This window comes from Hordeum vulgare, chromosome 6H, assembly GCF_904849725.1.
Source record: "Hordeum vulgare subsp. vulgare chromosome 6H, MorexV3_pseudomolecules_assembly, whole genome shotgun sequence".
NCBI lineage: Eukaryota > Viridiplantae > Streptophyta > Magnoliopsida > Poales > Poaceae > Hordeum > Hordeum vulgare.
Genome location: NC_058523.1, coordinates 335856362 through 335928450, shown reverse-complemented (window position 1 = coordinate 335928450; position 72089 = coordinate 335856362).

The following is a 72089-nucleotide window of genomic DNA, read 5'->3' as shown; positions in this document are numbered from 1 at the left end:
GGTAAATGATGGAGGTATAAACAATCATGGTGATATGGACCGGAGTCACATGATCTTCACTAGTGATGTCTCTCTCCCAAAAGACGACAAACAACTATGCTAGGGTAAACATATCATAGCTGGGCAATTGACAGAATTATGATCGCACCGCGATGCTAATTATGCTCCTTGATGGTATGAGGTTCAATAGTAATGGGCAGTACGCCAAGAAAAGCAGACCGTTTATTCATCAGCATCTACTTACTAATCATCCACCTTAAGATATCTATCCAGAACAATTCTCTGGTATTAAGTTGCGAGCCCCACCCAAAGTGTAAACTCAAAGCAACGGACAACTACATTAACGAACTATGTGTAAGGTAAACAATCCTTGCAACCGTGGTCACAAGCATCGTTGTTTTCTCCCTGGTGGCAACAAGCACATCACGTAGTCTCATGTTTCTGTCACTCAAGCTAGACATCGAAGGGCCCGAACCCACAATCATGTAGAATGCTCCCTCTTGGAGTTACAATCTACTACTTGCCAAAGCAATAAAAAGCAACGGAGAAAATGCATGAATCACTAAGGAACATAGTATAAAAGGATAACCAAATATATAACTCATAACAATCTGAACATAATCTCATAATCCATCAAATCCCAACAAACTGAGCATAGCAAAAGCAAGAGAATTACATAGATGCCTTGATCATGTAGGGCAGCTCACAAGGACTAACCATTGAAGCAGATTGGAGAGAAGACATCACATAGCTACTGGTCATGGACTCATGGTCCAACAAAAACTACTCACGACACATCCGGGAAGCTTCCATGGCGGTGGAGAAGCTCCCGGAGGTGAATCCTCCCTTCGACAGGGTCCCGGGAAGAGGTCTCGTGATGCTCCCGATCATGGAAGCGCTACAGCGGCGGAACGATGGAGAAATTCGCGATTCTAGAAAGTCTGCGAGTGTTTCCTCATGGAAGTCTAAATATAGGCCAAAGGAGGTCATTGGAGGAGGTGGGGCCCACCCAAGCGACCTCCTAGCGCGGTTTGGGCCCCGGCCGCGCCAGCAGGCCACCTGGGAGGCCTGTGGCCCCCCTCTGGACCTCCTTCGGTGACCCCGAAGCTTCTGTTTCACTGATTTTTTATATATTTTTCAGGATTTTTTCGGGCTTCGGAAAATTGGGTAAAAGCCCCTACAAAATAGACATCTGCAAACAGAAACTGGAAGTGGGTGCACTTAGTTAGTAGGTTAGTCCAAATATGTGTAAAATGATGTAAAAGTGTAGCAAAACATATAACAATGTCACCCAAAAGATCACGGAACAAGCAGAAATTATAGATACGTTTGGGTCGTATCACCAGTACTGTCCTTTCAAAAGGGAATGTGGGTAAGTTAATCCCCACAAATCAAATATTTAGTAGGGACTCCTCATTTGGTGTTGATCACTCCGGCAAATTTTCAGGCCATTTGGACAAACTTTGCTATGTAGAGTTGCTCCAACTTGATTCTGGACAGAGAGGGTTTTAGGATTATTTGGTCAACCAATAACCTTGGAATGAGGTGAAATTTGGCATGGCCACCAAACATAGCTTGAGAAGCATGCTAGAATTTTCTGGGAATTTATTGGAAACATTTCCTTTGGAAATATTTCAAAAGGTCAAAATAGACAGAATAGGTTTTCAAGGTTTGGCTCAATTATTTTGAACATAAAGAGGGGTAGGAAATCTTATGTATGGAAAATATATGTCCTCTAAGTATCTCCAAATTTTTCTAAGGCAGAAAAGTTATTTTCTATCGAGAAATATCATTTCTGGCCTCAGAAAAGGACATGCAAATAAAATAGAAAAATATTTTATAAAATAATTATTTTATGATTTTGGAGAGTTAAAATAATGCTAAAACCAGAATACAATTTTTCGGTAAAGGCACTCCCTTGAAATCAGGGACTTGTAGTGTAAACCCAAAGCAAGGTTTTGAAATAGTCATAATGAGAAAAAGGGTTTTATGGAAATATCATGTTATAAAAATACTGTTTTTTAATCCACTCAATCAAGCATACATATAAAAAATGGCAGTCATGGCACTCATAGCACTTGCTTATTTTTTTTAATAAACTCAGGTTTTTGAAGAGGCTACAATTGAAGTAAGGTAAAAACAGGGTGTGACAGACCTATCCCCCTTACAAGAATCTCGTCCCCAAGATTCCTAAGCTAGGTGCTAAAAAGGTAGGGAAATACAGATCGGAGATAGTCTCCACGCTTCCATGTTGCTTCTGCTTTGGTGTGGTTGCTCCAGTGAACCGTGAAGTACTTGATGGTTCGGCTTCTGGTACAACGCTCGGCTTCGTCGAGGATACGAATTGGCCTCTCACGATAAGTGAGGTATGGCTCAAGGTCAATGGCTTGATGGTCAATGTCCATATAAAGATCTAGACGGTTTGGCGCTTGAAGGCACTTCCGAAGTTGTGACACGTGGAAGACGTTCAGCACACCCGAAAGTTCCGGAGGTAGCTCCAACTGGTAAGCAACTTCTCCACGCCTTGCCGTGATCTTAAAAGGTCCAATGAACCTTGGAGCAAGTTTACCCCTTGACGTGGAAACGCTTGGTTCCCTTAAGAGGTGTGACGCGAAGGTACACCTGGTCTCCGGGATTGAACTCCACTTCTCTACGGTGAGAATCCGCATAGCTCTCATGTTGCGACTTGGCTATTTTCAGGTGTTCCCTGACAAGTTGTACCTTGTCTTCTGCTTCACAAAGAACGTCTGGCTCGAAAATCAACCCTTCACCAGTTTCGGACCAGTTGAGCGGGTTGCGGCTCTTCCGTCCATATAGCACTTCAAATGGGGCTATCTGGAGAGTGGACTGATAGGTGTTGTTGTAGGAGAACTCAGCTAATGGCACACAATCCTCCCATTTGGTCCCATGTGCTAAGACACAAGCACGAAGCATATCCTCAAGTATCTGATTCACTCACTCTGTCTGTCCACCTTTCTGTGGGTGGAAGGCGGTGCTGAACGAGAGCTTGGTTCCCAGAGTTTCTTGGAACTTCTTCCAGAATCTTGAGGTGAATTACATGCCTCAGTCAGATACAATCTCCTTGTGAACTCCGTGGAGGCTCACAATAAAATGGATATACATGTTGGCCAATTGGTTACCATCATAAGTGGTGTTGACCGGAATAAAATGGGCCACCTTCGTTAGGTGGTCAACAATGACGCATATGGAGTTGTGCCCTTTTCTCGACTTGGGAAGACCGGTGATGAAGTCCATGCCGACTCTGTCCCACTTCCATTCGGGCACCTGGAGGGGTTGTAGCAGTCCAGCAGGTCGCTAGTGCTCAGCCTTGACACACTGGCACACATCGCACTTGGCGATATAGGAAGCTATTTCCCTCTTCATGCCATGCCACCAGAACCTTTCCCAGAGGTCTTGATACATCTTGGTCCCACCAGGTGAATCGAGTAGGGCGTGTTGTGGGCTTCTTGCAATATTAAATTCTTGAGTTCATCCTTGTTGGGTACACATAAACGTTTCCCAAACCACACGACTCCTTGCTCATCCACTGAGAATTCTGGGGCCTTGCCTTCCTGGATCTTCTTCTTGATGCCTTCGATGCTCTTGTGCCCCTTCTGGGCCTCTTTGATGTTGTGTGCTAGAGTGGGTTTGACTTTGAGTTTAGCTAGGAATCCTTGTTCAACTAGATCCAACCCAAACCTCTCAATCTCATCATATAAGGCGGGTAGCCTTTCCTTGAGCATAGCATTCAAGGTGCAGACCTTCCGGCTTAAGGCATCGGCCACCACATTGGCCTTACCGGGGTGGTATTGAATGTTGAGGTCGTAGTATTTGATCAACTCCAACCATCTTTGCTACCTCATATTCAAATCTCTTTGAGGAAAAATATACTCCAGACTCTTGTGGTCGGTGTATATTTCACATCGCTTCCCCAGAAGGTAATGTCGCCATGTCTTCAGAGCATGCACTACGACTGCCAACTCGAGGTCATGAGTGGCATAGTTCTCGTCATGCGTGCACAGTTGCTGTGACATGTATTCCACAACCCTGCAGTCTTGCATTAGTATGCCACCGAGCCCGATTCTGGAGGCATCACAGTATATGACGAACTCCTTGTTGATATCTGGAGTAGCCAGTACCGGGGCGGTGGTCAATCTCTTCTTCAGCTCTTGGAAGCTTTCTTCGCACTCCGATGTCCATTTGAACTTCTTGTCCTTCTCCAGGAGCTGAGTCATTGGTTGGGCGATGCGGGAGAATCCTTCCACGAACTGACGGTAGTGTCCTACGAGTCCGAGGAAGCTTCTGACTTCCTTCACGTCAATTGGTGACTCCCAATTGGTTACCATGGTAATCTTGGAAGGATCGACTGACAATCCATTTGCCGTCATGGTATGACCCAAGAATCCAATCGTGCATCTAGAATTTGCATTTGCTAAACTTGGCATAAATTTGGTGCTCTCGAAGCTTTTCCAGTACTAGCCTCAAGTGTTGCTCATGTTCTTCTTCGGACTTTGAGAAGATTAATATGTCATCGATGAAGACGACGGCAAATTTATCCAGGTATTCCATGAAGACTTTGTTCATGAGGTTCATGAAGTATGCTGGGGCATTGGTCAACCCAAACGACATGATTGTGGACTCGTATAGACCGTATCGGGTCACGAATGTCGTCTTAGGTATGTCCTCGGGTCGGATCTTCAATTGGTAATATCCAGATCTGAGGTCGATCTTGGAAAATACCTTGGCACCATTTAACTAGTTTAATATATCTTCAATATTGGGGAGTGGGTACTTGTTCTTGATCGTGACTTCATTGAGGGAACGGTAATCGATGTAGAGTCTGATAGTTCCATCCTTTTCGGACATGAATAGAATAGCTGATCCCCAAGGTGATGCACTTGGACGGATGAATCCCTTCCTAAGTTGCTCATCCAACGACTTCTTCAACTCGGCTAGCTCTTCGGATCCCATCCTATAAGGCTTCTTATAGATAGGCCTTGATCTGGGCATGAGCTCAATGATGAACTCGATGTCTCGGTCAGGAAGCATCCCAGGTAGCTCATCAGGAAAGACGTCCGGGTACTCACATACTATTGGTACTCGGTAATACTTCTAACCATACTTCACGATAGCCAATTGACCCGAAGAACTTGAGTGGAGGTAGGTTCAGGGACATACTTGACTTTGACCCCTTAGTCACTTGTCATGGTAATAGTGCAACGACTAAGATGCGGTCCTTTCCGGTTTAGGGGAACGAGGCCCCAAAGAGGAAAGAAGCGCATCTAAGCGTTTCGCAAGCACGGTAACATAGCACATACATAATAATGGAATGACAATTAGGGATTCAACTGCCATCTCATAAATAATATCAGAGTTACATCACGCATACAAACAAGGTAGTTCCACTACGGACTACATAACATGAGAAATGACTATGCTACCCTGCATGCTTGCCCACGATCACGACAACGCCTCAGTCTTTTGGATAGTTCACGTACATGCGGTCATTCTCCTCGTGGTACTGCCACGCCAGCTGCGTACCATCGGGATCACCTGTCTCGGGGGTACCTGAACCTGTTGGTGTGTTGAAGTAATCTGTGAGCCACGGGGACTCAGCAATCTATGACCTCGGTGCTAGAACTAGTCAAGTTATTGGTAAGGAAGGTTTAGTGTTTTAGGTTGCAGCATCCTAAGCATTTATGGTGGCTCACTTACGTAGAACATGTATTGAAGGTGGTCTATACTAGCGTTCGATGATTAGCTTATCACTAAGTGATCCTCAACACCTACCTACGTCAATCGTAACCCCACCATGTTCCCGATAGAAGAGAGGTCTTCGAAGGGGACAGTCATGGTTACGCACACAGTTGGCAATTTTATTAGATTAAGTTAAAGTTATCTATAACCGGATGTTAAAAAATATTCCAAGTTGCCACATAACCGCGGGCACGGCTTTCCGAAAGATTAAACAATGCAGGGGTGCTCCAACTAGTCCATCACAAACGGTCACGGACCGCTAAGTAATCCTCTATCACGAATCTCGTGATCTCGTCGTATTCCTCAGAGGAAAACCTCAACTCTGGGGAGAACCAAAGCTTCACCGGGATTCCTATACGCAAGATATATCGCTAATGTAAGACAAGACTAGCAGGACCTCCCTCGTGTCGACGACCCCGATAAGAGCCGAGTATCTCAGTCTCAAGACACGACGGATGGAACTAGCTACGAGAACCAAACCTCAAGTTTCCTTGTGGTGGCCCCACAGGCAGACCAGGTTGGACCAACACTCATGAGGAGCCCTCGCCCGGGTTGCTGATTAAAGATCCTCGGGGTGATCATTCCCTATGCAGATTATTATTAAGCGAGTAGCAAATTAACACCAATGTTGGGTCCTGCCGGACAAGTCTTAACACTACGCGATTTATCGAGGGGGTCCCCATAACAACCCCGAACGTGTTAGGAGCGATCAGTTATGGAACCAAACACCAGTAGGCGGTAACTCTGGCGGCAATAAGGGAACAAAACACCTGGCAAAAGGCTAGGCCTTTCGTTATTTACCAAATATATAGGTGCATTATTTAAACAATAGAATTAATATAATGATATCAAACTCATGTTATCACATGAGACAAAGCACCTGCAACTAGCAACGCTAACATTAGTAGCTCAGCAAAGCCTACTTAGCCATTCAAGATTTGCTAGGAAGCGATAAGTGTTTGGGTTTCATGGAAATATTAGGAGGCAACTATTTCAGTGGTAGGCAGGAAGCATATGACGAAGAAACATGAATCTAGCTTAACAAGTCTAGAGATGGGATCAAGGTCATATCATCTTGCCTGTGATGTCCTCAGCTTGGAACTGCTGTTGTTCGTCCTGCACGTACTCTCCCGGATCAACGTACTCGATCTCTGATCCCGGTGCTACCCAACATAAAAATAGCATCGCATGAACAACAACACCTCAAGATGCAACAAGCACATGATGCATGACATGAAAATGAACATGCATATCTATTCTAGCCACTAGCACAAGTTCCTGGACAGAACTGCACTCTAAGCTATCTTGACATGCATGAGGATGACATGAAAAGGTGCGTCACGCGAAAACGATGCAAAAACATATAAAGAACGTCACGAACGGAGCTACGGATCAACGGGAAACAACAAAATAAGAAATGAAGTCATACGTATCAAATTCAACACAACACACTCCAATGGCATACTTCTGGTATTCCTAGGTTGCCATATCACAAAAGAAACAAGTATGGATGGGGTGGTTCAAGGAATATCACCACACCATCAACTATGCACTCACAAGCATCAAAACATCAAAACTATACAATCTGCCATAAACAACATCATAGCAGTTTGAGAGCTACATGCAAAGCACCTACATCGACCCAAATATGCCAAATAGGGTATGTGGAAGAAGCTATCCAAGAGTAATACAAGCACAAGCAAAAATATAATACAAAGGAGTAACACAGCTGCTAACTTGGACAAAATATCAGTTTTCATGGACTTAGTGAAAATTCCAGTTTCTCACTAGCTGTTTATGCTCTGAAGCATTTTGATAGCACCCAAAACAATATCTACAGGATTCCAAATGGAATGAATATTGACAGAGAGCTAGACAAACACAAAAGCTACAACTTTCCAGTTGATAGAAAAGGATGATTCCCAACACATGGACTTCTACAAGCACAACAACAGGAGAAGAAAATATAAGCAGATTCTCAGACTTTGTGAAAATCACAGATTTTCACTAAACTGGAATTTCAGCCACATGCCTACTTTGACTAAGCACCAATTGTACACATGAACTCCTAAGCATGAAACAAAACCAACATGTGGTAGAGGGGGTCACCCTCCACTGCCACAACAAGGAAACAACCTCTTGGGCTCACCACATCTCATGGAACCAAGCTCTAAACATGGAACAAAACTGAAATATGACATTCCCGGAAAGTGTTCCAAAGTGGAATCTGAACCCACCAATGGATTCCTGGGGTGATTCTACCCCAAAAACATATATAATACATAGGCACTTGTATAGAATAATTGGACACAAAGCTAAGAAGGAAATAAACATGGAATCACAAGGTGTGAATAGTGCATCATCACATGTGCTATTCACTAGAACACCACCTACACAAGCACTTGCACACTCTCACATATCACAAGGGGTAGACCTCATGCTCATGTGCCTTATCACACCACACACACACACATCCTCAAGCAACACCAGTCACATACATACACCAAGCACAACTACTCCATCACCTACACACTCCTTGGGTGTTTGCACCACACAAGCACACATGCATGGGAGGAGCACCACATATAACTCATAGCATAAGCACAACAAGAATCACAAAGTATGTTGGGGAAACCCTCACACACACATACTCTTACACACACTAGTGCATGAGCTCATCACCATGCACATGGATACACACCACACACATACTCACAAGCCTATACATGAGAAAAAAGCTAAAGGTAACCTACTTGATTGGAGGCAAGCAAGATAACTACACAAGCATCACTAGCTTATAAAAAGCACACATGCAAAACACACACACATGCATATCTCTTGGTCCACCTACACTAGCATAAGATCTCTACAAATGCCTACTACCAAGCAAGCAGAACACAAGAGACTACTTGTTGCTTGTGAGGGGAAAGAAAATACCTCACAAGGCTACCTAGTGTACCATAGCATCTACATAGCAACAAAACAAATCAGCAAGAGAATAGCCCAGGAAAAAAACGGAAAGGGGGGATTCGAACCCAGGACTTCCTGCTACCAACACCCAACAGCAAAACATCCTGCTACTACCTCTCTGCTCGACAGCAACAAGGAGGTAAGCAAAGTAAACTACCTCTGCTGCTGCTATGCTACTGTGCCGAGAGAAAAACACAAAAAGGGGGGTGACCGCTGCGGGACTCGAACCCAGCACCACCAGAACAACTCCACATAGCACCTCCCACTACGCTATGATCAGGAACTCGACAGAACAAAGGAGAATAACAAGGTAACCTACAGGAACCGCCCTATTCTGCCTGCACACAGAGACGACGACGGCGCAACACGCCGGAGCATGCCTACTCGATTACTGCGGCTCTATGTGGATCACCTACACCATCAACTCCAGTTGCGTGGGAAGCAGTTCCCATATGCACGACGAGCAGAGCACACGCCATCAAGGAACAACACCACACAACAACCAAGAACTGCCGTTCTCTTCTCTGAACAGAGAAGCACGGCAACGATCTCTATGCCGCATCTACCGAGGGGAAGGGGGAAGGATCTAGGCTCACCTAGAGAAGGAGGAGAAGTCACCGATCGGGGAAGAGGCCTGATGAAGAAGATGATCTGAAGAAGATGCAGATGCGCCGTGCAGAACCGAAGCAGGGGGAAGATGTCCACCGGGAACACACCGGCGACGTGGTCCTGCCCATCACTGTGGTCGCGCCGCGACCTCAACGACGGCGGGAATGGAACGCGGGGTCCTGCCCCGAGCCCCAGGACATGGTGGCCGGCACCGGAGATGACGGACGCGCAGGATCGACGGCGGCGCACTTCTCTGCACTCTGTGTGTAGCTAAACTACACAGGTTACCTTGGGGAGGAAGAGAGAGATGGAGGGAGGTGGCGGTGCTAGGATGGGAAATGAAGAACCCTAGGCCAAGGGGGCACGCGTGCCGAGGGTTATAAGGGGGCCTCGACGTTCGCTAGCCCTCACGGCGTGCTCTCTCTCTCTCTGCTGTCTGACTGAAAGCAGCACACTCGGGGCATGCCGTCAGGAGAAGGAAGAAGGGACGCGCAAGGTGGGCTGTCGCGGGAGATAGAGAGGGAGTTGGGCCACGCAGGGGGAGGAAGCCCACCAGTGACGCCAAATAAGAGAGAAAGAATTTCCTGGGTCTTCTATTTAGAAAACAACAGACAAGAAAAATAAAACAAAGTCAATTCTGTTGGAGTTAAAAATTAAAACAAAATACCCCTGGGCATACGGGAATTATGACCCATATAATAAAAATAGACAAGGGATTTTAGGAGCAAGTAAATATTTACAAAATAGTATTTATTCCACTGTTTTGTGAATATATAGCACCTCTCAAACAAAGTTCAAAACATCAAATACATATCTCCATAATCACCACAAAACATGCTAAATCTTGGACATTTTTAAAACAAGGATTGGACAAGTGAAACTTGTCCTTGAGATAAAAGAGAGGAGGAAGTTTTAAAAACCCTTGTGCAACCAACATAGTTTCTCCTACTCTCAAATGCACTCACATCATTTCACATAACACCACACCATCACATATTCATCACATCACATCACATCACACATCGATTCACAAAGCACAAAACAAGACATGGAATGATAGTGATGCATGCATGCAAAGGAAAACAAAACAAGGTGACACATGAAATAACACATGCATTATGCTCTCATTGCAATGACAAGGTGGACCCACATAGAGAAGGTTCCAAATATGGCAAGGTACAATCTTGGGGCATTACAAATAGCCCTTTTGGCGCATCCAGTATGCTTTGGTTCCTGGCCAACCAATCCATACCAAGGATCACGTCCAAGCCTTGCGACTTAAAGAAGATGAGATCTGCTATGAAGCTTATCCCATTAATGTTGATCCCGACTCATCTACATCCTAGGTTGGTCCTTAGACTGCTGCCGGGCTATGTACTTCCATTTGTCCATTAAGGATGGTAGGCTTCAAACCACGCTTTCCGCAATCTTTTGGGTGAAAAAAGAATGCGAAGCACCACAATCAAACAATATTGTTGCCGGGGTGGAGTTGACGAGGAACGTACCCAAAATGTAGTCCGGGTCTTCCTGAGCTTCTTCTGCGAAGATGTGATTCACGCGCCCCCTGTTGTGAAACTGCTGGTTGCGGGGACCTTGTTCCTGCCTGGTGCTCCATGACCTTGTCCTTGATTAGGCGCATTGGGTCGCGGTGCATCGGACTTCTTATTGGGGCACTGCGTGGAGTAATGCCCGGCCTGACCACATCCAAAGCAGGTAACCTGCCCTGGAATGTTGGTCTTGACTCCCCTGCTATTGGGCGAATTGATCGCTGGCTTTGGGTTCACATGTTGCTGGGGCTACTAGTTCTGGCGGAATTTGGTGCCTTATGCTGTTGCTGATGATAGCTGGGTCATGACGAGGCGGATTGCCATGGACGTGCCTTCTGGTTACTGGAACCTCCATTACCCATAAGCTTACGCTTACGGGTGTCATCCATCGCGTGACGCTTATCCTCCAGCATGAGGGCCTTGTTTACCAGATCGCAGAAGGTGTGGCATTCACAGAAAACAAGCTGATACTGAAGCAACTGTTGGTGTCCTTCCATGAAGCGTTCCACCTTCGTAGCTTAAGTGTTGATGTCTTCTGGTGCATACCGTGACAAAAGGTTAAACTTTTGCACGTACTCGTTGACTGTCCCACTGCCTTGCCTTAGAGCTAGGAATTCCTGCTTCTTAATGGTCATCATTCCAGGGGGAATGTGAGCGGCGCGGAATCCTTCCTTGAAGTCAGTCCAAGAGATAGCCTATCCTTCCTGCATGATCTGCAACTCGTCCCACCAAGCCCTGGTCGTGCCTCCGAGACAGTGAGAAGCATAAAAGACTTTCTCGCGGTCATCGGTGCATTTGGCCAGCGCGAGAAGGTCTTTGATGGTGCGGATCCAGTCATCGGCATCTAATGGTTCAGTTTTCTCCGTGAATATGGGAGGGGTAGTCCTCATAAACTAAGATAGAGTGGAGAAACTGTTGCCATTTACATTCTGCGGTGGATTGTTCACTAAGACTTGAGCCAGCTGTTGGATGGCGGCATTGTTAGCTTGACGTTCCTCTCGGAGAGCCTGGAGGAACTGAGCCATGTTCATGCTCTCTGGAGGAGGCGGTGGCAGGGGAATGTCGCCATGCTGCTGCTCGGGGTGTTCTCAAGCTTGGGAAGACCCACCGGTTACTGGTTGGTGGCTAGAAGTGCAAGAGCTGGGGTTGCCGATTGTGCTGGTGCGGGTAGAAATCACCATCCTGTTTGGGAGCAGACAGGTCAGTATTCCGAAGTGGTCGGGGAATCATAAGGGATGACGCTCCTAGATAAGGGGGTTCGGTAACGTGCAAGTGTGTGAGACCACAAAAAGGTTTGAGGAAACTAATACAATTACTTAATTAAAACATGTGATGTAGTCGCTTACAAGCTGCCTAAGGCACAAATGTGGCTTGCATCCAAACATGAATAGGAAGCACAGAACACTTGTGGTTCTCATGAACCGATACATGGACTCAACTTCGCTGGGGAGACCCCTAACTTGCCTAAGATGTTCCTCTAAGCGACAGACTGCTCGGTCTCGTATGCAGGCTCTACACGGTCTTCGTCTTCATCCTCATTGGTGTATTCCTCCTTTAGAGGTGTGGGGGAAGGAAGAGGTCCATCACGACGTCGCTTTGTTGGTGAAGCGGTGAGGAGATCGGTGTATTCTTTTGTGGTCAGTTGGTGACTCTGTATAGGAGTGGCCTGGAGCGGTGATATCCCTCCTCGGAAGGCAATAGCAGGCTTCCCTCCGGTGCTCCTTCCTTCTTGACCTTGTGGGTCTTCATATTTTCCAGGCGAAGTAGGTCCTTGACTTGGTCTAGTTCTTGGCGAAGCGTCACGGATTCCTTGATCAGAAGGTGAGTCAAGGTGTCGCGGAGAGGATGTAGTAGGTCTGAAACCTGAGTGGTGTCCTATCTTCCAGGGATGGGTTGAGTGTCCAGCTCCCGTCAATCCCGTCCTTAACACAAGGGAGTTGACGATTAGTCAGATCGTTGGCCATCTCGGGAAGGATATCACAGAGATGCACGAGCGCCTTTCATGCTGCTGTCTCCACTACCAACATCAGATTCTCCATCTAAGGTCCTTCAAAGAACTAACTAGTTGGGGAGTTGTTTGCCTTCACTATCACGTCCACGTGATATTCCTTTGTGTGAGTGTTCACCTAGTACTCGTGGTAGAAAAAATGGGCGTGCGGCGTACTTGGAACTTCTCCAGGTTGTCTCCCAAAAGTAGGGGAAAGCCAGTTTCCAGAAGCATCTCACGTACGACGACCATTGCTACTGCAACAAAAGACCTTCCAACGGCGCCAGAAACACGTGCTGGCGGGAGACTATTCTTGTCTTGATACTCCTCAGCAACGGCACCAGGAATCCTTCTGCTACGGCTACGGCTTAAGGGACTTCCTAGGAAAATATGCAAAGGATTTCCCCCATGGCCTTGGAGACTTGCGTTGGTGTTCCCTCGAAGCGGAAAGGGTGATGTAACGCAGCGGTGGTAAGTATTTCCCTCAGTTTGAGAACCAAGGTATCGATCCAGTGAAGGAGTATCACAAGTACCTACACAAACAGAAAAAACTAGCTCCCAACGCTATGAAGGGGTTTTCAATCCCTTATAGATTGTTTGCCAAGTGAGAACTGAAAGCAACAAAGTAACAAAGCAAAGTAAAAGCGGAAGTGGAAACCATAGGTGTCAAAGACCCGGGGGCCGTAGTGTTCACTAGTGGCTTCTCTCATGAAACCAAGTAGATGGTGGGTGAACAAATTACTGTCGAGCAATTGATAGAACTGCGCAAAGTCGTGACGTCATCTATGGCAATGATTATATCTATACGCATCACGTCCAAAACAAGTAGACCGATACTTTCTGCATCTACTACTATTACTCCACACGTCGACCGCTATCCAGCATGCATCTAGTGTATTAAGTCCAAAAGAACAGAGTAACGCCTTAAGCAAGATGACATGATGTAGATGGACAATCTCATATCTACGACAAAGCCCAACTTGTTACCCTTGATGGCAACTACTCGATGTGTGCCTTGCTGCCACTACTATCACTGGGAAAGGTCACCACACAGTAAGAACCCAAAACCAAGCACTTCTCCCATTGCAAGAATCATAGATCTAGTTGGCCAAACAATACCCAAGACTCGGAGAGACTTACAAGGATATCAAATCATGCATATAAGAAATCAGCAAAGACTCAAGTATATATCGTAGATAATCTGATCACAAATCCACAATTCATCGGATCTCGACAAACACACCGCCAAAGAGGATTACATCGGATAGATCTCCATGAAGATCATTGAGAACTTTGTATTGAAGATCCAAGAGAGAGAAGAAGCCATCTAGCTACTAACTACGGACCCGTAGGTCTGAAGTGAATGACTCACGAGTCATTGGAGGGGCGATGATGTTGATGTACAAGCCCTCCAACTCCAAAGTCCCCTCCGGCAGGGCACCGGGAAGGGTCTCCAGATGAGATCTCGCAGAAACGGAAGCTTGCGGCGGCGGAAAAGTGTTTTCGTGGATTCCCTGATTTTTTTCTGTATTTTAGGGAATATATAGGCGAAGGAGCTAGGTCAGGGGGGCTCCAGGGAGGCCACAAGCCTGCTAGCCGCCGCCCCCTGGTGGCGGCTACAGGGCTTGTGGGCCCCATGTAGCTCTCCTGGCTTGGCCCTCAAGCCCCCTGATCTTCTTCCAATCGGGAAAAATTTATTTCGGGGATTTTATTCCGTTTGGACTCTGTTCCAAAATCAGATCTGAAAAGAGCCAAAAACACACAAAAAACAGGAACTGGCACTTGGCACTGAATTAATAAGTTAGTCCCAAAAAAGATATGAAAGGTACATAAAACATCCAAAGATGACAAGATAACAACATGAAACCATCAAAAATTATAGATACGTTTGAGACGTATCAAGCATCCCCAAGCTTAACTCCTGCTCGTCCTCGAGTAGGGTAGTGATAAAGAATGAATTATTGATCCTTCCATGCTACCTATCATAGATGTCATTTGTAACTCCTCTTATGTGACGTGAATGTTCAGATCCATTAGATTCAAAACAATAGTTTGCTATTGACGTGGAAACAATAATACTTCAAGCAAATTAGCAAGGTAATCATGAACTTTCAAAATAACAAGATCAAAAGAATGTTATCCCTACGAAAGCATATAGTCTAGCTATGCTCTATCATCATTGCACAACGAACTTAAATCATGCACAACCCCGGTATTGGCCAAGTAATTGTTTTCACACCTTTACTTTCTCAAACCTTTTCAACTCTCACGCAATACATGAGCGTGAGCCATGGTTTTAGCACTATAAGTGGTGTGGAGTGTGGTGGAGGTTGCAAGACAAAAAAGGAGAAGATGGTCACATTAACTAGGCATATCAATGAGCTGTGGAGATGCTCATAAATAGATATCAATGTGAATGAATAGGGATTGCCATACAAATGATGCACTAGAGATAAGAGTATGTGAAAGCTCTTAAAGAAAACTAGTGGGTGTGCATCCAACTTGCTTACTCACGAAGACCTAAGGGAAATTTGAGGAAGCCTATCATTGGAATATACAAGCCAAGTTATATAATGAAAATTTCCCACTAGCTATATGGTGGTGACAAAACGAGAGACTCGCAATCATCAAGATCATGGTCCTTAATATGCACAAGTGTGGAAAGGTGGTAGCATTGTCCCTTCTCTCTTTTTCCCTCATCATTTTTTTGGTGGGCCCTTTGACCTCTTTTTTTTTATTATTTTTTTGGTGGGCATCTTTGGCCTCTTTTATTTCCTCACATGGGACAATGCTCCATCAATGATGATCATCACACTTTGAACTCAAAACTTAGAGCAACGATGACTCTATATGGAATGCCTTCGGTAGTGTACCGTGACAATGATCTAGCATGGCATAGACATAAATGGAAACATCATGCTAGCTATCTTACGATCATGCAATGGCAATGTAGAAATGGTGGCACATGTCATGGTGGTAGTTGCATGGCAATATATCTTGGAATGACTTTGAAAAAGCCAAGTAGGTAGGTATGGTGGCTGTTTTGAGGGAGGCTAATGGTGGGTTTTGTGCACCGGCGAAAGTTGCACGGCACTAAGAAGATAGTGATGGTGGAAGGTGAAAGTGCATCTAAACCATGGACTCAACATTAGTCATGAAGAACTCATATACTTGTTGCAAAAGTTTTATTAGTAATCGAAGCAAAGCATTCAACGCATACTCCTAGGGGAAGGGTTGGTAGGTATAAACCATCGCGCGATCCCGACCGCCACACAAAGGATGACAATCAAAAGACTAATCATGCTCAGACTTCATCACATAGCGGTTCACCATACGTGCATGCTACAGGAATCACTAACTTCAACACAAGTATTTCTAGATCCACAACACCTTACTAGCATAACTTCAATATTACCAAAACCACAACTCAAAACTAATTGATATGAATCAAACTTCTCTAACTATTCAATGCACATGAAGATGGAAGTTTTCGTATCCCTTTGGATAACTACCCCTTTTGAGACAACCTTCAAAGCATAGATCAACTACCAAGCCACGCACCACTGTGCTCTAAAAGTTATAAGTGAAGCACATAGAGAAAAATCAACTAGCTCAAAAGATATAAGTGAAGCACATGTGAGCTGAATTGTTTGCCAAAGGATATAAGTGAAGCTCGACAAAATCACGGTGAGTGCATGTATCTCTCTCTAGGTGTGAAGAAAGGATGATTGTGACACAACAAAAACAAAAGACTCCTACGATACAAGACGCTCCAAGCAAAACACATAACATGTGGTGAATAAAAATATAGCCCCAAGTAACATTGCCGATGGATTGAAGACGAGAGAGGGGATGCCTTCCCGGGGCATCCCCAAGCTTAGGCTTTTACGGCATCCTTGAATCTCTTGGGTTGCCTTGGGCATCCCCAAGATTGAGCTCTTGCCACTCTTTATCTCTTTGTCCATAAGAACTTCACCCAAAACTTGAAAACTTCACAACACGAAACTTAAACAGAAACTCGTGATAACATTAGTATAAGAAAGCAAACCACCACTTCCTTAGGTACTGTAGACAACTTAAATTCTACTTATGCTGATGTTGGGTTACTGTATTTTCGATCTTCCATGGCTAATACCCCCCGTTACTATCCATAGTTTCATCAAAATAAGCAACCAACACAACAAAAATAGAATCTGTTAACATCATACCAGTCTGTATCAATCTGTATACTTCTTATACTTTTGTTACTTCAAAAATTCTAAAAAACTACGACAGTCTGAAGAATTTGCGTAGAAATCAGAAGCAAAAAGAATCAACTCAAAATCTCATACAGAAAAAAATTAAAATTCTTTTCGTGAGCAGAAAATTGCTGCCTTTTCCAGCATGACCGAATGATCATCCCCAAGACTAATCATAACGGTTTTGCTTGGCACAAACGCAAAAAGAAACACAAAAAACACAATCATAACAGAATTACGAAAGTGTGGAAAACACAAAAACAGAAAGAAAAAGTACAGATTCGTCGGGTTGCCTCCCCACAAGCGCTATTGTTTAACGCCCTTAGCTAGGCAAAAGGTGATGGAATCACGTATAGTCATCTTTGGTGCTCAAACCATAAGTAGTGTGATCATTTATCATCTTAAGATTTTCATCTTTATTGGATGACTCACCACAAGAGTTAGGAACAAAAACATACTTGATAGTCTTTTTGAGAGTGAGATTTGGAGTATTTTGCACAGCGGCAAAAGCGGAACCCAAGTTGGTGATGACATCTTCTAGTTTGCCAATTCTAGAAGAATCATTAACTATAAGTTCCTTCTCCCTTAATTTTTTCAAAAAATTTCCAACTTTGGATCCGTACTGAGTAATTTGATTGTGTATATTTCTATCCAAACCCTCAATAAGTTCAACTGTGGCGATTTTGTTTCCAATAGTGTCAAGCCTTTGCATCACGTGTTCCAAGGTTAAGGTAGTTCCATTAACCATGAGAGGGGGTGAGCCTACCAAATTCATGATAGCTCCATAGGAGTCAACAGTATGGCTCCTCAATAAATTCCCGCCTACAATGGTATCAAGGATATACTTATTCCAAGGAGAAATTCTAACATAGAAACTGTGAAGAAGAACGGTAGTGGATTGCTTACGAGTAGATCTACTTTGAGCATTGCAAATCCTGTACCAAGCGTCCTTTAAATTTTCTTCCTCATTCTGCCTAAAATTGAGAACTTCATTCTCAGGGGTATAGTTTGGAGTGGTGGGTCTAGCCATTGATGGACTATCGCACACACAAACGAGCACGAGGAGAGAGTGAAACAAGCAAAAGAAAACGGCAAAGGAGAAAGGCAAATGAAAAAGGAAAATGTGAAGTGGGGGAGAGGAAAACGAGAGGCAACTGGCAAAAAAAATAAATGCAAGAGATGAGTTTGTGAGACCTACTTGGATAGATCTCTCCTTCCCCGGCAACGGCGCCAGAGGTACTTCTGCTACCGCAACAAAAGACCTTCCAACGGCGCCAGAAACACGTGCTGACGGGAGACTAATCTTGTCCTCATACTCCTCAGCAACGGCACCAGGAATCCTTCTGCTATGGCTATGCCTTAAGGGACTTCCTAGGAAAATATGCAAAGGATTTCGCCCGTGGCCTTGGAGCCTTGTGTTGGTGTTCCCTCGAAGCGGAAAGGGTGATGTAGCGCAGCTCTGGTAAGTATTTCCCTCAGTTTGAGAACCAAGGTATCGATCCAGTGAAGGAGTATCACAAGTACCTGCACAAACACATAAAGCTTGCTCCCAACGCTATGAAGGGGTTGTCAATCCCTTATAGATTCTTTGCCAAGTGTGAACTAAAAGCAACAAAGTAACAAAGCAAAGTAAAAGCAAAAGTGGAAACGATAGGTGCGAATAAACCCGGGGGCCGTAGTGTTCACTAGTGGCTTCTCTCATGAAAGCATGTAGACGGTGGGTGAACAAATTACTGTCGAGCAATTGATAGAACCGCGCAAAGTCGTGACGTCATCTATGGCAATGATTATATCTATAGGCATCACGTCCAAAACAAGTAGACCGATACTTTCTGCATCTACTACTATTACTCCACACGTCGACCGTTATCCAGCATGCATCTAGTGTATTAAGTCCAAAAGAACAGAGTAACGCCTTAAGCAAGATGACATGATGTAGATGGACAATCTCATATCTACGACAAAGCTCAACTTGTTACCCTTGATGGCAACTACATGATGTGTGCCTTGCTGCCCCTACTGTCACTGGGAAAGGTCACCACACGGTAAGAACCCAAAACCAAGCACTTCTCCCATTGCAAGAATCATAGATCTAGTTGGCCAAACAAAACCCAAGACTCAGAGAGACTTACAAGGATATCAAATCATGCATATAAGAAATCAGCAAGGATAATCTGATCACAAATCCACAATTCATCGGATCTCGACAAACATACCGCCAAAGGGGATTACATCGGATAGATCTCCATGAAGATCATGGAGAACTTTGTATTGAAGATCCAAGAGAGAGAAGAAGCCATCTAGCTACTAACTACGGACTCGTAGGTCTGAAGTGAACTACTCACGAGTCATTGGAGAGGCGATGATGTTGATGTAGAAGCCCTCCAACTCCAAAGTCCCCTCCGGCAGGGCACCTGGAAGGGTCTCCAGATGAGATCTCGCGGAAACGGAAGCTTGCGGCAGCGGAAAAGTGTTTTCGTGGATTCCCTGATTTTTTTTCTATATTTTAGGGAATATATAGGCGAAGGAGCTAGGTCAGGGGGGTGCCAAGGATCCCACAAGCCTGCTAGCCGCCGCCCCCTGGTGGCGGCTACACGACTTGTGGGCCCCTTGTAGCTCTCCTGGCTTGGCCCTCAAGCCCCCTGAGCTTCTTTCCTTCGGGAAAAATTTATTTCGGGGATTTTATTCCGTTTGGACTCCGTTCCAAAATCAGATCTGAAAAGAGCCAAAACACAGAAAAAACAGGAACTGGCACTTGGCACTGAATTAATAAGTTAGTCCCACAAAATATATAAAAGGTACATAAAACATCCAAAGATGACAAGATAACAGCATGAAACCATCAAAAATTATAGATACGTTTGAGACGTACCAACCATCTACAAGGTTTTTAGGAGAGATTTAGAAAGTTGTGGGTGGTATGAAATGATGGTAGGGTGTAGAAAATCTCAAGTGTAAGGGTTGAGTGCGCTAATCGTCTTGGCTATCGTCCATGCTACCTAAGGCTTCCTACGGTCAGGATGGCTCTGATACTAGCTCTGTGGGGACCCCGACTTACGAGTCGAGATCACCAAATGTACGTGCTAAGTGATCCTAGAGATCAATGCTCACCGAACACACAGATACTGAATATTAAGAGTCTTACATGCAACATACTGTTTGATACAACAAATGACCATCATGGTCAAGTCTCACATAGGTAGGGCTTGTAAGGCCAATCACACCGATACAACTACTAGCGGAATCTTGATAATGAACGGGAGCCCATGCCATCAGCCTTCACCAACAGGCATTCTGACTGGGAAGCGTCCTAGTTTGCGTGTCCATCTCCGATGACGAATTCTTCTCCAAACTCCGGTTATTCCATGTCTGGTCAATAACATAACGAGTGGCAAGCGAGTGAGTACTTTGAATGTACTCGCAAACATCCCATGATATGGATAATGCAATTGGTATGATAATAAGTGATATGCAACTTTTGCGGATAGCAAGGTTGAATGTAAAAAAGCATGATGGTAGATGGGTATGGTCATGCATCATAAGCTAGATGGTATTCAGAAGAACATGTTACGAATATCAACATATCTGTTGAGGGCTGAACACTTCGGGTTCACCCAATATGCCAAGTCACCAAATTTGTCATATCCTCTTAATCAGAAAACGCCCTGGTTTATGCGGAAATGACTGGATGTAGTTTAAGCAGCACCACCCAACTGTCCTTGACTCTGGACATGGCTATTCGAATAGTTTTACACTCTGCAGAGGTTGTACGCTGTACCCATGAGATTCGAGAAACTTCCGTGTCATCCATGACTCGCGGTATATAACATACCCGAGGTAAGTACCCGATCATTGCCTTTCCCCTGACGACACTAGAAAAGAGTTCCACTCGATTGGTACCCAGCCCACATGATGTACGTATTACGAGCACCAACTCTGGACCGTATTATCCATGTAGGACCAACGGTGTGCCCGGAACACGTAAAAACGGCATAGTCGACCTACGTGGTACGACCCCATCACTAGAATGACCACATATCACTCCCACCACTAGTAATGTGTCCTCTTTGCTAGCACCGACCAAAGTAGTCAACAAAGCCCCGTCCCATAAAGGGGTATCATGCTTGTCGTGGTTTCGTCACGTCATATGTCCTCGTGCAAGGACTTAGGTGTGAGGCCATTGATACGTCTCCATCGTATCTACTTTTCCAAACTCTTTTGCCCTTGTTTTGGACTCTAATTTGCATGATTTGAATGGAACTAACCCGGATTGACGCTGTTTTCGGCAGAACTGCCATGGTGTTGTTTTTGTGCAGAAATGAAAGTTCTCGGAACGTCCTGAAAATTTACGGAGAATATTTCTAGAAAATATGAAAAATACGTGCGCAAAGATCCACCGGAGGGGGTGGGTCAGTGGGCCACAAGCCCTGTAGCTGCGACCTCCCCCTGGCTGCAGCTACCAGGCTTGTGGGGCCCACGTGGCTCTGCCACCCCCAATTCCAGCGCTATTTATTCCCTTTCGTCCTCGAAAAAATCAAGAGAGAAGAGTTTATCGCGTTTCACGATCCAGAAGCGCCGCCACATCCCGTTCTTGCCCTGGAGGGCAGATCTGGAGTCCGTTTTGGGCTCCGGTCAAGGAGATCGTCGCCATCGTCATCATCAACCTTCTTCCCTCTCCAATTCCATGAAGCTCTTCATCGTTCGTGAGTAATCTCTTCGTAGGATCGCTGGGCGGTGATGAGTAGGATGAGATCTATCATGTAATCGAGTTAGTTTTGACGGGGATTGATCCCTAGTATCCACTATGTTCTGAGATTGATATTGCTACTACTTTGCCATGCTTAGTGCTTGTCACTAGGGCCCGAGTGCCATGAATTCAGATTTGAAATTATTATGTTGTCACCAATATATGTGTGTTTTAGATCCGATCTTGCAAGTTGTAGTTACCTACTATGTGTTATGATCCGGCAACCTTGGAGTGACAATAACCGGAACCACTCCCGATGATGACCATAGTTTGAGGAGTTCATGTTCACCATGTGCTAATGTGTTGGTCCGGTTCTTTATTAAAAGGAGAACCTTAATATCCCATAGTATCCATTTGGACCCCGCTACCACGGGAGGGATGGAAAATAGATGTCATGCAAGTTCTTTTCCCTAAGCACGTATGACTACACACGAAATGCATGCGTACATCACATTGACGAACGGGAGCTAGCCACATATCTCTCCCTGTTATAACTGTTGCATGATGAATGTCATCCAACAAATCACCGATCCATTGCCTACGAGTTTGTCCCACTGCTACTGTTACTTGCTCTGCTGCTACTGTTGTTACTACTGTCACTACTACTGTTACTTGCTCTGCTGCTACTGTTGTTACTACTGTTGCTGCTACTGTTACTTGCTCTGGTCTGATGTTGTTACAACTGTTGTTGTTACTGTTACTTGCTGCTATTGTTACTTGCTTTGTCCTGCTGCTGCTGTCGCTACTGTTGCTGCTACTGTTACTTGATGTTGCTGTTACTTGCTACTATTGCCACTTGCTACTGCTGTCACTATTGCTTTTCCTTGCCACTGTTGCTACTCGTTACACTGCTACTACCTGCTACAATACTTTTCTAGCTCCATTGATACTTCAGTTAGGAATAGTCTGGCTTGTCAACTGATCGTTTCTGGCACCGTTGCTATCATACTACCTTTGCTGCTTATATCCTGCTTGCAGATACTAATCTTTCAGGTGTGGTTGAGCCGACAACTCAGCTGCTAATACTGGACAATATATTTTCACTCCCATCGTGTCGAACCAACAAATTTGGGTTGAATACTCTACCCTCGAAAACTGCCCCGATCCCACACGCTGGTGGGCCATTGCAAGACAATTGCTAATTGTTGAGCAACTAGAAGCAGCTCTTTTCAAGCGTCGTTGCCGGGGAGGATAGCTATATTCTCCGAGTCACTTGGGATTTATATTTGCTGATCACTATGAAGAATCTGAAAGATCCAAGAACCAAAATCTTGCGCTCAACTACGAGGGGAGGTAAGGAACTGCCATCTAGCTCTACACTTGATCCACCTTCAGTTATGAGTAAGTTTGCGACACCACCTCCTGCTAGAAATCTTGATATGTCGCCTGTGCTAGATGATGCTAGAGATGCTACTGCTATTGATGATGCTTATGATGCTACTGCTAGAGATACTATGGCTGATACTGCTAGAGATGCTATGCCTGATACTACTAGAGATGCTATGCTTCATACTGCCTTGCCTGATGATGCTAGAGATGCTATTTTGCCTGATGATGCTATGCTTGATATTGCCTTGCCTGATGATGCTAGAGATGCTATTTTGCCTGATGATGCTATGCTTGATACTGCCTTGCCTGATGACGCTAGAGATGCTATTTTTCCTGATGATGCTATGCTTGATACTACTAGAGATACTAATTTTCCTGATATGCCACTAGGGGTATTCCTTGATGCTCATATTGCTAGAGTTACTGCCAATGCTCGTGATGCTTCTGAAACTGCCGATACTATTGACATAGAACCTGCTTTTGCTCCTGCTAGATCTAGCTCTCCTAGATATGAATTTCCTGATATACCTGAGGGTTATGTTATGGAGGGATAGATAGCTGAGGATTTTTTTGCGTGTAAGGATGCCTATGACACTGAGAAATTACTTCTCAAGTGGAAGGAAAAATCTCTGAAAGCTAGGATGAAATACGACCGGAAGTTTGCCACTTCACCTATCTTTATCACCGATGAGGATTATGAATTCTCTGTCGACCCTGAGATAACCTCTCTAGTCCAATCTAATCCTCTCCACGGTTATGAGTCTGAGACGGTCGTAGCCCATCTTACCAAACTACACGATATAGCCACCGTTTTCACTAGTGAGGAGAAGATCCGCTACTACTATATCCTTAAGCTGTTTCCTTTCTCTCTAAAGGATGACACTAAATCCTGGTTCACTTCTCTTGCTCCTGAATGTGTGAGTAGTCCCCAGGATATGGTCTATTACTTCTGTGAGAAATATTTCCCTGCCCATAAGAAGCAAGCTACCTTGCAGGAAATATACAACTTTGCTCAACTCAAAGAAGAGAGTCTCCCACAAGCTTGGGGGAGGCTCATCCAGCTACAAAATGCTTTACCTGATCACCCTCTTAAGAAGAACGAGATACTTGATATCTTCTATAACGGACTTATCGATGCTTCTAGAGACCCCCTAGATAGTTGTGCCGGTTGTGTTTTTAGGGAATGAACTATAGAACAAGCTGAGATCCTACTGAATAACATCTTGATCAACGATAATGCTTGGACTATTCCCGAACCACCTCCTAAGCCAACTCCTAAGAAAAGAGGTATTCTATTCTTCAGTCCCGAAGATATGCAAGAAGCCAAGAAATCTATGCAAGAGAAAGGCATTAGATCTGAAGAAGTCAAAAATCTACAGCCCATCAAAGAGATCCATGGTCTCGATAACCCAATACAAGTAGTAGAGCTGAATTCTCTGCGTAGATTCGATGAGAGTGATATTCCTTTTGACAAACCTGCTAGCCTATGCTTTGATGAATTTGACAACTTTGTTGCCAAACAACAGAGTTTCAATGATTATGTTAGCAGACAATTGGAACAAAGTACTCGTATGCTTAGTCATTTAAGTGCTTGTGTAGACAGAAATGTCAATGATCTGAAGCTTCTGAGTAAACATGCCTCTATGATTACTACTCAGGTAGAACAAGTACTTAAAGCTCAGAACGACTTGCTCAATGAATTAAATGACAACTCTGTCAGAGTCATTACTAGAGGAGGCAAAATGACTCAGGAACCTTTGTATCCTGAAGGCCATCCTAAGAGAATTGATCAAGATTCTCAAGGAATTAATGCTGATACACCCAGTCATCCTAAGAAGAAGAAGGATGATAGAAACCTACATGTCAGTTCACCAAATACTGTCACACCTGAAGAACCAAATGATATTTCTGCGTCTGATGCAGAAACACAATCTGGTGATGAACAGGAACCTCGTGACAATATGGACAACGATGTTCATAATAATGCTCAACCTAGCAACAATAAAGATGTGGAGATTGAACCTATAGTTGATCCTGATAACCCACAACCTAAGAGATACGATAAGAATGACTTCACTGCTAGGAAGCATGGTAAAGAAAGGGAGCCATGGGTTCAGAAACCTATGCCCTTTCCTCCTAAGCCATCCAAAAAAGGATGATGAGGATTTTGAGCGCTTTATTGAAATGTTGAGTCCCGTCTTTCTGCAGATGCGGTTAATTGATATGCTCAAAATGTCTCCATATGCCAAGTACATGAAAGATATCGTGACTAATAAACGGAAGATACCAGATCTTGAGATCTCCATCATGCTAGCCAATTACACTTTCAAAGGTGGAACTCCTAAGAAACTTGGTGATCTCGGAGTGCCCACTATACCTTGCTCCATTAAAGGAAACCACGTAAGAACTGCCTTGTGTGACCTTGGAGCCGGTGTTAGTGTTATGCCTCTCTCTCTTTATCATAGACTTGAACTGGATAAGTTGACACCCACTGAAATTTCTCTCCAAATGGTCGACAAATCAACTGCTTTCCCTGTCGGCTTTTGCGAGGATGTGCCTGTTGTGGTTGCTAACGTTACTATCTTAACGGACTTTGTTATCCTGGATTTTCCTGAGGATGATGCCATGGCGGTCATTCTTGGAAGACCATTCTTAAACACCGCAAGGGTTGTTATAGATTGCAGCAAAGGCAATGTCACCTTCCATGTCAATGGGAATGAGCATACAGTGCACTTTCCGAAGAAACGATATCAAGTACATTTCATCAATGCTATCGAAAAAACTTCATCGATTCTTATTGGGAGCTTTGAATGCCCTATTCCTCGTGTTAAGATGAAGTATGATTTTCTTGTTGGGGAGATTCATATCCCCATTGAGGTGACTTAGTGGCTATTCAAAAATTCTCCGTTTCCTTTTGAGATTTGAAAAAGTATTGTCATGAGGATTTGATCAACCCCATTGACGGATTTCTTTCGATGACCATGAAATGGATGAATCAAAGAGTCACATACCTCTGTTTTGAGCTTTCACTTGTTGTTGCTTAGAAGAAAAATGATAGATTTAGTTTAGTTTTTCCTGTTTTCTGTCTTAGCGTCCCGGAGAAAAGTACCCCAAAAATAAAAGTTCTCCGATCGTCCTGAAAATAAAATATGATTTTTCTGGATTTTTTGAAAAATACTGGGACTAAGAGCTGGCCTGGGGGCCACACCAGTGGGCCACAAGCCATGTAGCCGCGGCTACCAAGTTTGTGGGGCTCACAGGGACACCCTCCACTCATTCCAGCTCCCATCCTCTTCTTCTACCTCCTGAAAAAATCGTTTTGCAGCTCAAACCCGTGTTCTTGCTCATTTGGCTGTGATTTTCGATCTCCTTGCTCAAAGCACAATTCTCCGAAACGTTTTGGGGAAATTACTCCTTGGTAAGTGACTCCTCCATTGGTCCAATTATTTTCTACTCTAGTGCTTTATTCTTCGCGTATTCTTGCTACCTTTGTGACCCTGTTCTTGAGCTTGAAATGTTGATTTTAGCTGGTCCCAAGTAGTTTTAACGCGTGATACGATCTCTAGGCACTAGTAGGAGTAGTTGCTACAAGGTGTGGTTGGTCTTTATTCACTTTTCTCTTGAACTTCAAAAACTTTAGCAAAAAGAAATTATGTTTAGGAGGAAGTTTCATGGTGGTTTCTCAAGTAAGAAGGGTCCCCGTCTTTCTATTCGGGAGCCTGATCCTTATCAACTAAGGGACGCACCGGTACAACCATGTGAATGGCCATCCGATGAGTTCATGATCGAAGCAGGCTTCAAGGATGAATTTGATACACTTGTCCGCAATGCCGGGTTAGAAGAATTCCTCTCAGATAAATGTAAACAGTATGCTATGCTCACTGCCTCTTTCGTGCGTAGATTTAAATTTTCAGTTGGTCGTGACTCATCCATACTGTTTGATCTATATGATAAATCCTACACCATGGATTTGGAGGATTTCAATAGGATTTGCAAGATACCCGATGGGGGTAGTCTTAATGATCCTGCTAAGTCTTCGGTTAGAGATTTTGTCTCTAGTATATCTGTTGGAGAAACTAGAGACATCACGCAAGCTACCATAGGAAGCATTCATTTCCCTGGCTAGCACTACTTTCCCCTCTTCATAGGTAGATGCATTAACGGCAAGGTTTAACATTGTCACCTATGGGCATCCGACCTTAGTATCCTTAAGAGCGCAGTAACAGGTGACAGGAGCTTCAACATGGGAGCTATAATAGCAAGGAGGCTGAATAATAATACCATTGATGGGGATTTCTTTGGTGGGATTTATGCTACGCGCTTAGCAAATTTTCTTGGATTACCCATCCGTTTAGGAGATCCCCTTCTCCGTACAGCGTACCTTGATCGCGTCGCTCTGACACGCTATCAGTTTCTCAAGAGGGATGAGGAATCCCTTGTTTACAGGTTAGTATTTAACCGGCAGCGTGCTTTTCATATTATGCTTCCTTCTCCTGCCTTCTTTGACTTTCAGATAAAACGAAGATATTACATAACCATTGAAGAAGCAGAGGAGTATGAGAGGGAGGCTGAGACTTCTCGTCTCCGCGAAGCAGCTATTCATGTAGTGGCTGCAGCGTTCCCGTACAACCCACATTATGATTTTGGGTATCACCCACACCAACCTTGGGAGTAGACCAAGCTAGGCAAAAAGCCTAAGCTTGGGGGAGTACGTGTTTGCACCAACTTTACATTCATGCTTATGCTTTCACTTTGTTAGTCGGTGTTTACACTTTGCCACTGTATTATCTACGCTAGTTTATTTTCGTTTTCTTGTTTTTTTGTTTTATGACCTTTTGAGAAAACCCAAAAAGATTTTCCTTTCTTCTTTTGCTTGTTGGGAGCTTTCCCGTGTAAATAGTTTTCTTTTTCTTTGAGTCGAGGTAGAAGACCATGGTTACAATGTTTAGTGGCTCTCGCATGCATACGTGTTCATTTGTTACAGAGCCATATTACTTTGTCTTCTCCTTTGTGTTTGCCTGCAGATTCAGCTTTAGTCCAATGCACGGGCATGTTCACATCGTTCGATCGTGCAAGTGAAAGTAAATAATGATGATATATGATGAAGTGACTGAGACTAGAAAAGCTGGTATGAACTCTATCTATTTTGTTTTTGTAAATATGACTAGCTTGTCGTCCTAGATTCATCTTTGTTGTGAGAGAACCATGTTTGCAATGACAACTGAGAGATCATAGTTTCTGATGCCATGCTTAATTAGCTAGGAGCTTATAATGGTTTGTCTTGAATGCCAACATAGATTTTGAGATGACTATGATGTAGTATGATAGGATGGTATTCTCCTTTGAATGATTCAAGTGGCTTGACTTGGCGCATGTTCATGCATGTAGTTGAAACAAAATCAACATAGCCTCTATCATGTTCGTGTTCATGGTGATTTATATCCTGCTCATGCTTGCACTCAATGTTAGTCAAACTCATTGCATCTCGATGACTGTTGTCGCTCTCTAGTTGGTCGCTTCCCAGTCTTTTGCTAGCCTTCACTTGTACTAAGCGGAATACTGCTTATACATTCACTTCCATAAACCCAAAAGTTTTTCCATGAGAGTCCACCATACCTACCTATTTGCGGTATCTACCTGCCATTCCAAGTAAATTTGCATGTGCCATTCTCTAAACCTTCAAGAAATAATCTGTTTTGCATGCCTGAACCGCTCATGTGGTGACAGGGGGCTATTGGTATCTTCCATGTTAGGCGTGTTATCCTCGACATGTGTTTATTCACTGTCATTCACGAGAAAGGGGCCGGTAATGGGAATGCCCAGTTCCACGCTTAAATCGAAAACATAACTGTAAAACAAGACTCCCCCCGGATTGATGTTAGTATGGACGGTACCCGAGGATTCGGCTAGCCGTGGAGTGTGATTGGTTGGTGGTGGGGAGTTAAAACTTTACTTTTCTATTTGGGAACCGCCTATAGCATGAATAGCATGGAAGATATTGAGAACTCTTGGTCATTGCGTTGACAATGAAAGCATGCCACCCAAAATTATTATCTTTGTTTTCAAAGCTTGAGCTCTGGCACCTCTGCAAATCAATGCTTCCCTCTGCGAAGGGCCTGTTTATTTATTTTCCTGTTGAGTCATCCTCTTCTTATATAAGCACAAATTAGAGAGCACCTCTGTCATTTTTATGCTTTGCTGTTGATTGATATTGAGTATGACTATGACTGGATCTTCGTTGCTATGAATTACAATGTTTAGTCAGCCCCTGACCTTTGAAAGTTCTCTGCATTTATGTTTTGCGGTCTCAGATAGAGCTAGCGAGATACCACCTATTCATATTGCTTCATGCTTGTTTTGATTGAATTGTTGGTATCTGAAACTCATTATTATTTGCTCGCTAGCTGTTTATGCCATTGATATTAGTTTACCGTGAGTCCTATGTGTCACTTGCTTATGTGGTTAACTTGTGATCTTGCTATAATTCTTGTTATGAGTTAGACATACACTACAGGAATCAGCTTCTTTGCCGTCTGCCATCACAGATGGCAAAGAAAAAAAATCCTGGACGGCAAAGACAAAACAGCAGACGGCAAAGATTCTCACGGCCGGCAAAATTTCTACGTCAGCCTACGACGTCATAGGATCTTCTTTGTCGTCTGCCCCCCCCCCCCCCAAAGCGGACGGCAAAGCTCTTTGCTATCTGCCTCCCCCTTTATCTTTGTCGTCTGCCTCCCCCTTTATCTTTGCCGTCAGCCTCCTCCTCCTCCCCCCTCCACTCTTTGCCGTCTGCCTCCCCCTTCATCTTTGCCGTCTGCCTCCTCCTCCCCTCCCCCCTCCAATCTTTGCCGTCTGCCCCCCCCCCCTCCACTCTTTGTCGTCTGCCTCCTCCTCCCCCCCCTCCTCTGTGCCCTCTTCTTTGCCGTCTACCCACCCTGGAGGCTGACGGCAAAGAGCCTATATAGACACCCCAGGATGCACAGCTGGGTGCCATGTGGCACCTTTGCCATCTGCCAACTGATGGCACATGTCTTTGTCATCAGCTGGCAGACGACAAAGAGCCCATATAGTACCTGTTTTTTTTGTTTTATATTGTTTCACATCACATATATATATATATATATTTGACATCACATTTATATAATTCACCACACATATATGATATATAGTTCACCACACATATACTTGCCAACACATATATATAATTCACCACACATATATGATATATATATATATATAAATCAATGTACATCCCCATATATCGAAAGAACCAACATACAAAGTATTGCACTGTTTATCCATATATACATATACATATAGTTCGACATTGTTCATCACCTCAAATGAAAACTAGATGATATACATATAAAGTTCATCCATCGACATTGTTCAACTCCATGAATGCCAGCTTCCATGCATGTAGTATATCCAATCTGCAAAAATGTGAATAAGAAAGTCAGAAGAAGAACAAAATATGATGTTTTTCAGGTAATTATGTCATTTTTAGCAGAAAACAAACTAAGAATATAATATTCATGAGCTAACCAAGGTTCTTATGCCATTTTTAGCTTATTATGGCATTTTGGAGCTAAATGGGTTAATTAAAGCAAGGATAATATGAAAGAGGAGAATAAAGAGGAGGAGGAGGAGAAGAAGAAGAAATCAAGAAGAAGGAGGAGAAGGAGGAGAAGGAGGAGGAGGAGAAGGACTAGAAGGTCCTTGGCCTTCTCCTCCTCCTCCTCCTCCTCCTTCTCCTTCTTCTCTTCTTCTTCTTGTTCTTCTTCTTTCTTTTCATTTTGCCTATTTCTTCTCCTCTTCTCCTCTTGTCGGAGCTAAATTACCTAATTATGTCTTTTTGGAACTAAATGGTCTAATTATCCCATTTTATAGGAAAACAAGCTAAGTATATAATATTCATGAGCTAACCAAGGTTCTTATGCCATTTTGAGCTTATTATGGTATTTTGGAGCTAAATGGGCTAATTATGTCATTGTTGGGGAAATTAAAGCAAGTATAATATGAAAGAGGAGAAGAAAGAGGAGGAGGAGGAGAAGAAGAAGAAATCAAGAAGAAGGAGGAGAAGGAGGAGCAGGAGGAGGAGGAGAAGGACTAGAAGGTCCTTGGCCTTCTCCTTCTCCTCCTCCTCCTCCTCCTCCTCCTTCTTCTCTTCTTCTTCTTCTTCTTCTTCTTCTTCTTTCTTTTCATTTTGCCTATTTATTCTCCTCTTCTCCTCTTTTTGGAGCTAAATTATCTAATTATGTATTTTTGGAGCTATATGGGCTAATTATCCCATTTTAGAGGAAAACAAGCTAAGAATATAATATTCATGAGCTAACCAAGGTTCTTATGCCATTTTGAGCTTATTATGGTATTTTGGAGCTAAATGGGCTAACTATGTCATTGTTGGGTTAATTAAAGCAAGGATAATATGAAAGAGGAGAAGAAAGAGGAGGAGGAGGAGAATAATAAGAAATCAAGAAGAAGGAGGAGAAGCAGGAGGAGGAGGAGGAGGAGAAGGACTAGAAGGTCCTTGGCCTTCTCCTCCTCCTCCTCCTCCTCCTCCTGCTTCTCCTTCTTCTCTTCTTCTTCTTCTTCTTCTTTCTTTTCATTTTGCCTATTTATTCTCCTCTTCTCCTCTTGTTGGAACTAAATTACCTAATTATGTCTTTTTGGAGCTGAATGTGTTTATTATCCCATTTTAGAGAAAAACAAGCTAATTATATAATATTCATGAGCTAACCAAGGTTCTTATGCCATTTTGAGCTTATTATGGTATTTTGGAGCTAACTGGGCTAATTATGTCATTGTTTGGGAAATTAAAGCAAGGATAATATGAAAGAGGAGAAGAAAGAGGAGGAGGAGGAGGAGGAGAAGAAGAAATCCGGAAGAAGGAGGAGAAGGAGGAGAAGGAGGAGGAGGAGAAGGACTAGAAGGTCCTTGGCCTTCTCCTTCTCCATCTTCTCTTCTTCTTCTTCTTTCTTTTCATTTTTCCTATTTATTCTCCTCTTCTCCTCTTGTTGGAGCTAAATTACCTAATTATGTCTTTTTGGAGATAAACGGGCTAATTATCCCATTTTAGAGGAAAACAAGCTAAGAATATAATATTCACGAGCTAACCAAGGTTCTTATGCCATTTTGAGCTTATTATGGTATTTTGGAGCTAAATGGGCTAACTATGTCATTGTTGGGTTGATTAAAGCAAGGATAATATGAAAGAGGAGAAGAAAGAGGAGGATTAGGAGAAGAAGAAGAAATCAAGAAGAAGGAGGAGAAGGAGGAGGAGGAGAAGGACTAGAAGGTCCTTGGCCTTCTCCTCCTCCTCCTCCTCCTCCTGCTTCTCCTTCTTCTCTTCTTCTTCTTCTTCTTCTTCTTCTTTCTTTTCATTTTGCCTATTTCTTCTCCTCTTCTCCTCTTGTTGGAGCTAAATTACCTAATTATGTCTTTTTGGAGCTGAATGTGTTTATTATCCCATTTTAGAGGAAAACAAGCTAAGTATATAATATTCATGAGCTAACCAAGGTTCTTATGCCATTTTGAGCTTATTATGGTATTTTGGAGCTAACTGGGCTAATTATGTCATTGTTTGGGAAATTAAAGCAAGTACAATATGAAAGAGAAGAAGAAAGAGGAGGAGGAGGAGGAGAAGAAGAAATCCAGAAAGAGGAGAAGGAGGAGGAGGAGGAGAAGGACTAGCAGGTCCTTGGCCTTCTCCTTCTCCTCCTCCTCCTCCTTCTCCTTCTTCTCTTGTTCTTCTTCTTTCTTTTCATTTTGCCTATTTATTTTCCTATTCTCCTCTTGTTGGAGCTAAATTACCTAATTATGTCTTTTTGGAGCTAAATGGGCTAATTATCCAATTTTAGAGGAAAACAAGCTAAGAATATAATCATGAGCTAACCAAGGTTCTGATGCCATTTTGAGCTTATTATTTTATTTTGGAGCTAAATGGGCTAATTATGTCATTGTTGGGTTAATTAAAGCAAGGATAATATTAAAGAGGAGAAGAAAGAGGAGGAGGAGGAGAAGAAGAAGAAATCAAGAAGAAGGAGGAGAAGGAGGAGGAGGAGAAGGACTAGAAGGTCCTTGGCCTTCTCCTCCTCCTCCTCCTCCTCCTCCTTCTCCTTCTTCTCTTCTTATTCTTCTTATTCTTCTTCTTTCTTTTCATTTTTCCTATTTCTTCTCCTCTTCTCCTCTTGTCGGAGCTAAATTACCTAATTATGTATTTTTGGAAATAATGGTCTAATTATCCCATTTTATAGGAAAACAAGCTAAGTATATCATATTCATGAGCTAACCAAGGTTCTTATGCCATTTTTAGCTTATTATGCTATTTTGGAGCTAAATGGGCTAATTATGTCATTGTTGGGGAAATTAAAGCAAGTATAATATGAAAGAGGAGAAGAAAGAGGAGGAGGAGGAGAAGAAGAAGAAATCAAGAAGAAGGAGGAGAAGGAGGAGGAGGAGAAGGACTAGAAGGTCCTTGGCCTTCTCCTTCTCCTCCTCCTCCTCCTCCTCCTCCTTCTCTTCTTCTTCTTCTTCTTCTTCTTCTTTCTTTTCATTTTGCCTATTTATTCTCCTCTTCTCCTCTTGTTGGAGCTAAATTATCTAATTATGTATTTTTGGAGCTAAATGGGCTAATTATGCCATTTTAGAGGAAAACAAGCTAAGAATATAATATTCATGAGCTAACCAAGGTTCTTATGCCATTTTGGGCTGATTATGGTATTTTGGAGCTAAATGGGCTAACTATGTCATTGTTGGGTTAATTAAAGCAAGGATAATATGAAAGAGCAGAATAAAGAGGAGGAGGAGGAGAAGAAGAAGAAATCAAGAAGAAGGAGGAGAAGGAGGAGGAGGAGGAGGAGGAGGAGAAGGACTAGAACGTCCTTGGCCTTCTCCTCCTCCTCCTCCTGCTTCTCCTTCTTCTCTTCTTCTTCTTCTTCTTCTTCTTCTTTCTTTTCATTTTGCCTATTTCTTCTCCTCTTCTCCTCTTGTTGGAGCTAAATTACCTAATTATGTCTTTTTGGAGCTGAATGTGTTTATTATCCCATTTTAGAGGAAAACAAGCTAAGTATATAATATTCATGAGCTAACCAAGGTTCTTATGCCATTTTGAGCTTATTATGATATTTTGGAGCTAACTGGGCTAATTATGTCATTGTTTGGGAAATTAAAGCAAGGATAATATGAAAGAGGATAAGAAAGAGGAGGAGGAGGAGGAGAAGAAGAAATCCAGAAGGAGGAGAAGGAGGAGAAGGAGGAGGAGGAGAAGGACTAGAAGGTCCTTGGCCTTCTCCTTCTCCTCCTCCTCCTCCTCCTTCTCCTTCTTCTCTTCTTCTTCTTCTTTCTTTTCATTTTGCCTATTTATTCTCCTCTTCTCCTCTTGTTGGAGCTAAATTACCTAATTATGTCTTTCTGGAGCTAAATGGGCTAATTATCCCATTTTAGAGGAAAACAAGCTAAGAATATAATATTCATGAGCTAACCAAGGTTCTTATGCCATTTTGAGCTTATTATGGTATTTTGGAGCTAAATGGGCTAATTATGTCATTGTTGGGTTAATTAAAGCAAGGATAATATGAAAGAGGAGAAGAAAGAGGAGGAGGAGGAGAAGAAGAAGAAATCAAGAAGATGGAGGAGAAGGAGGAGGAGGAGGAGAAGGACTAGAAGGTCCTTGGCTTTCTCCTCCTCCTCCTCCTCCTCCTGCTTCTCCTTCTTCTCTTCTTCTTCTTCTTCTTCTTCTTTCTTTTCATTTTGCCTATTTCTTCTCCTCTTCTCCTCTTGTTGGAGCTAAATTACCTAATTATGTCTTTTTGGAGCTGAATGTGTTTATTATCCCATTTTAGAAGAAAACAAGCTAAGTATATTATATTCATGAGCTAACCAAGGTTCTTATGCCATTTTGAGCTTATTATGGTATTTTGGAGCTAACTGGGCTAATTATGTCATTGTTTGGGAAATTAAAGCAAGGATAATATGAAAGACGAGAAGAAAGAGGAGGAGGAGGAGGAGAAGAAGAAATCCAGAAGAAGGAGGAGAAGGAGGAGAAGGAGGAGGAGGAGAAGGACTAGAAGGTCCTTGGCCTTCTCCTTCTCCTCCTCCTCCTCCTCCTTTTCCTTCTTCTCTTCTTCTTCTTCTTTCTTTTCATTTTGCCTATTTATTCTCCTCTTCTCCTCTTGTTGGAGCTAAATTACCTAATTATGTCTTTTTGGAGCTAACTGGGCTAATTATCCCATTTTAGAGGAAAACAAGCTAAGAATATAATATTCATGAGCTAACCAAGGTTCTTATGCCATTTTGGGCTGATTATGGTATTTTGGAGCTAAATGGGCTAACTATGTCATTGTTGGGTTAATTAAAGCAAGGATAATATGAAAGAGCAGAAGAAAGAGGAGGAGGAGGAGAAGAAGAAGAAATCAAGAAGAAGGAGGAGAAGGAGGAGGAGGAGGAGGAGGAGAAGGACTAGAACGTCCTTGGCCTTCTCCTCCTCCTCCTCCTGCTTCTCCTTCTTCTCTTCTTCTTCTTCTTCTTCTTCTTCTTTCTTTTCATTTTGCCTATTTCTTCTCCTCTTCTCCTCTTGTTGGAGCTAAATTACCTAATTATGTCTTTTTGGAGCTGAATGTGTTTATTATCCCATTTTAGAGGAAAACAAGCTAAGTATATAATATTCATGAGCTAACCAAGGTTCTTATGCCATTTTGAGCTTATTATGATATTTTGGAGCTAACTGGGCTAATTATGTCATTGTTTGGGAAATTAAAGCAAGGATAATATGAAAGAGGATAAGAAAGAGGAGGAGGAGGAGGAGAAGAAGAAATCCAGAAGGAGGAGAAGGAGGAGAAGGAGGAGGAGGAGAAGGACTAGAAGGTCCTTGGCCTTCTCCTTCTCCTCCTCCTCCTCCTCCTTCTCCTTCTTCTCTTCTTCTTCTTCTTTCTTTTCATTTTGCCTATTTATTCTCCTCTTCTCCTCTTGTTGGAGCTAAATTACCTAATTATGTCTTTCTGGAGCTAAATGGGCTAATTATCCCATTTTAGAGGAAAACAACCTAAGAATATAATATTCATGAGCTAACCAAGGTTCTTATGCCATTTTGAGCTTATTATGGTATTTTGGAGCTAAATGGGCTAATTATGTCATTGTTGGGTTAATTAAAGCAAGGATAATATGAAAGAGGAGAAGAAAGAGGAGGAGGAGGAGAAGAAGAAGAAATCAAGAAGATGGAGGAGAAGGAGGAGGAGGGGGAGAAGGACTAGAAGGTCCTTGGCCTTCTCCTCCTCCTCCTCCTCCTCCTGCTTCTCCTTCTTCTCTTCTTCTTCTTCTTCTTCTTCTTTCTTTTCATTTTGCCTATTTATTCTCCTCTTCTCCTCTTGTTGGAGCTAAATTACCTAATTATGTCTTTTTGGAGCTGAATGTGTTTATTATCCCATTTTAGAAGAAAACAAGCTAAGTATATTATATTCATGAGCTAACCAAGGTTCTTATGCCATTTTGAGCTTATTACGGTATTTTGGAGCTAACTGGGCTAATTATGTCATTGTTTGGGAAATTAAAGCAAGGATAATATGAAAGACGAGAAGAAAGAGGAGGAGGAGGAGGAGAAGAAGAAATCCAGAAGAAGGAGGAGAAGGAGGAGAAGGAGGAGGAGGAGAAGGACTAGAAGGTCCTTGGCCTTCTCCTTCTCCTCCTCCTCCTCCTCCTTTTCCTTCTTCTCTTCTTCTTCTTCTTTCTTTTCATTTTGCCTATTTATTATCCTCTTCTCCTCTTGTTGGAGCTAAATTACCTAATTATGTCTTTTTGGAGCTAACTGGGCTAATTATCCCATTTTAGAGGAAAACAAGCTAAGAATATAATATTCATGAGCTAACCAAGGTTCTGATGCCATTTTGAGCTTATTATTTTATTTTGGAGCTAAATGGGCTAATTATGTCATTGTGGGTTTATTAAAGCAAGGATAATATTAAAGAGGAGAAGAAAGAGGAGGAGGAGGAGAAGAAGAAGAAATCAAGAAGAAGGAGGAGAAGGAGAAGGACTAGAAGGTCCATGGCCTTGTCCTCCTCCTCCTCCTCCTCCTCCTCCTTCTCCTTCTTCTCTTCTTCTTCTTCTTCTTCTTTCTTTTCATTTTTCCTATTTCTTCTCCTCTTCTCCTCTTGTTGGAGCTAAATTACCTAATTATGTCTTTTTGGAGCTAAACGGGCTAATTATCCCATTTTAGAGGAAAACAAGCTAAGTATATAATATTCATGAGCTAACCAAGGTTCTCATGCCATTTTGAGATTATTATGGTATTTTGGAGCTAAATGGGCTAATTATGTCATTGTTGGGGACATTAAAGCAAGGATAATATGAAAGAGGAGAAGAAAGAGGAGGAAGAGGAGAAGAAGAAGAAATCATGAAGGAGCAGAAGGAGGAGAAGGAGGAGGAGGAGAAGGAGGAGGAGGAGAAGGAGGAGGAGGAGAAGGACTAGAAGGTCCTTAGCCTTCTCCTTCTCCTCCTCCTCCTCCTCCTCCTCCTCCTCCTTCTTCTTCTCTTCTTCTTCTTCTTCTTCTTCTTCTTCTTCTTCTTTCTTTTCATTTTGCCTATTTCTTCTCCTCTTCTCCTCTTGTTGGAGCTAATTTACCTAATTATGGATTTTTGGAGCTAAATGGCCTAATTATCCCATTTTAGAGGAAAACAAGCTAAGTATATAATATTCATGAGCTAACCAAGGTACTTATGCCATTTTTAGCTTATTATGCTATTTTGGAGCTAAATGGGCTAATTATGTCATTGTTGGGTTAATTAAAGCAAGGATAATATGGAAGAGGATAAGAAAGAGGAGGAGGAGGAGAAGAAGAAGAAATCAAGAAGAAGGAGGAGAAGGAGGAGAAGGAGGAGGAGGAGAAGGTTTAGAAGGTCCTTGGCCTTCTCCTCCTCCTCCTCCTCCTTCTCCTTCTCTTCTTCTTCTTCTTCTTCTTCTTCTTCTTCTTTTTTTCGTTTTTCCTATTTCTTCTCCTCTTCTCCTCTTGTTGGAGCTAAATTAATAATTATGTCTTTTGGGAGCTAAATGGGCTAATTATCCCATTTTAGAGGAAAACAAGATAAGAAAATAATATTCATGAGATAACCAAGGTTCTTATGCCATTTTGAGCTTATTATTGTATTTTGTAGCTAAATGGGCTAATTATGCCATTGTTGGGGAAATTAAAGCAAGGGTAATGTGAAAGAGGAGAATAAAGAGGAGGAGGAGGAGAATAAGAAGAAATCAAGAAGAAGGAGGAGAAGGAGGAGAAGGAGGAGGAGGAGAAGGACTAGAAGGTCCTTGGCCTTCTCCTCCTCCTCCTCATCCTCCTCCTTCTCCTTCTTCTCTTCTTCTTCTTCTTCTTCTTCTTTTTTCTTTTCATTTTGCCTATTTTTTCTCCTCTTCTCCTCTTGTTGGAGCTAAATTACCTAATTATGTCTTTTGGAGCTAAATGGGCTAATTATCCCATTTTAGAGGAAAGCAAGCTAAGTATATAATTTTCATGAGCTAACCAAGGTTCTTATGCCATTTTGAGCTTATTATGGTATTTTGGAGCTAAATGGGCTAAATATGTCATTGTAGGGGAAATTAAAGCAAGGATAATATGAAAGAGGAGAAGAAAGAGGAGGAGGAGGAGAAGAATAAGAAATCAAGAAGAAGGAGGAGAAGGAGGAGAAGGAGGAGGAGGAGAAGGACTAGAAGGTCCTTGGCCTTCTCCTCCTCCTCCTCCTCCTTCTCCTTCTTCTCTTCTTCTTCTTCTTCTTCCTCTTCTTTCTTTTCATTTTGCCTATTTCTTCACCTCTTCTCCTCTTGTTGGAGCTCAATTACCTAATTATGTCTTTTTGGAGCTAAATGGGCTAATTATCCCATTTTAGAGGAAAACAAGCTAAGTATATAATATTCATGAGCTAACCAAGGTCCTTTTCTTCTTCTTCTCTTCCTCTTCTATTTTTCTTCTTCTTCTTCTTCTTATTTTCTATTTTATTTTTTCCTCTTATTCTTCTCTTCCTCTCGTATTTTTCTTCTTCTTCTTATTCTTATTCTTATCCTTATCCTTATTTTCTTTTTTCTTTTTTCCTATTATTCTTCTTCTCCTTCTTCTTCTTTTCTTCTTCTTCTCCTCCTCCTCCTCTAGCTCTTCTTCTTCTTCTTCTCCTTTTTTCTTCTTCTACTTATTCTTCTTCTTCTACTTTTTCTTATTTTCTTCTACTACACAGGAAACTAACCTAAGACTAAACATAAACGTAAACTAAACTAAAACTAAACCTAAACTAAAACTAAACCTAAGACAAAACAAACCTAAAACCTATAACTAATTAAACAAAACTATTACAAAAAAAGCTAAAAAAACTGACCTCGATCCGGTGGCGTAGGGAGGAGAGGCGCGAGGAGGAGGGCCGCAGGGGGGAGGGGCCTAAGGAGGGCATGGGGAGGAGGGCCGCAGGGGGGAGGGGCGCGAGGAGGAGAGGCGCGGGGAGGAGGGCCACAGGGTGAGGGGCGCGAGGAGAGCGTGCGGTGGCGTGGCGGCGGAGGCGCTGGGGTGGGGTGGCGGCGCTGGGGTGGGGTGGGGCGGCGGCCTTGGGATGGTGTGGGGGTGTTGTGGTGGGGCGGCGGCGCTGGGGTGGGGTGGCGTCAGCGGCGCTGGGGGTGGAGGTTGCGGTGGAGAGAGAGGGGAGAGAGAGTGGGGGAGCGCGCCGGTGGGCAGGACGACCGTTAATGTTAGGGGGTCCATCCCGTTTGCCGTCTGTCGCAGACGGCAAAGTGCGTTAGGCTGACGGCAAAGGGGTGGGGTGGGGCGGGCTAGGGTGGGGAGAGAGGAGAGGTGGGGTGGGAAAGGTTTGCCGTCTGCCTTCAATACCTCTGCCGTCCGTTGACGGATGGCAAAGCCCTGGCCGATGGCAAATATCCTTTTTACCATCAGTGAGACCTTTACCGTCCGCTTTAGGTCAGCTGACGGGAAAGAGGGTCTTTGCCATCAGCCAGCAGACGGCAAAGCCCTGGCTGATGGGAAATTACTGTTTTCCAGTAGTGATAGTTGCAACAACAAGCTTTTCTTTCTCTTTCAGTTTGTCAATTGAGTTGCTTGAGGACAAGCAAGGTTCTAAGCTTGGGGGAGTTGATACGTCTCCATCGTATCTACTTTTCCAAACTCTTTTGCCCTTGTTTTGGACTCTAATTAGCATGATTTGAATGGAACTAACCCGGACTGACGCTGTTTTCTGCAGAAGTGCCATGGTGTTGTTTTTGTGCAGAAATGAAAGTTCTCGGAACGTCATGAAAATTTATGGAGAATATTTCTAGAAAATATGAAAAATACCTACGCAAAGATCCACCAGAGGGGACGGGCCACTGGGCCACAAGCCCTGTAGCCGCGGCCTCCCCCCTGGCCGCGGCTACCAGGCTTGTGGGGCCCACGTGGCTCTGCCGCCCCCAATTCCAGTGCTATTTATTCCCTTTCGTCCCGGAAAAAATCAAGAGAGAAGAGTTTATCGCGTTTCACGATCCAGAGGTGCCACCACATCCCGTTCTTGCCCTGGAGGGCAGATCTAGAGTCCGTTTTGGGCTCCGGATCAAGGAGATCGTCGCCATCATCATCATCAACCTTCTTCTCTCTCCAATTCGATGAAGCTCTTCATCGTTCGTGAGTAATCTATTCATAGGCTCTCTGGGCGGTGATGAGTAGGATGAGATCTATCATGTAATCGAGTTAGTTTTGACGGGGATTGATCCCTAGTATCCACTATGTTCTGAGATTGATGTTGCTACTACTTTGCCATGCTTAATTCTTGTCGCTAGGGCCCGAGTGCCATAAATTCAGATCTGAAATTATTATGTTGTCACCAATATATGTGTGTTTTAGATCCGATCTTGCAAGTTGTAGTTACCTACTATGTGTTATGATCCGGCAACCCTGGAGTGACAATAACCGGAACCACTCCCTGTGATGACCATAGTTTTAGGAGTTCATGTGTTCACCAAGTGCTAATGCGTTGGTCCGGTACTTTATTAAAAGGAGAACCTTAATATCCCGTAGTATCCATTTGGACCCCGCTGCCACGGGAGGGATGGACAATAGATGTCATTCAAGTTCTTTACCCTAAGCACGTATGACTACATACGGAATGCATGCCTACATCACATTGACGAACGGGAGCTAGCCACATATCTCTCCGTGTTATAACTGTTGCATGATGAATGTCATCCAACAAATCACCGATCCATTGCCTACGAGTTTGTCCCACTACTACTGTTACTTGCTCTGCTGCTACTGTTGTTACTACTGTCACTGCTACTGTTACTTGCTCTGCTACTACTGTTGTTACTACTGTTGCTGCTACTGTTACTTGCTCTGCTCTGCTGCTGTTACTACTGTTGCTGCTACTGTTACCTGCTGCTATTGTTACTTGCTTTGTCCTGCTGCTGATGCCGCTAGTGTTGCTGCTACTGTTACTTGTTGTTGCTGTTACTTGCTACTGTTGCCACTTGCTACTGCTGTCACTATTGCTTTTCCTTGCCACTGCTGCTACTCGTTACACTGCTACTACCTGCTACAATACTTTTCTGGCGCCATTGATACTTTAGTTAGGAATAGTCTCCCTTGTCAACAGATCGTTTCTGGCACCGTTGCTATCATACTACCTTTGTTGCTTATATCCTGCTTGCAGATACTAATCTTTCAGGTATGGTTGAGCCAACAACTCAACTGCTAATACTGGAGAATATCCTTTCACTCCCATCGTATCGAACCAACAAATTTGGGTTGAATACTCTACCCTCGAAAACTGCCGCAATCCCACACGCTGGTGGGCCATTGCAAGACAATTGCTAATTGTTGAGCAACTAGAAGCAGCCATCGCAACCATGTGGCGGCTTGAGAGGGGTTGGTCGGAATCGAGAGACGTGAGTTTACCCAGGTTCGTCCCCTCCGATGGAGGTAAAAGCCTATGTCCTTCTTGTGTTTCATTTATGAAGATGATGATCTCGATTACAAGGGTGCAGACTTTCCACCTCTAATCTCGCGGGTGTCTAATATGTCTATCTCATGATTTGTCTTGTCTAGACCTAAGTTGTGAATCTGTCCCTCTTGGGGCATCATACCCCTCCTTATATAAGTGGAAGGGGTAGGTTTACATGTAGAGTCCTACTAGGTGTAGGAATAGGACTAGACTCTCTTGAATCCTAATCCGGGTCTTGTTTCCTTTCTGAGGGAGTCTCTCCTCTTCTTGGGCCTTGTCTCGTGAGTCGGCCCTCCTGGCCTCTCTATGAGCCGCCTTATGTTAGGTTGTACGCCGGGACTTGGGACTTCATCATTCGTCTGAGTCGCCTGTGGGGTCAAGTATGAGGCACCCGCCAGGTCACTGCTGAGTCGTCGGTGAGTCGCCAAGTCCTTGGCGGGTCATACTTCAAGCCGGGTTACACGTCGGGGTATATCCCCGACACTGGTCGTAAATGTAAGGTTGGGACGGTCGACACATCATAAATCTAATCCCATTTCCGACACCACTCACACAAAATATTACCTGGTGCACCACTTCTTCACAGGTGGTCTGCTAACTGAACATCATCACCCTCAGGCATTAGTGGCACCCGACGGGGTTTTCATAAAACCTTTGATATCAACTCTGTGTTTCCATCATCATGCACATGCTCTTCCTATGCATAGCACTACTGTCTACCTGTCAACATATTATCAACGTGACCCTCATAGGTGGTAGGATCATGGTCAAATGCAAGTGCTCCGGAGGAGCCATCGGTAACACCATGCTAGGTGCACCGAATAACCTTAACTATATGCATCAGAATAAAGTAACTAATGTGTCATGCATAGAAGTGTTTCTTATACATGGTCAAAGGGCTGCTTACCTTGATCAACTAGGTATCCGAGGTCTTCGGGGTCTTCGAGTCCAACTCCTTCGTCGAATGCGGAATCTACCGTCGTAATAATAGTAATAAAATAAGTAGTTCACTCAAAAACAGAGCACAAATTCACTTTAAAAATGTTATCCTATTCTGATAAATCTATAGTATAATTTTAAAAATATTTGTCTCTGGTTTTGATGAAAAGATTGTTTTTAAAACCCAATTAACAGGAGCTAAGATATTCAAAATAAGCCTTTTAATTATAAGTATGGAGAAAAGTTTTCACAAAAATTAGTATAACAGTTCTATTAAATTCTATATATTTTTAGAAGAATTGTGGTGGAAAAATAATTAAATGTCATTAAATAATAAATTCTGCAAAAATCTTTTGAAAACGGATTAAAAACAAAAAGAAAAGGGGGCTTAGCCCTGGCCTCAATCGGCCAGTGGCTGGGCCGGCCCAACTCGCCAACTGTCCAGTTAGCTAGCCAACAGCCCAGGCGCGCGTGCCATCAGGTTAAACCTGACGCGCGGGCCCGTGTGGTCAGTGGTAGAGAGAGGAGAGATGGGGAGAGACGAGCCACTAACAGGTGGGGCATGCATGTCGGGGTCGTCTTCCTCCTATGGACAGAGGGAGGGGAGGCACGCGGGCGGCGCTACCGACGCCCTCGTGTCCCAACGATGGCAGGAATGGAACCGGCGCATCGCCGCCTACTGATGAGCCACAAGTATAGGGGATCTATAGTAGTCCTTTCAATAAGTAAGAGTGTCGCACCGAACGAGGAGCATAAGGAAATGACAAGTGCTTTTCAGCAAGGTATTCTCTGCAAGCACTGGAATTATCGGTAACAGATACTTGCGGGATAAGATAATTCGTAACGGGTAACAAGTAACAATAGTAACAAAGGTGCAACAAGATGGCCCAATCCCTTTTGTAGCAAGGGACAAGCCTGGATGAACTCTTATATAAGGTAAAGCGCTCCCGAGGACACATGGGAATTTCTGTCAAGCTAGTTTTCATCATGTTCATATGATTCGTGTTCGCTACTTTGATAGTTTGATATGTGGGTGGACCGGTGCTTGGGTGTTGTCCTTACTTGGAAAAACATCTCACTTATGATTAACCCCTCTCACAAGCATCCGCAACTACGAAAGAAGAATTAAGACAAGGTCTAACCATAGCATTAAATTGGTGGATCCAAATCAGCCCCTTGCGAAGCAACACATAAACTAGGGTTTAAGCTTTTGTCACTCTAGCAATCCATCATCTACCTATTACTTCCCAATGCCTTCCTATAGGACCAAATAATGGTGAAGTGTCATGTAGTCGATGTTCACATAACACCACTAGAGGAAAGACAACATACAACGCATCAAAATATCGAACGAATACCAAATTCACATAACTACTTATAGCAAGACTTATCCCATGTCCTCAAGAACAAACGTAACAACTCACAAAGCATAATTATGTTCATGATCAGAGAGGTATTGAATAGCATCAAGGATGTGAACATATGATCTTCCATCGAGTAAACCAACTAGCATCAACTACAAGGAGTAATTAACACTACTAGCAACCTTAAAAGTACCAATCGGAGTCGCGAGAAGGAGATTGGTTACAAGAGATGAACTAGGGTTTAGTGCTGATGAAGATGTTGATGGAGATGAGTCCCCTCCGAAGAGAGGAGTGTTGGTGATGACGATGGCGATGATTTCCCCCTCCGGGAGGGAAGTTTCCCAGGAAGGACGGACCTGCCGGAGCTCTGGATTGGTTTTGCTCTAGTTCCACCTCGTGGGGGCGGTGATTCTTCCCGAAAGGTCTCTCTTGATATTTTCTAGGACGAAACCCTCCTTATAGCAGAAGATGGGAGCCGGAGGGGTAACAGGGGGCCCACGAGCCCCCCAGGCGCGCCTAGGGGGGTGGGGCGCGCCTGGCAGGCTCGTGACCTCCTCGTGGCTCCCCTCCAGTATTTCTTCCACCCAATATTTTTTATATAATCCAAAATAATTCCTCGCTGATTTTCATGGCTTTTGGAGTTGTGCACAATAGGTATCTCAAACTTGCTCCTTTTCCAGCCCAGAATTCCAGCTGCCGGCATTCCCCCTCTTCATGTAAACCTTATAAAATAAGAGAGAAAATGCATAAGTATTGTACCATAATGTGTAATAACAGCCCATAATGCGATAAATATCAATATAAAATCATGATGCAAAAAGGACATATCAACTCCCCCAAGCTTAGACCTCGCTTGTCCTCAAGCCGAAGCCGGGATCAATAAATATGCCCACATGTTTAGAGATAGAGGTGTCGATAATATAAAATACGGACATGCAGGCATCATGATCATATTTAGAACAACAATATCGTCATATAATGTATTATGCTAAAGTGACAATTCCTTCACAATGTAAAGTATGGATCAAGAACCTTATTGAGAATTAACAACCAATAGTCTTTAGTCATTGAAGCAATTGCACTTTATCATTGTCGTGGGTATAAGTCTGACAGTAGATGTGTAGGGTACGAAAGGATGGGCAGAGCCTTAGCTACGGCGAGGTTGTATGAGTTCAGGCCCCTCTACGGTGGAGGTAAAAGCCCTACGTATTAGTGCTCTTGGGAGCTTGATGTCGAGTGGAATATGGATTACAGTGAATTGCTAACCCCTGCACCAGTGGGGAAGGGCGACTTATATAGAGTGTGCTGCCCTTCACAACGGTTCGATGCACAGGGGTGGAGTAGTGGCGATTAAATGTCTACGTTACAGGTAACGTATGCCTTAAATGCTAATAAAGGTACATGAAAACGTATGACCGTTGCCCTCCAGGGGGGTTACGATGTACAGAGTGGAATCCAGTGGGTAAGTTTGATACGCTCCGAATGCTCATTTCCGACTGGATGATGGAGGAATCGTCACCGACTGGATGAAGGGAAGTCCTTAATTCAGTCGGAACTGACTAAGGGCGTTGTCCCTTATGAATGGTAGTCGTTGGGTAGGACCTATAGGGCAGGCCTATGACCCTACCCTAGGACTATAACCCCATCATTAGTCCCCGAATGGATCGGGGTTGGAACGACGAAGCGACGCTTGGAGTACGGATCCGACTGGTATGGATGCGACTTTGGCGTTGTTTGCCTTGATCCATTTTATCCTCTTGACCAGTGATCCAAGTGGATATATCTGTGAAACGAATCGTCAGAAACCGAGTGGTTCCGTGGAATCTTTTGACGTGACCGGTCAACTGACAGCGGCGGATTTTCTCGGATCCTCAAATTTCGGTTGCCGCGCGCTCAGCGGGGATGACGACATCATCATCGAGTAGTATCTGCCGCCTCGATTTCCGCACCTTCATCTCCTCCACTAATATCACAACAACCGGTCGGGGGATAAGATTTCGGGGCCACCTGCTAGTGACCCAGTCGGAACCTTATTTAAACCTCCCCAGCGAGGGTTTCTCGTTGCACTCGCCTGATAACTCGCACTCGCACCGCCTCTCTCGTGGATTCCTGCGCACCCCAAGCTCCCTCCTTCTCCTCCTCCTCTGCAGATATGCAGCCTCCACCATGACGAAGGGGCAGACGAGCAAGCTCGAGGCACGGAAGAAGAAGAAAACGGCGGCTCCCGCTCAACAGCGACAGCGGGCACTGCCGGCGGGGTGGATCCAGGGGGATTTCCTCCCCTCCACGGTGGCAAAGAGCGACATGTTGGAGCTGGTGGAGCAAGGCCTGATCGAGAACGAGTCGTGGAGGCTACCGGCGGAGGGCGAGACGGAGCCGGCGCCTCGAGGGGATGAGCGCGTCTTGCTGCTCATTCACGTGTACCGAGTCTTCTCTCTGCCTCCTCATCCCTTCTTCAGAGGTATAATGAACCACTTCGGGGCACAGGTCCACCATTTTCCTCCCAACGCAATAGCTCATCTCTCTGCCTTCGTCGTGCTTTTGCGAGTGTTTTATCGGTTGCCCTCCTCATTGGGGGCTCTTTAAGCACATCTTCTCCGCTAGATCCCAAACCATCAAAAGACTTAGCCAGTCGGACGACAAAACTCATCTCCTCCAGCTCTGCGGAGGCTTAGGCTTCCAGAAGAAAAGCAAAAGTAGCTATCCCGCTCTTCAGTTGTCTGAATCCGTTAGGAACTGGCAGTCGACTTGGTTCTACTGCCAGGACGTCTCTTGTCCGAATGCCGCAACTGGACTGCCACCTTTTAGCCTAGACCGACTGGCTCCGCCTAGGCATCTTGCGCTTACGAAGATGGAAAAAATCCAGATTCAGCCTCTGGTCGACGCGCTGGTAGACGTCGTCTGCAAGGGAGTCACCGGCATAGATTTGCTGGAGGTTTTTCTGGGTCGGTGTATCCAGCCTTGGCAAGCTCGACATCATGCCATGTGGCACTACACGGGGCATGAGGACTCCACTCGGAGTCACCCCGAGTGCGTGACCGGGGAGGTTGGGACGGCGTGGGTCCGCGGCATCACAGGCGCCTACGATAACCCCAGAGGAGCCCGGCGAGTGAAGCCCTTCCGCGCGGACAACGCTCCTCCGAATGAGGTGAGAATACCTTGCCGAGTGCTTACAATTCCTTTAGATTTGCCGTTTTTTCTTGCATCACTGTCTGACGTCTGATGTTGTCGACTGTATCTTGTGCAGGCATGGACCAACTGGTATTCCCCCGTCTCGAACGGGAATCCGGCTGAGGAAGAGGAAGGCAGCCAGGAAGGCAGCATGGAGAGCGCCGAGTATGTCTCAGACAGCGGGGAGACGGAGGAGGAGTCCGAAGAAGAGGAGGGGGAGGATGAGGAGCAGAGCTCGCCACCCCCACCACCAGAGCCTCGAACTAAGCGCCATCACGAACCCATGACTTCGTCGGCTCCTCCAGCGGCCCCGAGTGCCCCGTCAGCTCCCGTGACTCCGTCGGCTCCTCCAGCGGCTCCGAGTGCCCCGTGAGCTCCTCCCGTGGTTCCGAGCGCCTTGCCAGCTACTCCCGTGGCTCCGAGTGCTCGGATCACAAAGAGGACCAGGGACGCTGCTGCTGAGCCTGCGGGCCAACCTTCCAAGGTGGCCAAACCGAGTGGATCCAAACCTCGGAAGGCTTTGCCGCAGATGAGGATCGCCGTTCCCGTTGCCTCAACGTGAGTGTATTGTTATCCTATCTTCTTCTAGTATTTGATTGAACTCATGCTTATTGGTCGAGTGAATTTTAGTCGGTAGAGCTGCCACCTCCGCCACTTCTCTGCCACGCCAGGAAGACGATCCCATGGATACGGACAACGTTGCCACATCCCAGCAAGGTACGTCGTGGCGACTCTGAGAGCTTACATTATTGTTTCACGAATTCTGTCTTTGATCTTGCCCTTGTTCCTGTGGTCTCACGTCGTTCGGTCGGGCTTCCTTCAGAGGTGATTCATGTGGAGGAGGACGACCAGAAGAGGTCCGAGCAATCTGTGGTGCCTGTCCTTGAGGCTGTTCCATATGCTACTACTCCCGCCATGGACGCGCCGCCAGCCGAGACGATGCCGTCGACTGAAACGGCGCTCATCGCTGCTGAACTGACTGGAGCAGGACTTGGGATGCCCAAGGAGTCTCTTGTGGTGCCAGGTCCGTCGACCGTCCAGTACGACGCCCAACGCCTCCCGGAAGATCAGGTGGGAGCTGCCAAGGGGGCCATGGTGCAGGCGGAGTTGATGGCGGGTGATGCAAAGAGAGCGTACGACTCCATCGCGTCTGTGTACAAGCGAAGCTTGGAACTCCGGGAAGATATCCGAGTAAGTGGGCTAGTAAGTATTTACTTTCCTCTTGTAACCCAGTGGGTGTTTAAGCAATATACTCGGATTTAGTATGATTAATTTACAGTGGGTTCACTCTTAGTGAACCCAGTGGGTGTAGTCCCCGAGACTACTGTCGAGTGCTTGCACCGGCAGTTGTCTTTATATACATTTTCTTTAACTTGATCAGATCAAAACTAATCTGTTCGAATGTTACCGGTGGGGGCACTCCGAGTGCACCTACTGGAAGTAGTCCCCGAGAGTATTTTTACTCAGGTCGGGTAGTAGTAGCCTCATAGGCTTGTTTTCGTTATTTAACTCAATAGGGCGGACCTGTTTGAGCTTCATGGCAGTGGGGTCACTCTTAGTGAACCCCCTAGGTGTAGTCCCCGAGGCCGCTGTCGACTGCTTGCGTCGGCAGGGGTCTGAAGAACTTCGAGCTTTTATTGTTTTCCTTGTTGAATTTGTCTGATCTTCTCTTCGCGCTGATTTGCAGAAGACTTGCGAGATGGGATCAGCGTACAACGCTCTGAAGGCTAAAAAGATTCAGCTTGTTGCGGAACTGGAGGTAGCTGTTCATGACTTGGCTGGTGTGAAGGGCGCTCTGGCTGAACAAGAGAAGTCCTTGGAGGAGTCCCGTGAGGCAAACAAGGCATTGGTGGCCGAAATGGAGAAAATGGGGAAACAAAGAACCGAGCTGATGGGGCAGATGAAGGTGATGAATAGGCGGTGCATATCACAGGAGAAGTATGTCAGTGACTGGGCAAGGAAGATGATTGCGCTTCTCGGTGGTAAGTCCTGTTTTTCCGAATGCTTGTTGACTGTGTATTTCATTCTGCGCTTACTTTCTGCTCATCTTGTCTTTGCAGATTTTTGTATGGATGCTGAGGCTGAAGCAGCTGACGTTGAGTGGTCGGTTATTCCGAACGTTCCACACGGCGAGGACGCCAATCGAGATATGCTTCGAGCGCACATTCGCCTGGGCAAAGTGGGACCTTTCATGGGTCGACTGAGAGAGGTCGTCAGCCGAATCCACAAGGAGCTGTGGCCCGAAGACGAGTCCCGGCAAGAGATGGAAGGATTGATGACTTGGCTTGAGGACGACCCGAACCGAGTGCAGGCGTGGAAAAAGTCTGCTGCGTGCTGTGGTGTGGTCGTGGCGCTGTCGTTGGTCCGAGTGCACTGCAAGGAGACTCGCGAAGAGAAGCTAAAGGCGCTGCAGGTTGCCAACACCAAGAAGCTTCGATTCGAAGATTTCATGGAGACCTTCCTTGAGAGCGCCACTCGCATCGCAGACAGGATCGACCTCGACACTTTCGTGGATCCTGCCAGTCCCAGTGCCAGTCCTGACGACGCTTGAGAAAACTTTGGCCACTGCTGTTACTTGTATCAAACTTTGGCCACTGCTGTTGGCCGTCACATTCATGGTTCGGTGTGGATAAGCTTGATGTACACCAAACCGACTATCTTTAAACCAACTTTGAACTGGAACCGAATATTTTGCTCTTCCTTTGCGAAAGAATTGATGACACGATTTTGGCTCGTGGTTTTTGTTTGGCGTTTCTTGGTGAAGCCAATGCCAAACATGCGGAGCATGTAATTGTCAGTTGTCTTGACATCTGCATGAGCCTCAATGAGGGTCTGCTAAGTCTCCGAGTGGATTTCTAGGATACACTCGAAGGGAGTTCTTTACTTAAGCGATTCGTTATCGCAGCTAAGTCTTAAAGCGCGACCGTAAGGTCGCACTCGGAGCGAGTTGCTACTCATGTAATTGCCAGTTGTCTTGACATCTACATGAGTCTCAATGAGGGTCTGCTACTCATGTAATTGTCAGTTGTCTTGACATCTACATGAGCCTCAGTGAGGGTCTGCTAAGCCTCCGAGTGGATCTCTAAGATACACTCGAAGGAAGCTTTTTTACTTAGGCGATTCCTGATCGCAGAAAAGTCTCCGAGTGCGACGTTAAGAGAACACTTGGAAAAAGTTGTTTCTTAGGCGATACTGGATCGCAGCTAAGTCGCCGAGTGTGACGTTTTAGTGCACACTCGGTAAAAGTTTGTACTTAGGCGATTCTCGATCGCAGCTAAGTCCCCGAGTGCGATGTTTAGTGCACAGTCGGAGGAAATTAGTACTTAGGCGATCCTTGATCGCAGCTAAGTCCCCGAGTGCGACATTTAGTGCAAAGTCGGAGAAAATTAGTAATTAGGCGATCCTTGATCGCAGCTAAGTCCCCGAGTGCGACGTTTAGTGCACACTCGGAGAAAGTTTGTACTTAGGCGATTCTTGATCGCAGCTAAGTCCCCGAGTGTGACGTTTAGTGCACACTCGGAGAAAGATTGTACTTAGGCGATTCTGGATCGCAGCTAAGTCCCCGAGTGCGACGTTTAGTGCACACTCGGAGAAAGTTTGTACTTAGGCGATTCTGGATCGCAGCTAAGTCCCCGAGTGCGACGTTTAGTGCACACTCGGAGAAAGATTGTACTTAAGCGATTCTGGATCGCAGCTAAGTCCCCGAGTGCGACGTTCAGTGCACACTCGGAGAAAGATTGTACTTAGGCGATTCTGGATCGCAGCTAAGTCCCCGAGTGCGACGTTTAGTGCACACTCGGAGAAAGATTGTACTTAGGCGATTCTGGATCGCAGCTAAGTCCCCGAGTGCGACGTTCAGTGCACACTAGGAGAAAGATTGTACTTAGGCGATTCGGGATCGCAGCTAAGTCCTTGAGTGCGACGTTTAGTGCACACTCGGAGAAAGATTGTACTTAGGCGATTCTGGATCGCAGCTAAGTCCCCGAGTGCGACGTTTAGTGCACACTCGGAGGAAGATTGTACTTAGGAGATTCTGGATTGCAGCTAAGTCCCCGAGTGCGACGTTTAGTGCACACTCGAAGAAAGATTGTACTTAGGCGATTCGGGATCGTAGCTAAGTCCTCGAGTGCGATGTTTAGTGCACACTCGGAGAAAGATTGTACTTAGGCGATTCTGGATCGCAGCTAAGTCCCCGAGTGCGACGTTTAGTGCACACTCGGAGAAAGATTGTACTTAGGCGATTCTGGATCGCAGCTAAGTCCCCGAGTGCGACGTTTAGTGCACACTCGGAGAAAGTTAGTACTTAGGCGATTCTGAACCGCAACTAAGGTTTTTTTTTTAGACCGGAGTCTGCGAACGCGGAAGAATTTTGAATCTGCAAAAACTCAATCTGCTTTTTATTACTTCAACGATACTTGTTCTTTACATTGCTTCAGTCGACGGTCACGTGTAGAAGCGCTTCAGGAGATCTCTGTTCCATGCTCGCGGCTCGTCCGTTTCCCTGTCGAGGTTGTAGAGTCGATATGCTCCGTTGTTCAACACCTTGGAGATGATGAAGGGTCCTTCCCAGGCGGGAGCTAACTTGTGAGGTCTCTGCTGATCCACTCGGAGCACCAGGTTGCCTGCTTGGAATGTACGACTCCTAACGTGTCGCGCGTGAAAACGCCGCAGATCTTGCTGATAAATGGTTGAGCGAGTCAGTGCCATCTCGCGTTCCTCCTCTAGAAGATCCACTCCGTCTTGCCTTGCTTGCTCTGCTTCGGCTTCGGAGAACAGTTCAACTCGTGGAGCGTTGTGAAGCAAATCACTCGGCAGGACTGCCTCTGCTCCGGAAACGAGGAAGAACGGGGATCGCCCTGTAGATCTATTTTGGGTTGTGTGGAGACCCCACAACACCGAAGGCAACTCGGTGAACCATGCGCCGGCAGCATGTCCCACTTCTCGGAGGAGTCGAGGCTTCAAACCTTGCAGAATAAGTCCATTCGCCCGCTCTGCTTGCCCGTTTGTTTGGGGATGCGCCACAGATGCAAAATCCACTCGGATACCTTGGCCTGCACAGAAACCTTTGAATCTGTCCGAGTCAAAGTTTGTGCCATTGTCAGTGATTATGTTGTGCGACACCCCGAATCTGGAGATGATGTCCCTGACAAACTTGATGGTTGTAAGGGCGTCGAGCTTCTTGATGGGCTTGGCTTCGATCCACTTTGTGAACTTGTCGACTGCCACCAACAGATGTGAGAATCCCCCTTGGCATGTCCTGAATGGACCGACCGTATCTAATCCCCACACTGCAAACGGCCAAACAAGAGGGATTGTCTTCAACGCGGACGTTGGCTTGTGAGATTTGTTCGAGTAGAACTGACAGCTTTCGCATCTGTCTACCATATCCTTCGCCATTTCATTCGCCTGCAACCAGAAGAAGCCAGCTCTGAATGCTTTGGCGACGATTGCCCTTGAGGAGGCGTGATGACCGCAGGTTCTCGAGTGAATTTCTTCCAGGATGGACTGTCCCTCCTCAGGGGAGATGCACCGTTGAAGGACGCCTGAAACGCTTTCCTTGTACAACTGGCCATCAATGACGGTGAATGACTTTGACCTGCGGACGATCTGTCTGGCTTGGACTTCGTCTTCTGGTAATTCTTGCCTCAGGATGTATGCAATGAACGGCACAGTCTAATCGGGGATGATAGCAAGAATCTCCATGATCAAATCAACCACAGCAGGGACTTCGACTTCAGTCGGATCTGTCGAGCTCTTTGGTTGTACTGGTTCCTCTGTGAAAGGATCTGCTTTAACTGAGGGAAGGTGAAGGTGCTCGAGGCATACGTCACTCGGGACTGGTCTCCGAGTGGATCCAAGTTTCGCCAATTCATCAGCTGCTTGGTTTTTCAGTCGCGGAACATGGTGGAGTTCCAGACCTTCAAACTTTTTCTCGAGCTTCCTTACTGCATTGCATTATGTGGTCATGGTGGGGTTCCTTACGCCCCACTCCTTCATCACTTGATTGACTACCAAATCTGAATCGCCGTAGACTATCAGGCGACGGACGCCGAGTGCGATGGCCATGCGCAATCCATAAAGGAGACCCTCACACTCTGCCTCATTGTTGGAGGAATCAATGTGTATCTGCAACACATACTTGAGTTTGTCACCCTTTGGCGATATGATCACAACGCCAGGGCCGAAGCCATTCAACATCTTGGACCCATCGAAGAACATTGTCCAATGAGCCGAGTAGATGTGGGTCGGTTGCTGTTGTTCTACCCATTCTGCTATGAAGTCAGCCAGAGCTTGAGACTTTATAGCTTTCTTGGCCTCGAACTTGATGTCGCAGTATAACATCTCCATCTCCCACTTTGCCACTTGACCCGATTCGTCCCGATTGTGGAGGATTTCCGACAACGGAGCATCAGAAACGACAGACACCGAGTAGTCTTGGAAATAATGAGCCACCTTCTTCGCAGTCATGTAAATCCCATAGATAAGTTTTTGATAGTGGGGATACCTCTGCTTGGAAGGAGTCAGGACTTCGGAGACATAATACACTGGCCGCTGAACCTTGTATGATTTGCCTTCTTCTTCGCGTTCGACTATGAGAACAGTGCTGACGACTTGATTTGTAGACGCGAAGTACAGAAGAAGGGGTTCTTTACTGAGCGGAGCAGTAAGAACCGGCTGGGTGGAAAGTAGGACTTTGAGGTCGTCGAATGCGATTTGGGCTTCGTGTGTCCACTCGAAAGTATCTGATTTCTTCATGAGTCGGTACAGAGGAAGTGCCTTCTCGCCGAGTCGACTGATAAACCTGCTCAAAGCCGCTAGGCAACCTGTGAGCCTTTGAACATCGTGTATTATGACCAGCCGGTCCATTCGGACGAACGTCCCGATCTTTTCGGGGTTGACATCGATCCATTGTTCGGAAACGAAGAAACCGAGTAACTTTCTGCTGGGAACACCGAATGAACACTTGGCCGGGTTGAGCTTGATATCGTACCTACGAAGGTTGGTGAATGTTTCTGCCAAGTCAGTCAGCAGGTCGGAACCTTTGCGTGACTTGACTACGATATCATCCATATACGCCTCCACATTTCGACCGATCTGGTCAAGGAGGCATTTTTGGATCATGCGCATAAAGGTTGCTCCTGCATTCTTCAAACCAAATGGCATAGTGATGTAGCAGAAGCTGCCGAATGAGGTGATGAAGGCTGTTTTTAATTCATCAGGGCCATACAGACGGATCTGATGATAGCCCGAGTAGGCATCAAGGAAAGACAAGCGCTCGCAACCCGCACTCGAATCGACAATTTGATCGATGCGAGGGAGCGGGAAATGGTCTGTCGGGCAGACCTTATTGAGATCCTTGAAGTCGATGCACATTTGAAGAGACTTGTCCTTCTTGGGCACCATGACAACATTGGCGACCCACTCGGAGTGGTGTACCTCGCGATTGAAGTTGGCTGCCAAAAGCTTAGCCACCTCAAACCATCGGCTTCCTATTTAGGATCGAGGGTGGTGGATATGTTCGTCTGGGCAGCGGCATCGTCTGTCGGGTGGATGCTGACCTTCTTCATTTCTCCCGCCGATTGGAATGAGGATTCCGAAGTTGGCTTCTTCGAACGCATCAAGTCAGCGGGGTCGACTGTCTTCCTGTACTCGTCAAGCTCGAGGACAGCCATCTGCTGATCAGCGATCCTCGATCCCTGCTGCAAACACTCCTCGGCCCGCTGCCGATTGCCTGTAATAGTGATCACACCTTTTGGGCCTGGCATCTTCAGCTTCAGGTACACGTAACATGGACGGGCCATGAAACGCGCATATGCCGGGCGGCCCAGAATCGCGTGGTACGCACTCTGGAAGTCCACCACCTCGAACGTCAGTTTTTCCTTGCGGTAGTTCTTGCCAGAGCCGAAGACGACGTCCAACGCGATCTGGCCGAGTTACTTGGCCTTTCGTCCGGGGACGACTCCATGGAACTGCATGCTGCTCTCGCTAAGTTTGGACATCGGAATGCCCATCCCCTTGACAGTGTCAGCGTACATGATGTTCAAGCCGCTGCCGCCGTCCATGAGGACTTTGCGCAGTCGGACTCCTTCCACCACCGGGTCGACGACCAGGGTCTGCCTCCCTGGGGTGGGTTCGTGTGCTGGATGATCCGACTGGTCAAAACTGATCGCAGTTTGAGACCATTTGAGGAACGTGGGGTTGGTCGGGGTGGCCATGTTCACCTCCCTGTTCACCAGCTTCAGTCGACTCTTGCTTTCAACGTCAGCAAAAATCATCAGTGTTGCATGGACTTGGGGGAACGGATCCTCCTTGTCCTCCTCATCTTGTTCATTGTCCTTTTCACTCGACTGCCCTTCGCCGAACCCCTGGATCAGGAGGCGACATTGCTGAGTGGTATGCTTCGGAAATATGGCATTGCCCTCTTCATCCATCTTCGTGTGGATTGGACATGGCTGGTCCAGGATGTGGTTTCCGAACTGCTTCTTCTTGGGGGTGAAATGAGCCTTCCCCTTTCCCTTGAACTTGGCATTGGTAACGGCTGCGGCCTCTGCCTGCGGAGTGGACGGAGCTTTCTGCTTCTGCTTCCGAGTGAAGTTCCCATCTCCATCGGCGGCTGCCTTGTGCTTCCCGCTATGAATGCGGTCCTCTTCTTCGCCATTTGCATAGCGTGCCGCTATCTCCATCATCTTGCTCATGGAGATGTCGCCTGTTCAACCGAACTTCATGTACAAATCTCTGTACCGCACGCCTGCCTTGAAGGCGCAGACTGCTTGGTGCTCTGAGACGTTCTCCACCGTGTGGTAGAGGGTTGTCCAATGCTGGATGAAATCGCGCAGGGGCTCATTCTGCTTCTGGACACAGTGTTGGAGCTCCATGAGACCAGCAGGGCGTTTGCACGTCCCCTCGAAGGTCCTGATGAAGACTCGGGCAGATCTACCCAGCTCTAGATGCTTGAAGGAGCCAACTGGTTCAGCCACGCTCGTGCCGAGCCGTCGAGCATCAGGGGGAGATGTTTCATGGCGACCTGGTCGTCTCCACCGCCGATCTGGACTGCCACTCGGTAGTCGTCCAGCCACGTTTCTCGCTTGGATTCTCTTGTAAACTTGCTGATCCCCGTCGCCAATCGGAAGTTGGGAGGGATGTCAGCCGAACGAATGGCTCGACTGAAACACTCGGGGCCAGAGACGATGGTCCTGCTTCCACTCGGACGGTCTATATTGTGACCATCGTAGTGGGCCCGGCCCTTGTCGACCCTCCTCTGGGCGATATATCCTCTTGCGTCAGGCCTTGGATCATAAGTGTCACCAACCGAACGCCGATCATCATGATGTCGGGGCCCGTAGGGCCCACCCCGCGGAGGGGTGCGTGAACAGCGACGATCTTCGGGATTCATGGAACAGTTGCCTCCCCTGTGTCGCTGATGAGAACCGGGGCTGTGAACTGACCGATGCGTGTCCGCGCGAACAGAACTATTGTGGATCCTGTTGTGCGACTGGGAGACCGCCGAATTTTGCTGTTGCGCCGTGTGCAGCAGGGCACGGATCTGCTCGATCCCTCTACCAGCCTCTGAATCAGTCGGCTGGAGGGAATCGGCTATCTTGGCGGCAGCAGCCAGGTTGAGGATGGGTGTACGGAACACTTCCACGTTGCTCTGACGAGTGCGCCGACTGGCAGAACGGCGGGGCTGACGGCGAGCGCCGGATGTTTAGCCAACCTCGTGCTCGTTCCGGCCGGTTTGGCGGGGACTTTCATGGGAGTTGGCCATGTGCACTTCGGCTGCAGGCCCGCGACCCACGTACTCGGAAGGAAACTCAGTCGGAACCGAGTCCGAGCGCTGGGACGGCGGCGCATCTACAACCGACTCGAGGACCGCCACTTGTGAAGACGCGTTCTGTCGCGCCTGGGCGTGTTGCACCCAACGCTGGAGCCGCGGACAGCGAGACTGCTTGTTGCGGCGCGCGATAGGAGCATAGATCGACACCGGAGCCGACTGCTGGAGAAGAAGGATGTCGCGGGCGCTGGCACGGAAGTGCGTAGCCCCGCGACTGGGAGCGCCTCGACGTCGAGAGGGGCATCCCGAAGCCATGCCGAATCGTCGACCATGAAGGAGAGAGCGCCGAAGAGGATCTCATGACCCATGCACAAATCTCCATGGGATGACATGATGAAAAGATGTAGTCGCAAACTCGCCGGAAGTCGCTTAGACGCCTGCCCCACGGTGGGCGCCAACTGTCGTGGGTATAAGTCTGACAGTAGATGTGTAGGGTACGAAAGGATGGGCAGAGCCTTAGCTACGGCGAGGTTGTATGAGTTCAGGCCCCTCTACGGTGGAGGTAAAATCCCTATGTCTCAGTGCTCTTGGGAGCTTGATGTCAAGTGGAATATGGATTACAGTGAATTGCTAACCCCTGCACCAGTGGGGAAGTGCGACTTATATAGAATGCACTGCCCTTCACAACGGTTCGGTGCACAGGGGTGGAGTAGTGGCGATTAAATGTCTACGTTACAGGTAACGTATGCCTTAAATGCTAATAAAGGTACATGAAAACGTATGACCGTTGCCCTCCAGGGGGGTTAGGATGTACAGAGTGGAATCCAGTCGGTAAGTTTGATACGCTCCGAATGCTCATTTCCGACTGGATGATGGAGGAATCGTCATTGACTGGATGAAGGGAAGTCCTTAATTCAGTCGGAACTGACTAAGGGCCTTGTCCCTTATGAAGGGTAGTCCTTGGGTAGGACCTATAGGGCAGGCCTATGACCCTACCCTAGGACTATAACCCCATCAATCATAACATCGGAAAGAGTCAAATTAGAGCTTGTAAAGGAAATCCACATACTCAATCATCTTTTAATCTTCTACGATCGCTAAAACTCACGCGGTACTCATGAGATCAAAGTTTCAGTTGGACACAGAGAAAGATAGGGGCTTATAGTTTCGCCTCCTATCTATTTACCTCAAGGGTAATGTCAACAATAATATTTAATGATTACTTACTTCCAAGTTCGTATATGAATATAGATCTTTCCCTAGCACATGACGCTAGCCAAGATAATGGCGGAATAAGGAATTGGTGTCGATCACCATGACTCTTTTAAAGATAAAAGTAAAGGTACAAGATAGACCCTTCGCAGAGGGAAGCAGAGGTTTTCATGCGCTTTTGAGGTTTGGATGTGTGATCTCTTAGTGTGAAGGAACGTCACTTTATATGGCCTCCTATGATAAAGAACTTTATTATGCAGTTTGTCGCTTTTATGTGTTCCTCATCACAGGTTCGTACAAAGCTTATTTTCCACACACTAATAGATCATACATATTTAGGGAGCAATTTTTATTGCTTGCACCGATGACAACTTACTTGAGGGATATTATTCAATCCATATGTAGGTATGGTGGACTCTCATGACAAAACTGGGTTGAGGGTTTGTGGACGCACAAGTAGTATCTCTACTTAGTGCGGAAGTTTTGGCTGATATGAGGTGGAGGCAAGCGTCACATACTAAGGGATCTCTAATCATATAACATTGTTCGGAACCAAGCAAACAAAATACATTATGTTGTCTTCCTTGTCCAACATCTACTTCTTAGCATGTAATAGTTTAATGAGTGTTCACAATCATAGACGGTGTCAAAGATGATATATTTATATCTGAACCTCTCTTTCTTTATTACTTCCTATTAATTGCAACAATGACCAAGGTCTACGTTTGTCCACCCACAACAAGTTTCAATCAACATTCTTTTTGTATGTGAAGCCATCACTTCCCATAGGATCATTACATGATCTTTCATGCTTTTGTTTAGATCATGGCATGAAGCAAGGACCTTAACTAAAACACTACATATTATATAACTGACGAACTCGATTACATTGGGGGTAACACAAAGCGAAACTCAAGCCTAGATCAAACTAAGAACTTTATTCTACTAGATAAAGATATTACCAAAAAGGATCGAACTAAGATAAAGGTAAAGGCAAAAGATGTGATGGTGATATGATACCGGGGCAACTCCCCCAAGCCTGGCACAAGCCAAGGGAAGTGCCCATACCCGTGTTTAATTGTCTTCCTTCGGGGGTGATGGTGACGGAGTTGTTGGAATGTGGGGTTGATTCTCCGTCTTCCAAGGCATAGGTTCTCCATCATGGAAAGATGATCAAGTCTTCGGAATCCTGAGATCTACAGCCAACCGCATTGCTTTAAATCTATACTCATACTCACAGTTTTGGTTTTGCTGGTCGTAGATCTGGGCTCGGAGATGATCGATTCTGTCATAGAGCTTGAAGAGGTGCTCCCTGATGTCCTTGGCATCGATCTTGTGCTTGTTGGTGAATTAAGTGATCATCATGCGGTTGGCGTGGAGTCCGCGTTCCACCATCCCTTGGCACTTGAAGATTTGCTGCTCCATTGCTTCGAGCCTCTCCTCTATACTTCCACTCCTCTTGGGCCCCTCAACATCACGGATGTGCAGCACGCCCTCATGCATCTCGATAGATTGAGGGTGTTGCAACACCTCCGCGAGGTAGGGATTGATGACCTTCTCAAAGAACTTGTCCTTCGGAACTTTTGGGGACGCCATAGCAATCAGGATCTGTCTGCAGAGAAGCTCGAAATGAAAACAGAGGATATTTGCGTGATACGAGGGTCAGACCTTTCGGGATATTATTTAATCATTTTTTACCAACTATAAGGAGTATTCCACAAGAAAACGGAGTCCGGGAGACACACGAGGTGCTCACGAGCCCCCAGACGCGCCCCGGGAGACACACGAGGTGCTCACGAGCCCCCAGGCGCGCCCAAGGGGGTGGGGCGCGGCTGGCAGGCTTGTCACCTCCTCGTGCGCTTTCCGGACTACTTTAAATTTTTATATTTTTCTAAATATTCCAAAACGGAGAAAAATTGCTATTGGAAAAGTTTTCGAGTCGGTTTACTTACCGTATCACATACCTCTTCGTTTTTGGAGTCTGAAACAAGCTGATAAATATCCCTTATGTATTCCTCCGGAGTTATGGTATTAATAATATTTCTTTCAACATTTACGGGAGTACTGAGATATAATGCTTGATTCTTTGCCCATTTACAACTCTCGGAAAATTACCTTCCACGTTGCTGATTTTCATGGCACCGGAACGATGTACTTCCTCAACAATGTAAGTCCTTGTGCTACTTCTCAAACAACACTGCCAGAATTTGACACGTTGACGGAGACTTGCTTGCGTTGGTTTTTCCATAGCAGAGGAAAGGGTGATGCAGCACAGGAGCATTAAGTATTTCCCTCAGTTTGAGAACCAATGTATCAATCCAGTAAGAGAATCTCGTCAAGTCCAGAGTACCTGCACAAACACAAAAGAGCTTGCACCCAACGCTACAAAGGGGTTGTCAATCCCTTCAAGATTGATTGCAAAGTGAGATCTGAAGGCGGAAAGTGCAACGTAGAAAAAGAGTAAGGCTTTATGGTGTGGAGTAGACCCGGGGGCCATAGTGTTCACTAGAGGCTTCTCTCTAAATAGCAAATATTACGGTGGGTGAACAAATTACTGTCGAGCAATTGATAGAACCGCGCAAAGTCATGACGATATCTAAGGCAATGATCATACATATAGGCATCACGTCCGAGACAAGTACACCGATACTTTCTGCATCTACTACTATTACTCCACACATCGACCGCTATCCAGCATGCATCTAGTGTATTGAGTTCATGACGAACAGAGTAACGCCTTAAGCAAGATGACATGATGTAGAGGGATAATCGCAAACCAATGATGAAAACCCCATCTTTTTACCCTTGATGGAAACAACACGATGTGTGCCTCGCTACCCAGTCTGTCACTGGGTGAGGTCACCGCACGGTATGAACCCAAAACCAAGCACTTCTCCCATTGCAAGAATCATAGATCTAGTTGGCCAAATAGAACCCACAACTCCAAGAGAATTACAAGGATATGAAATCATGCATAAGAGACATCAGAAGAAACCCAAATAAGATTCATAGATAATCTGATCATAAATCCACAATTCATCGGATCTCGACAAACACAGTGCAAAAGCAGATTACATCGGATAGATCTCCATGAAGATCATGGAGAACTTTGTATTGAAGATCCAAGAGAGAGAAGAAGCCATCTAGATACTAGCTATGGACCCGTAGGTCTATGGTGAACTACTCACGCATCATCGGAGAGGTCATGGTGTTGATGAAGAAGCCCTCCGTATCCGAATCCCCCCTCCGGCAGGGCACCAGAACGTGCCCCAGATGGGATCTTGCGGAGACAGAAGATTGCGGCGGCGGAAAAGTACTTTCGATGATCTCCTGATTTTTTCTGGGAGTTTAGAGAATATATAGGCAAAAGACCTAGGGGCAGAGGTGGCCCAGGGAGCCAACAGGCCTGGGAGGCACGGTACCCCCTGGTCGTGGCTAGGGGGCTTGTGGGGTCCCTGCTGGCCCCCTGCCCTGATTCTCAGGTTCCCGATCTTCTTCTTTTTAGGAAAAAATCTTTTTGGAAGTTTCGTTCTGTTTGGACTCCGTTTAAAATCCTCCTCTGAAAGGGGTCAAAAACATGGAAAAAACAGGAACAGGCACTTGGCACTGAGTTAATAAGTTAGTCCAAAAAAAGATATAAAAGGCATACAAAACATCCCAAGTTTGACAAGATAATAGCATGAAACCATAAAAAAATTTAGATACCTTGCAGACGTTTCAAGCAACCCCAAGCTTAACTCCTGGTCGTCCTCGAGTAGGGAAGTGATAAAGACTGAATTTTTGATGTGGAATGCTACCTAGCATAGTTTTCCTTTGTAACTTCTTTCATGTGACATGAATGTTCAGATCCGTAAGATTCAAAACAATAGTTTTCTATTGACATGAAAACAATAATACTTCAAGCAAACTAGCAAGGTAATCATGAACTTTCAAAATAACAAGGCCAAAGAAAGTTATCCGTACAAAATCATATAGTATGGCTATGCTCCATCATCCTCACAACTAATGTAAATCATGCACAACCCCGGTATTGGCCAAGTAATTGTTTTCACACTCTTACTTTCTCAAAACTTTTTATAACTATCTTGCAATACATGAGCGTGAGACATGGATATAGCACTATAGGTGGAATAGAGTGTGGTGGTGGTTGTGAGTGAAAAAGGAGGAGATGGTCACATTGACTCGGCGTATCAAAGGGCTATGGAGATGCCCATTAATAGATATCAATGTGAATGAGTAGGGATTGCCATACAAAGGATGCACTAGAGCTATAAGTATGTGAAAGCTCAAAAGGAGAACTAGTGGGTGTGCATCCAACTTGCTTGCTCAGGAAGACCTAGGGCAATTTTGAGGAAGCCCATCATTGGAATATACAAGCCAAGTTATATAATAAAGACTCCCACTAGCATATGGTGGTGACAAAACGAGAGGCTCTCAATCATGAAGAACATTGTGCTATTATAAAGCACAAGTGTGGAAAAAGATAGTAGCAATGTCCCTTCTGTCTTTTTCTCTTTTTTATGGGCTCTTGGGCCTCTCTTTTTTCACTTTTTTTTATTTAGGCTCTTTGGCCTCTTCTCTTTTTTTCCTCACATGGGACAATGCTCTAATAATGATGACCATCACACTTTTATTTACTCACAGCTCAAAGCTTAGAACGATGATGACTCTATAGGAAATGCCTCCGGCAGTGTACCGGGATGTGCAATGATCTAGCTGGGTGTATGACATTGAAACATCTCGCTAGCTATCTTACGATCATGCAATGGCAATATGAGAGTGACAGCACAAGTCATGAGATGGAATGGTGGGAGTTGCATGGCAATATATCTCGGAATGGCTATCAAAATGCCATAGTAGGTAGGTATGGTGGTTGTTTTGAGGAAGGCATATGGTGGGTTTGTGTACCGGTGAGAATTGCGCGGCACTAGAGAGGTTAGAAATGGTGGAAGGTGAAAGTGCATCTATACCATGGACTCACATAATCATGAAGAACTCATATACATGTTGCGAAAGTTTTTATTAGTAATCGAAACAAAGTGCTAAACGCATACTCCTAGGGGAAGGGTTGGTAGGTGTTAACCATCGTGCGATCCCGACCTCAACACAAAGGATGACAATCAATAGATCAATTATGCTCCGACTTCCTAACATAGCGGTTCACCATACGTGCAGGCTACGGGAATCACTAACTTAAACACAAGTATTTCTACATTCACAACACCCTACTAACATAACTCTTAATATTACCAAATCCACGTCTCAAAACTAATTGAGAGGAATCAAGACTTCTGTTTCTACTCAATGCACATGAAGATGGAGGTTTTTTTATCCTCTTTGGGTACCTATCCTTTGGGACTACTTTCATAGCATAAGTCAACTACCAAGTCACGCACCGCCGTGCTCTGAAAGATCTAAGTGAAGCACATAGAGCAAAATTATCTAGCTCAAAAAGATATAAGTGAAGCACTATGAGCATTCTAGCAAAATCACGATGAGTGCATGTATCTCTCTAAAGGTGTGCAACAAGGATGATTGTGACATAACAAAAAGAAAATACTCCTACGATACAAGATGCTCCAAGCAAAACACATATCATGTGGTGAATAAAAATATAGCTCCATGTAATGTTACCGATAGATTGAAGACGAAAGAGGGGATGCCTTCCCGGGGCATCCCCAAGCTTAGGTTTTTGGTGTCCTTGAATTTGGCTTGGGATGCCTTGGGCATCCCCAAGCTTGAGCTCTTTCCACTCTTTATCCCTTTGTCCATGAGAACATCACCCAAAATTTGAAAACTTCACAACACAAAACTTAAACAGAAACTCATGATAACATTAGCACAAGAAAACAAACTACCACTTCTTTAGCTACTGTAGCAATCTTGATTTCTATTTATATTGGTCTTAGATTACTGTATTCTCACTTTTCCATGGCTAGTACCCCCCGATACTATCCATAGTTTCATCAAAACAAGCAACCAACTCAACAAAAAAACAGAATCTGTCAAAAACAAACCAGTCTGTAGCAATCTGTATACTTCTGTTACCTCACAAATTCTGAAAAAATACGAATGCCTCGGAAAAAGGCATATCAACCAGCTGCAAAAAGAATCAACTCAAAAGATCTTTCTGAATAAAAATGAAAAATCATCTCGTGGGCGAAAAGCTTTTGTCTTTTTCCAGCAGGATCAAACAACCATTAACAAGACTAGTTATAAAGGTTTTGCTTGGCTCAAACACAAAAAGAAACACAAAAGACACAATCATAACAGAACTATGATGGTGTGAACACAACAAAACAGAATGAAAAAGAAATAAATTCATTGGGTTGCCTCCCAACAAGCGCTATTGTTTAACGCCCTTAGCCAGGCATAAGGCGATAGAATCACGTATTGTCGTCTTTGGTGCTCAAACCATAAGTAGCCCTCATCATGGATTCATAAGGCAATTTTATTTTCTTTCTAGGAAAATGTTCCATGCCCTTCTTTAAAGGAAATTTAAATCTAATATTCCCTTCCTTCATATCGATGATAGCACCGATAGTCCTTAGGAAAGGTCTACCAAGAATAATAGGGCATGTAGGATTGCAATCAATGTCAAGCACAATGAAATCCATGGGTACATAGTTCCTATTTGCAATAATAAGAACATCATTGATCCTTCCCATGGGTTTCTTGACAGTAGAATCCGCAAGATGCAAATTAAGAGAACACTCTTCAATCTCATTAAAACCCAGAACATCACATAAAGACTTTGGAATCGCGGAAACACTAGCACCCAAATCACACAAAGCATTGCATTCATAGTTTTTGATTTTGATTTTTATAGTAGGTTCCCACTCATCATGAAGCTTTCTAGGGATAGAGACTTCCAATTCAAGTTTCTCTTCAAGAGATTTTATCATAGCTTCGACGATATGATCGGTAAAGGCCTTGTTTTGGCTATAAGCGTGTGGAGAGTTTAGCATGGATTGCATCAAGGAAATGCATTCAATCAAGGAGCAACTATCATAATTGAATTCCTTGAAATCCAAAGTAGTAATTTCATTACTACTCAAAGTTTTAATATCCTCTACTCCACTTTCAATGCTTTTAGCATCAAGATAGGTGGACTCCGAATCATTGGGGCGTTTTTCAACTAAGGTGGATTCATATCCAGCCCCATCATAATTAGGTTTGACACAAGAAAACAAAGATTCAATGGGAGTCACACCAAGCACTTTAAGATCTTCGTGATTCTTATCACGGGAACACGCCTTTTTAAGCCATTCATGTCTAGCACGAATTTGGGCGGTTCTTTCTTTGCTCTCACTCATGGAAACACGCATAGCTTTTAAAGTTTCATCCATATTGATCTTGGGAGGAGCACATCTAACTTTCAAAGCATCAATATCACTAGACATTCTATCAACGCTCTTAGCCAAATCGTCAATTTTGAGTAGTTTTTCCTCTATGGATGCATTGAAAATCTTTTGCGAGTTGATAAACTCTTTGATATTACTCTCTAGATCAGATAGTAATCTATTGCAATTTCCATGAGTATTGTTGTAGGAGTTGCCAAAGTTATTAGAGGAGCTACTAGGAAAAGGCCTAGGAACATAGTTTCCTCTAAAAGCATTGTTGTTGCCAAAATTATTCCTACCAACAAAATTAACGTCCAAGCTAGCGTTGCTATTGAGAGTAGGTGACCTTTCAGTGTGCTATTGAGAGTAGTTCGTCATGATATTATCTAGGAGTTTTGTGGCTTCTCCTAACGTGATTTCCATGAACGTTCCACCTGAGGCGGAGTCCAAGATATTTCTAGGAGCGAAATTCAAGCCAGCGTAGAAGATTTGTATAATCATCCAAAGACTCAAGCCATGAGCGGGACAATTTCTAATCATCAATTTTATTCTCTCCCAAGATTGTGCAACATGTTCATGATCAAGTTGCTTAAAATTCATGATATCATTATGGAGAGAGATAATCTTAGCCGGCGGAAAATACTTGGATATATAAGCATCTTTGCACTTATCCCAAGAATCGATACTATTTTTGGGAAAAGACGAAAACCAAGTTTTTGCTCGATCTCGCAACGAGAAAGGAAAAAACTTCAATTTAATGACATCATTATCCACATCTTTATTCTTTTGCATATCACAAAGCTCTATGAAGGTATTAAGATGGGATGCGGCATCTTCACTAGGAAGGCCGGAAAATTGTTCTTTCATAACAAGATTAAGCAAAGTGGCATTGATTTCGTATGACTCCGCACTAGTGGCGGGAGCAATCGGAGTACTAATAAAATCATTATTATTAGTATTTGAGAAGTCACAAAGTTTGGTGTTTTTAGTCATGGTGACTTCGGCAAGCAAGCAAGCACACAAGCGAACAAAGAGCAAGCGAGAGAAAAGGGCGAACGAAAAAGACATACGAAAAAGGAAAAGATTTTTTTGTATTTTTTCGTTTTTCAGAAGTGGGGGAGAGGAAAACGAGAGGAAAAAAAGTAAATGCAAGAGATGAGTTTGCGACAGTTACTTCGATGAGTTCTAGACTTATCCTCCCCGGCAACGGTGCGAGAAATCCTTCTGCTACTTCTCAAACAACAGCGCCAGAATTTGACACCTTGACGGAGACTTGCTTGCGTTGATTTTTCCCTTGAAGAGGAAAGGGTGATCCAGCACAGGAGCAGTAAGTATTTCCCTCAGTTTGAGAACCAAGGTATCAATCCAGTAGGAGAATCTCGTCAAGTCTAGAGTACCTGCACAAACACAAAAGAGCTTGCACCCAACGCTATGAAGGGGTTGTCAATCCCTTCAATATTGATTACAAAGTGAGATCTGAAGGCGGAAAGTGCAACGAAGAAAAAGAGTAAGGCTGAAAATATGGTGTGGAGTAGACCCGGGGGCCATAGTGTTCACTAGAGGCTTCTCTCAAAATAGCAAATATTACGATGGGTGAACAAATCACTATCGAGCAATTGATAGAACCGCGCAAAGTCATGACGATATCTAAGGCAATGATCATACATATAGGCATCACGTCCGAGACAAGTAAACCGATACTTTATGCATCTACTACTATTACTCCACACATCAACCGCTATCCAGCATGCATCTAGTGTATTGAGTTCATGACGAACAGAGTAACGCCTTAAGCAAGATGGCATGATGTAGAGGGATAATCTCAAACCAATGATGAAAACCCCATCTTTTTACCCTTGATGGCAACAACACGAGGCATGCCTCACTACCCCTTCTGTCACTGGGTGAGGTCACTGCACGGTATGAACCCAAAACAAAGCACTTCTCCCATTGGAAGAATCATAGATCTAGTTGGCCAAACAAAACCCACAACTCGAAGAGAATTAGAAGGATATGAAATCATGCATAAGAGAGATCAGAAGAAACTCACATAAGATTCATAGATAATCTGATCATAAATCCACAATTCATAGGATCTCGACAAACACACCGCAAAAGAAGATTACATCGGATAGATCTCCACGAAGATCATGGAGAACTTTGTATTGAAGATCCAAGAGAGAGAAGAAGCCATCTAGCTACTAGCTATGGACCCGTAGGTCTATGGTGAACTACTCACGCATCATCGGAGAGGTCATGGTGTTGATGAAGAAGCCCTCCGTATCTGAATCCCCCCTCCGACAGGGCACCAGAAGGTGCCCCAGATGGGATCTTGCAGAGCCAGAAGCTTGCGGCGGCGGAAAAGTACTTTCGATGATATCCTGATTTTTTTCTGGGATTTTAGGGAATATATAGGCGAAAGACCTAGGGAAAAGGTGGCCCAGGGGGCCCACAAGCCTGGGAGGCGCGGGACCCCCTGGCCGCGGCTAGGGGGCTTGTGGGGTCCCTGCTGGCCCCCTGCCCTGATTCTCAGGCGTCCGGATCTTCTTCTGTTTTGGAAAAAATCTTTTTGGAAATTTCGTTCCATTTGGACTCCGTTTAAAATCCTCCCCTGAATGGGGTCAAAAACATGGAAAAAACAGGAACTGGCACTTGGCACTGGGTTAATAAGTTAGTCCAAAAAAGGTATAAAAGGCATACAAAACATCCAAAGTTTGACAAGATAATAGCATGAAACCATCAAAAATTATAGATACGTTGGAGACGTATCACCTTCCCATTTAGAGAGAAGTTTTCTTGCAAAAAATCTTAAACGAGAGTTGTATAGCAAGACATAATCACCTACATTGAACTCACGTTTTTGTATCCTTTTATCCTGCCACCTCTTAACCTTTTCTTTAAACAACTTGGCGTTTTCTTATGCGTGAGTTCTCCATTCATCAAGTGAGCTAATGTCAAATAACCTCTTATCACCAGCAAGTTTGAAATAAAAGTTGAGCTCTTTGATTGCCCAATAAGCCTTATGCTCTAGCTCAAGAGGTAAATGACATGCTTTATCGTAAACCATTTTATACGGAGACATGCCCATGGGATTCTTATAAGAAGTTCTATAAGCCCACCGTGCATCATCAAGTTTCTTAGACCAATTCTTTCTAGACCTATTAACAGTCTTTTGCAAAATTAATTTAATTTCTCTATTACTTAACTCTACTTGACCACTAGACTAAGGATGATAAGGAGATGCAATTCTATGGTTGACATCATACTTAGCAAGCATCTTACGAAAAGCACCATGAATAAAATGTGAACCACCATCAGTCATTAAATATTTAGGGACTCCAAATCTAGGAAAAATAACTTCTTTAAGCATCTTAATAGAGGTGTTATGATCAGCACTACTAGTTGAGATAGCTTCTACCCACTTAGTAATGTAATCAACAACAACTAGAATATGAGCATACCCGTTGGACTTTGGAAAAGGTCCCATATAATCAAAACCCCAAACATCAAATGGTTCAATAACAAGTGAATAATTCATAGGCATTTCCTGACGTTTACTGATATTACCTATTCTTTGACATTCATCACAAGACAAGACAAACTTACGAGCATCCTTGAAGAGAGTAGGCCAATAAAAACCGGATTGCAATACCTTGTGTGCACTTCTATCTCCCGCATGGTGTCCTCCGAAAACCTCGGAGTGACACTTCTGTAGGATCTGTACCTGTTCATACTCAAGTACACAACATCTAATAACGCCATCTACTCCTTTATAAAGGTGAGGATCATCCCAAAAGTAATGTCTCAAATCATAAAAGAACTTTTTCTTTCGTTGGTATGTGAAACTAGGTTGTATATATTTAGCAACAATATAATTAGCATAATCAGCATACCAAGGTGTACTAGGTGAAGCATTTCTGACATTCAATTGTTCATCAGGAAAGCTATCATCAATAGGTTGTGGGTCATCAAGAACATTATCTAACCTAGAAAAGTTATCTGCTACGGGGTTCTCAACACCCTTCCTATCAACAACATGCAAATCAAATTCTTGTGGCAAGAGAACGCATCTAATAAGTCTAGGTTTAACATCTTTCTTTTCCATGAGATATTTAATAGCAGCATGATTAGTGTGAATAGTAACTTTGGAATCAACAATATAAGATCTGAACTTATCACATGCAAACAGAACTGCTAAAAATTCTTTTTCAGTAGTACCATAGTTTCTTTGGGCAATGTCTAGAGTTTTACGAGCATAATGAATAACATTTAATTTCTTATCAACTCTTTGTCCTAGAACGGCACAATAGCATAATCACTAGCATCACACATAATTTGAAAAGGTAGGTTCCAATCAGGTGGTTGAACAATAGGTGCAGTTATCAAGGCCTTCTTAAGTATTTCAAATGCTTCTTCACAATCATCATAAAAAACAAATGGAATATCTTTTTGCAAGAGATTGGTGAGAGGCCTAGAAATCTTAGAGAAGTCTTTAATGAACCTTCTATAGAAACCAGCATGACCAAGGAAACTTCTTATACCTTTAATGTCTGTAGGGCATGACATTTTCTCGATCGCATCAACTTTAGCCTTATCGACTTCAATATCTCTTTCAGAAATTTTATGAACTAAGACAATGCCTTCATTAACCATAAAGTGGCACTTCTCCCAATTCAAGACAAGGTTAGTATCTTTACATCTCTGCAAAACTCGATCAAGGTTGCTCAAGCAATCATCAAAAGAAGATCCGTAAACGGAGAAATCATCCATGAAAACCTCAACAATCTTTTCACAAAATCAAAGAATATAGCCATCAAACATCTTTGAAAGGTAGTAGGTGCATTACATAAACCAAAAGGCATACGTCTATAAGCAAAGGTAACGAAAGGGCAAGTAAAAGTGGTTTTCTCCTGATCAGATTGTGCAACACGTATTTGGGAGAAACCAGAATAACCATGTGGAAAGCAAAAGTGTGTATGTTTAGACAATCTTTCTAGCATCTGATCAATAAAAGGCAAAGGGTAATGATCTTTCTGAGTAGATTTATTTAATTTCCTAAAATCAATTACCATCCTATAGCCAGTAACAATTCTCTGTGGGATCAATTCATCTTTATCATTAGGGACAACGGTAATACCTCCCTTCTTAGGGACCCAATGCATCGGACTTACCCAATCACTATGAGCAACATGATAGATAATACCTGCTTCCAGGAGCTTTAGTATTTCTTTCCTTACCACCTCTTTCATCTTAGGATTTAATATTAGTTGATGATCGGCAACTAGTTTGGAACCAGGATCAGTTTTAATTTTATGTTGGCATAGAGTGGGACTAATGCCCTTAAGATCATCAAGAGTATATCCAATAGCATCATGGTGCTTCCTGAGAGTTTTCAATAATTTCTTTTCTTCATGCTCTGAAAGGTTAGCACTAATAATAACAGGATATATTTGTTTTTCATCAAGATAAACATACTTAAGAGTATCAGCTAATTGTTTAAGCTCAAACACAGGATCGCCCTTTGGTGGAGGTGTATCTCCAAGTAATTCAACAGGCAAATTATTATTAAGGATATGACGTTGTTCAAAGATAACTCTATCTATCTCATTCCTTTCATCCATATGCATATCATTTTCATGTTCAAGCAAGTATTGCTCCAAAGGGTCAATGGCTCAGCAGGAAGAGGATTGTACCATGAGAAAAGCACGGAGGTCAACCCGCTTCAAATATGGAACATGGATTCTGGCAATGCAACGGAGTTGGGTCCTTATATCGATCCGAATGAATCCGTCTTTCTACATAGGTCAATCTTTGCCTATTAGGCAAGAGGATAGCAAGTTCTAAATTTTGTCTCGGTAGGACATGGATTTCTATTACTATGAAATTAATAAATGAAAATGAAGTAGTTAATGGGAGGGCTCTCGTTATCCTTTTTCTTGTATGTGTTCCTAAGAGAAGTAATTTGTCCTCATGTTTCGAGGTCTCAAGAAAAGGGTGTGGAAATAGATAGAAACTCTTGAAAGGAAATTGAAAAGAAATGTAAGGAGGCACAACAATAGAAGCAAGAGCAAAAAATTTCATCCTTACTAGACAATTCTTTTTCATGAGGTTGTCTACCAAACTTAGAAAAATTAAATTCATGCGACACACCTT